Here is a 72,089-nt window from a genome sequence, read left to right on the forward strand (position 1 = left end):
AAAAGTAGCTGGATCCAGGCAAAAATGCATCTGGGACTCCCTGCACATGATGCATCTCCGGAGAAAGTTGCTTCAGCATTGTTTTTTGTTTTTGTTTTTGGAACACTTCTTTCTACAGTATACTCCAACTACTAGATAGGTTCCTAAGTTCATCCAAATCTGTCCCATTTCTGAATTCTTGGTCCTCTTCCCACCCTCTGACTCCACAGATAAAGAAGAAATAATAATAAAGGAATAAAAATCGTTTGTTTCTGTCTGACTGAATCATTCCAGTCTTGAAGCACCCTGGTAGGTTAATTAGCCTTATTACTGTATTTACTATCTCCCACACACTTATCTGTGGGAAACTGCTCCTCTTGGCATTTGCCTAGGTGGATAAGGGAGCATTAGGAATGTGGCACTGGACTTTGCTCTTGAAATGCATGGCACCATAGCAGCATAAAGCTTGAACGAGCTTAGTTTTTCATTGACAGGGTACAAGTGGCATAGCATCACCTTTCCCTGACATTGTATGCCAGTTATGATTTATTCTGGGACACACTTCCTTTCAGAGCTAAAGTTCTTAGTATGGGGTTTGGTACCATCATAAAGAGAAAAATGGTGCCTCTTGTAGGAAGAGTTTGGAGAGCTTTACCCCAGTAATCAAGGTGATTAAGATGATTAACTGAATCCTGTGGATATACTGCCTCTACCCTAAGTGAAAGAAAAAGAGAACAGCTGTTATTATTTATTCTCACTCATTTCTCACAAACAGCCATGATTTTTCAGTGAGCATTATCTTCTCCTGGAATTAATTCTTTCAAGTCTTGTCATGGTGCTTTGTTCTTATAGATTATAATAGAGAGGTATTAGCAAGAATTTTGAAATAAAGGACACAAGACGAGATTGCCTTTCGATTGTTAAATTTCAAGATCAACACAAATCAGCATGAGTGTGTGCAAAGTTATCTTAAAAGAACAGACAAATTCCTGTGCAGCAGGGTTTGACATAAATTAATTGAAGGTATTGACATATCTGCAGAAAGAATTTTAGCCATGAAAGCAGAAAAAGGAAAGCCAGAAGCAAAGTAGGCAAAGCCTATGCAAGTATGGTTCAGAGATGAGGGAGTGGATTCAATTCCATTGGACTTCAATCCCAATGAAAGGCGATTCCTGTTTTGAATGTATATCAGGCTCTTTAAACTTGATGCTGTTAAACATTCTATCCACAAAAATATCTTCTTTCTGAATCCATGTCTTCCAAGCAATATTTGGATTATTATTTGGCTTCCGAAGTATCTTTGTTCTTAGAATATACACTAATCACATGAATTTCAAATATTTCACTTATAACAGCAGTTACCTTTAGGTGAGTAATTATATCCCAGGCCTTCAGTGAAGATCTATTCATTTAAGTTATTCATCATAAGTGAATAATTTGATTTCTGGGTCAAAACATTACTGTTTTGATTTGATGATTACTGTATATCTACCTTTGATAGATGAATACATTTTTGGCATGTTGATAAAATCAGAGTGTAAGGTTTCTACTATGAGGGGCAGATCCAGAATTATACCTGCTAAGGTCAACCCTTCCTGTCAGTCTTTCCTGTGACCTACAAAATGAACATATTCAGTACAACTATATGATTCTCTTTGTGTGAAGGATAGTAGTTGAAGTAAATTACAATTGATCAAACAATAATTGGTTTGGACCAAATATTACCTTCAAAGTAATATTATATATTGATAGGAGTCAAAAAGACTTTTTGAGTTCTCACTTACTAGCTGTGAGATCATCTTTACTTTTATGGACATCAGTTTCCTCTGTAAAATGAGTATATTGTCAAAACTCCCTCATATAGTCACTTCGAAACTAAATGAGATAATTCACGTAAAGTGCTTAGCACTCAGCCCGGAGTATGGTACGAAATGAATGGTAGCTAATGCTTTAAGCATTTATCACTAAGAGTAATAATAATATCATAATAAGATGACATAAGTTCAGCACACGATTGGGGAAGCAAGACTTTGACAGGGACCAATTGCAGAATACTTGAAATCATATAGTTTCTAAGAACTATGCTTACTCTAATATTCAGATCCAGTACAGTTACCACTTTTGCTTTCCTCTGAAGTACCAAATTTTATTTTGATCCCCTTTAATTATTATTCATAATATTTGAGAAACATTAAAAAATGAATGAATAATCTTCTAGCCTTTCTCAGGTCTCAGTGGCTTAATGCCATCAAGATTTATTACTCTTTTATGTCATATTTCTTGTGGGTCAGGTAGAGAGCAGGAGTGGGTCTTTGTTCCATCCGGTTCCATTCAGTCATTCAGGGACCCAGGAATGGCTCTGCCATCTTCTAGAGCCCTGGAGTCCTCCACTGGTACTCTGCATTGGGTAGGGAGGGAGGAAAGCTTGTTGAGGATTATGAAAGATAATACCTATTCCATTGGCCTGAAGTCAGTCAAGTTAGGCCCAACCTAATTGCAGGGAAGATTTGAGAATATAAGTTAGTATTGTGTTTAGGAGGAATAAGAAATGGGTTTGCTGAACACATAGCATTATCTTTGCCTTACCAACCAACCAACCAAACATTTCCACCAACAAAACTAAGTCTTAGGATTCTTCTCTAATTTTTCATCAATTAGTTAAAAATGGAGAGGAACTCTTTGCTTACAAAATTTATTTGCGCATAATTTTATAGAGCTATGTATCTCCTATTAGAAAGCCTTTATCAACAGGGATTGGTGTCTAGGAAGGCGTTCTACCACTTTTTGATAAATTTTGTTCTATAGGAATTCTCTGGCTTAACTTTTTGTGGAGCACTTATCCTACTTTATTTTTACTTAAAGCTTGTATATGTGAAAGAGATTATATCCTCAAATGAGCATTTTCCTTGCTTTTATCATCTTGTGTCATTATCCCAACATTCTTTTATTATAGTTGTTATTGAGAGCATACTTTCAGATTTAGCATGGAGATTAACTGTAAAATAAGTAAATAGTGAATTGTTTTGTTAGAATGAAGTATAAAAGTCAATGCTTTTAAGAGGTTATTTTGTTAACTGCTATTTCTAAGTGATTACGATACTCAAAAAACAGCAGATTGACAACCTTAGATTTAAGAATTTTCCCTATGAAGAACTGCTGTGACAGTAAACTACACACAGGGCAAACTTTGCTATGATATGACTTTTTCTGAAGTTCCACTTTACTGATGAGCGGGTTCCTTATATTAAAATGCATTTAGCACATGGATTCCTAGACACTCTCCGAAAGATAGACTTTTAATGTTTTCATGATGGTGTTTTTCATCCTGGTTAAAGAAATAGATTCAAACTTCTTGCTTACTTTACACTTTATCCAACAAGTCACAAATAATAGCAACTAGCACTCAACACTCACATTTTAGTAATACTAATAATCTGTTAGAGATTGGCTATGTGTATTAATGGGTTCATTTCCAATAAGATTACTTTTGATTATACTGATACCATTTTGGAAGGCATAAATATTTTACACATTTTCTCATAACTAATATGCATATATGAAATCGGTCTTATATTTTGCTATTTTTATTAGAAATCAAACTATCCCTTATTATTCATGTTTAATCAAAGGATGTTTGTGAGACATTCTTAAATGACCATTTTACTAATTAAATGAAGTTAAAGACTGACATTCTTTAGGTGATTATATATTCATGCACATACTTCTGTTTTTAGTGGTTATAACACTAATTAATAATTCTTTCATGAAATATTTGTTTTCCAACTGCTTTTTTAGTGTATCCTACAAGTTTTCATATAATTACCTGTTTGCAAATTGTATAAGGTTATAGAGTTCAAAATAACATCATAATTTTTGTTTCCATGCTAGCCTGACCAACTTTAGCCTTTATTAAATAAATAAATGTTGAAAAATGAATATCCATAAATACATTAGTTCTTTAACTGGAAATGCATATTATTTAATTGAACAATTCTGTGAGAGAAAACGTTTGCAACTACACATTAAAAATAAAAAAAGCAGCTTTATTATTTTATTAAATAGAAATAAATTATTGTGTGTAGTCATATAAAGCCATGATTAAATATTTTAAGTATTATGCATTAAAAACTCAGTTGTCTTTCATTATCTATCTTTGCATATAACATTTCATTGATTATATTGTTTGTGTTATATAAATCATTTTCTTCATACTTTAGAATAATGATTGATGAAGATGAGGAAGCATTTACTGAGAAAGTAACGAGTTATTTTAACCTTTACACAAGCATCCTAAAGCTTTCATTTAATTTACTCTATTGAATGTGAGCCTCTTGAAGAATTTCTAAGTTTTCAGTCTACTTGGACATACAAGTTATTGAATATTCATATCAGAAATTATTACCTTGAGTGCTACATATTCTTTATGAGACTTCATACAATGTATTAAGTATTAAAAGGGTTTAAGTGCTCTAGACTTCAAACTATTTTGTTCCTTTTTCATAACTTAAATTGATATTACAAATTCTGCATTTGTATCACTAAACTTTTATATTATAGAATGTAGATATTTTAAGGTTTTATGCATATTTGACAAAAATATTTTCAACCCTATAGTAGTTAAGCAGAAATTGTTTAGCATTTGCAGTTGTAACATAAATGCTAATTATAATTCATTGTCAAACCATTAAAGATTTTATGTAAGTTGACTTCAAGACATTTTCTTCCAAAACATTTGTTACATTTCCCCATGTTTCCTGCATGGTGGATTTTGAATTTAGCATCTGACATGTTTTCTCAACTACTGGTTTATAATGAAAACATGTAGGTACTCAAGGGAATGTGTTAAAAGCAAAAATTCTATGATCCTTGAAAGGTAAATGACAGTGGTGAGATTGTCACATCTGGATCAGAAAAGTTTCATCTGTTTATCTATCTAAACAAATGCAAATAAGATAATTAGGATTCTAACAATTCATGTTTTAAAAAATAATTTATGGCTTTGACTACGTCAGAACCCAGTGATTTTTTATTTTTCTTTGTTTGCACAAATGAGTAAAAATGGATTGACCTTCAGCATCAAATGCCTGTGAATGATTACAGCAAATCTACTATTTAATATTTTGAAATTTGAAGGCAAAATGAATCCTTGGCTTTCAAAAATTATAGATATATATTAAATATATATTTATATACACACACATAAACACACATGCATATGCACATATGTAATCATGTACAGTATAGTATGCCTAGTTATTCAGCTAAATTTACCTCACCATATTTTCATTCTTATTAGAACAGAGATAGTATATTTCAGAATTGCTAACCTGTAGCTGTGAAAAATCGATCCTATAGAAAAGTATCAATAAAATGAATCCCTTGGAAAATCACAATTGTTTATATTTAAAACAAGTTTTTAGCATCATAGTAAACTATCAATTGACTTTTAAATTTAGCTTTGTATGTAGATTAGTAAGTTACAGAAGAAATTTTAATGTAAACTAACATCTTCTAAACCATGTTAGTTTTAACTTTTAAAAGAAAACTCTTGATATCCTGAAGACAGGAATTTAAAATATTTTGTTTACATTCCAATTACATGTCTTGATTTTAAATTAGTATAATCATACATTCTTGCTGAATTAAAAATGGTTTCTTTAAATTCTAGTCACATGGCTTTCTATTAAATTAATATAATCATACTCTCTTGTTCAGTTAGTAGTCAAGTAGTTGTTTAATTAAACATGCCATTTGTTTACAATGCAGTGTTTCAGAAATGCTAGTTCAAAAGGCAGGATAAGAATTTATATCAAACATTTCAATCTGACAAGTAAATTACATTTCTTCCACCGTAAAGAGGTAAGCAGAAAACTGTAGCAGTGATGAAAAGACATATTCTTATTACTCAGAGATATGATATAGACCAGCCTACAAAATATGACCTTTTCCACTTTCAAGATTAAGACAAAATCTCTACAACCACTAAAATAAGGATTTGTCTTGACTTTGGTATTTTAAATATTTTATTAAAATTGTCACTCCTTTCATTAGTCAACTTAGAGGGTGAAAAAAAGCAGCATGGCTTTTGATATAAAAATCTGGATAAAATGAAATCTGTAAGTTATTGTACACATATGAAAAATTACAAGTCAGTAAATGCTATACTCAGGAGTAAAACATACAAAATGTCTTCCATTTGCCAAAGCAGAATTAGGAGGATTGTGCAAACTTTTTATATTTTTATATTTTGTTATTTTGTTAAGCAGTCTTTGTTGTAATTTCTCCTTTACACAAAGCTTTTGTTATTATAGCAATTACTATTGCTTTTACTACAGTGAAGGCATTCTCCTAACTTTTTGGTTAAACTTACGAAGTGAAAAACAATAACACAATAAAAATTATATATGTAAAGTAAACATTTTCTATAATGCTCAATTTCCAAGGAAGTTTGAATAATTTTTTAAAGTCCTATAGAGCCAGAAGACGGGTTTTATATTTTGGTTATTTTTGCCATAACTAAAGTATAATACTTATTTTTGAGAAAACATATCTGGTTTAGATTTTCCCATCAGAACTAAAACATATGGGAAAGCTAAGATGACTAATAGTTATGCCTCAACTTGTAGTTTGTCAGAAGAATGAAAACTGATGGTACTATGTCACAAAACATAATCTGATTTTCTGTTATTTACTCAAAATTCAGCTATCATGGCTTGTTAAATGTTTTCAAAATTACTGAAATATTACCTCTTTAGCCTATGAATTACAATTATAAACATCTATTTCTTCAGTCTCTAATTGATTCTTTGTGCATCCCTCTGTTAACGTTTTAAAAATTATGATAGGAATATTGATAATAGCTAACAATTATTGAGTGATTATTCTGTGCAAGACACTTTACATGTGTTTACTATTTGGATAAATTTGGCCGCCTCAACATACACATACACACACACACACACACACACACACACACACTGTTATCCTCACAATATACTTACCTTTTATTGAGTAGATTAAAATTATATATGAAAGAGAAATTAGGAACCACTCTTTTATAAGTAGGTTAATGAAAAGGGATGTTAAAGTGTGGTAAAACCAATCTGGTAATTATTTTATTTTGGCAGTTATATTTTTTTTTCTCCCCTCAGTGAACCACAAAGAAAGAAGATGGGTATGATTTTTACAGGGGTGAAATAAGTTGTCTGTCAGTTGGGTTTAGGCGACAGTCTGTCTGCAAGCCGTAAGATGATCTGCAGAGCGCCAGAGGAAAGCAGGCAGGATTCCTGGCTTGCAAGAATAGATATTGATCTACCTTAGCCACCTAAACAATGCCTCACCTGTTTGCCTTGTCCATACCTTATTTTACGTAGTCTAATGCTTGTTTTGTTTGACTTTTCTTTTATTTCTCTGGATCTGAGCTTTGATACACTTTGGGGAGTACATAAACATAGTGTTGTACTTGAACATCACCATACTTCTGAGTCCTCTGATGGTTTAGGACCACCCCTTCCTCTTGAATAGCTCTGTTATTGAAAATTATGAACCAGAGCTAAATTACTAGGCCTCATAGAGAAGTGGTTGATCCAGCAGCCTAGTGTCCAATAACACTGAATGTGAGATGCTGCTAATTACTGCCCTATGGACCTCGTTTAAAATTTCTTAAATTTCAACTTGTAAAAGGCTTTATTATTATTAATTCTTTCTCTTCCCAGCAGATAGTTGATAGATAAGTTACTATAGTATTTAGAATTCTATCCACTTATTTTGGAGCACAACTATGTTACTATGTATTGCCTCGAGCACTAATGAAATACAAAACTACATTCAGCTTCCTAGTAAACTATAATATAAATATTTTACCAGCACTTATTATTAGTTTGCCATTTCCTGCTGACAGCTATTCCAACTTTGCCAGCAGGCACTGGGTCTCACAATTGTATTATGTTTTGAACAAATAGCGACAAAGAAAAATTCTTGCAAAATAAATGAACAAGATTTCCTGGGGAAAAGAAACCTCTTCCAATGTTAAATGAATATTTCTTTCAAACTCTGACATGTAATATTATTTAATTTGCATATTTCACATTTCACTTTTACTGGAAAACAAGCTAATGAGGAACTAAATAATGTGCGTTCAGGGATAATTTAACATTACTGATTCTTTTATTTTAATTTTCTTTTTAACTTTTAGAAGCCCACATCCTAATACATATATTGATAATGAAGGACTGTGGTTTTCAAATGTTGCAGTTTAAAGACTAGCAGAGAATAAAAGCACCTTTTCTAGAACCACAAAAGGAAAAGGTTCACATAAAAATCTGTCCTGCTAGGGAACACCATAAAACTTAGAATTGATGAAATCTAAAAATGCTAAAAATATGTCTTATCTTTAAGCTGGTATGACATTCTAAAGCCCTTCTAACGATCAGTGATAATCTCTCACTAGCAGATACCATCCACTCCTTTGCCCCAGTCTTGATTCATTATGATCAGTTTTATGTATGATCAGTATGATCAGCACCACCTATGTTAAATCAAACTCTAACCTGCTCAACGTTTGCCCACTTGCAAGTGAATGCAGCTAGAGAAAAAAACTCCAAATCAATGCTAACTAATTTCACCTTAAATTTAGGATCACTTTTCACTAGCAGGTCCTTCATACTGTCTAGAAATCATACTACATTTTCCTAGTTCATTAATAAGACTAAAATGATTATTCTACATCTTCTTGCCTCAAATCTCCAACACTTCTTTCCTCATACTCATTTTAAGCTGTTGACTGTGATTTCTACTCCACTAAGAAAACTGAAGCAAGTGGAAGGGACTTTCCCCTACCTCTACATCTCTTGACCTAACTCTGTGTGCAAATTTACTTGACCTTTAATTACCCTACTCCTAAAGGCTAGCCCTCAACTGCTGTACTAGATTCTATCCCTTTCCCACTGACTCTGTGATGTGGGACTAACCGTTCTCTCTTCTCTTTTCTGCGCCATATATATTTCCTTTGATACTGGATGGTTCACATCGGCACATACACATGCTATTTCTTGCTTTCCTAAAAAAAAAAAAAAAAACCTCACTTTTGACTCTACTTCCCCTTCTGGCTCATTCCCCTTACAACCTTTCCTTTTCTCTCATTCCTTTTAAAACAAAACTTGAAGAAGAAGTTTCTACATGTGTTTTCCATTTTCTCCCCCCTCTTCTTTCTTTAATCCATTCCAAACAGATTTTTAGCCACAGAACTCTTAGTGAAATTGCTTTTATCAAGGTCAACCATGAACTCCATGTTGCTAAATCCAGTGGTCAATTCTCAGGCCTCATCTTACTTGGACTCTCATTAACATTTGACCAAATTGATCACTATTGCCTTCTTAAAGCGCTTTCTTTATTTGGCTTCCAGAATAACAAACTTACAGTGTGGTTGTGTTTTATGTTTGTGTTGTTTTCCTACCTCTGGATGTTCCATCTCACATTTTTAATTTCCTCCCAATTTCCCTGACTTCTAAATGTTGCTGTGTCCCTAGGCTCAGTACTCATGTCAATTCTCTTTTCTATCCTGAATAATTGCTTTGTTGAACACATCCTCTCTCAAGGCTTTGCCATTGATATATAAGCATTTGTTTAAAATAATAATAATATAAAAATATTAATTATATAAATATATTTATATGTAAAATATAATAACCAATAAACATATTTAAATATAAATGATCAGATTTCTTCTGTGAATCCCATTATTTACAGTTACCCATAAAATATCTCCACTTGGATAGCAAATATACACCTTAAGTTCAATGTGTCCAAAAGTAACGTTCTGCTATTCCCCTACAACTTGCTTTTTACCCAGTCTTTTCCTTTTCAGGGAAAAACAACTCCATTCTTCCAATTGCACAAACCAAAATTTCTTAGAATTGTCTTCGGCTGTTACCTTTATTTCACATACAATATCCAATTTGTGAGTAATTTATGTTGGTGCTATTTTCAAAATGTATCCAAAATTCACCCACTTCTTGCCACCCTCATGGCCACAGCTCAGGTCTAAGCCACTCTCCATATCTCCTTTGGTTTATCACAACAGCCTCTGCTTCTGCCCTTGTCTCTCTTTAGTTTTTATTCAACCAGTAGCAAGGAAGGAAATGTTCAAATATAACTCATATAATCTCATTTTTCTGCTCAGTCTCCTCCTGTGTTCTTATTTTAGTCAGGCTAAAAGCCAAAATTTTCACAATGATATACAGGGCCCCGCATTACCTGTGCTCTTCCTTACCCTGTGACTTCCAGCCGTTTACTCTCTTCCTCCATCATTCTCTCTGTCCACACTAGTCTCCCAACTGTTTCTCAGTTATACCAAAACTGCTCCTGTCACAGGACCTTTGCATTTCCTGTTCCCTCTGCTGGGAAAGCTTCCCTTCCCCCCAGACACACACACATATACACATGACTCACTCCTCACTTCCTTTACATAGATGTCAATGAGTCCTTACAGACTATAGGATCAAAAATTTCAACCCTTCCCCCATGCTTCCTATGACTCTTCCCTGTTTTATTTTCCTCCTTACTATTTAACAAACGCATTATATATTTTGCTTATTCATTGTTTGACTTTCCCACTAGAAAGCTCCATGATGCCAGGGCTTTGTCTTTTTTATCTTATTTTGTCTGTGATAATTTCCAGTGTTTATAACAAGGCCTAAGATAAGTTGATAAGTATCTGTTTAATGAATAGATGGATGAATGAATGAATAAAGATTTAAGGAGGGCTGTGTAAAGAAAACATTTTATTAAATTTTAATATTTTAAATTGTTTATTAGTTGTATGGTATCTGGTGGATTGAGGAAATAATGTATTTTCCTCTCTGATTCTTCTGGTCTGTCCTATCAACTCTGCCATGCACTAGTTAATTTCAAAGACTCTGATATCAGGCATGTAATAATCTAATCTTTTTATATATTATAGATTTCTCAGTTGAAAAAGGATGCTAGTTATTGGCTATTTATAAACTTCATTATAGATGAATGAGAGTAATTTAAATTTACCTATTCCAAAATGTTTAAAATTACAGTCAGAAGGAATGTGTGATGATCTCTCTTCCCTCTGGACCTTTATATCTACTTTTTCTTTGGTCCAGTATACTTTTACCCCTTTTTCAACTTTTCAACCTCTGTCCTTGAAGCCTCAGCTTCATGTCAGTTTCTTGATAAAATCTTCTCTTAACCACTTCCAGTTTGGCAGATTGGGCCAAGTGCTGTATTTACCTCTATCGTGACACTTACCATGCTTTGGTAAAAATGTCTGTTTATTTTTCAGTCTCTTATAATAAAGAGACTTTAAACTTATTGAAGGCACGGCTTTTGTCTTATATTATTTTGTATACATATTATATAATTCAGTGGCCAAGATATGAATGAACATTTAACAAGGGTCTCCTACGTTCTGCACTTCTGCCCTCCAGAGCTAGGACTTAATCAGTTAAATGGAGACTCTTGAGAGAATGAAACAGGGGCTGTGTTTGCTTTGTTCATTGTTGCATTTTGTGTCTGTGCATAACAAGTATTTAACACATGGGTGTTAAATGCATGCAGTTCTACATAGTAACATTAAGAATAAATATAGGCACAAATACACATATCATTGCTTCCTCCTGCCTGTAATGGTAAGACTTAAGAGGTTTTCAAGAACCGTCGTCTGATAAATGCATTCTGTTAACATAGAACATGCATACCATGCTGACCTAGGTTTCTGGTAGCTTTCTTCACAAAAATCTTTATTGTTATTATTATTTTTTAGACTTTATTTTCTTCTAAAAGCCTAGGAATAACTTTTGTGACAAAGTTGTATTCCTCTAGGACACTTTGAGGAAGATCCTTTTCCCAAAAGCCAATTTGAAAAAGGCTGATTTGTTACATTTGTTTCTTTTCTTTTCTTTCCTTTTTTTTTTTTGGCTGCACCACTCACTTGTGGGATCTTAGTTCCGGGGGAAGCACGGATTCTTAACCACTGGACCGCCAGGGAAGTCCCACGTTTGTTTCTTTTAACTCTTCAGTGTTAATAAGCGACTCTTTATTTTGTTGTTATAACAGTATTTTAAGAAATGTCAAATTTCACTCTATCTCTGCTCCCTATTTGCATCTGTAGAGTAAGGGGCAGAGAGTGGAAAAGACAGAGTAGAGAATGTGGAGAAACCCAGGGGCACTCAAAATTCCTTTCACCAACTTTGTTTTATTTGCATAATATGAAAATAAGCATATCACTCAAATTCAGGAATTGGATTTATCTTGTTCTAGTCTCAAGTGCAAGGTAACTATCAGGTGAATCAACATCCCTTCCCAAATCCATCTGAACACGCACACACACAAAACCTTCTCATAGCTATATCTTAAAATTACAATTAATTTTAGGTTAAAAGAATATTCTGACCCACAGATCAGTAGAAAATATTTGTAAACCACATATTTAATAAAGGACATGTATTTGGAATATATAAAGAACTCCTACAACTCAACAAAAAAAACCTAACCCAATCTTAAAATGGACAAAAGATTTACATAGACATTTCTCTAAAGAAGATATTACATTGGCCACTTATTACATGAAAAGATGCCCAACTTAATTAGTCATTAGGGAAATGTAAATCAAAACCACAATGAGATACCACTTCACTCCCATGAGGATGGCCAAAATAAAAAGGACAGACAATAACAAGTGCTGACAAGAATGTGGAGAAACTGGAACTCTCATGCATTGCTTGTGGGATTGTAAAATGGCAAAATCACCTTGTAAAACAGTTTGGCAATTCCTCAAAATGTTAAACATAGAGTTACCAGTTAACCCAGCAATTCTACTGCTAGGTATGTACCCCAAAGAAATAAAAACATATGGTCATTCAAAAATATCTGTATAAATATTCATAGCAACATTATTTATAATAGCTAAAAGGTGGAAACAACCCCTATTTCCATCTACAGATGGGTGATAAACAAAATGTACTATATCCATACAACAGCATAGTGTTATTTGGCAATGAAAAAAAAAAAGAAGTCCTGATGCATGCTAAAATATGGATGAATATTGAAAGCATTATGCTAAATTAAAGAAGTCAGTCACAAAAGACCACATATTGTATAACTCCATTTATAAAAACTGTCTAGAATAGGTAAATCTATAGAGATACTAAGTAGATTATTGGCTGCCAGGGTTGGGGAAGGAAGGAATAGGGAGTGACTGCGAATGCATATGGGGCTTCATCTAAATTTAGATAGTAGTGATGGTTGCACAAGTCTGTGAATATACTAAAAATACTGAATTGTATACTTTGGAAGACTGAATTTTACAGTATGTGAATTATATCTTAATAAAGCTGTTAAAAACAGTATTCTGTTGTTACATGTTTCTGACAATGTAAATTTTGTTCATGGTTTAGGAGTTCTTTTCCTTTGATTACATTAACTTTCTTGTACAACTTTTTCTTAGTTTGGTTCATAATTACATTGCTTTACATTTGTTTGTTACACCATTGTCTCAGAGCCAATTTTGTACCAAAACTGTAAAACTTGTTTCCATATATTCGAACACATCAGGCAATATATTCATTTCTTTTCTTTTTATTTTCTTGGATATGTCTATTCTTCTGATCAGCCTGTACAATCAGCAGTTTAGGACTATTGCATAGTTGTTTTCCTGGAAGATTTTTCATCACCTTGAAAATTACCTTGTTTCTTTCCTGAGTTTGATTTCCTGTTTGCTGAATTGCTGGACTCCATTTCATTGCTTACTTCTTTGAGTTGGTGGAGTGCATCTTTAATAGCTTCCTAAGAAAGGTTAACTAGAAGGTAAATTATTTTAAAAATTATCTAAAAAGTCTACACTCTACTTTCACACTTGATTGATAGTGTGGTTGGAAATAATCTTCTCTTGGAATTTTAAAGTTATTTCTCCATTGTTTTCGACTTTCTATTGAATGATGCTACTGAGTTGTTGCATCTTGCTTGTAATTTTGACTGTTTTTTTTTATTTGTTTACTTGTTTAGACTTCAAAATGTAATTAATGCTAATTTGTCTAAGGCAAGTCTACTCATTCAACATGAAACGGAACATTTCTAGAATGATGAGGAACGTAGGATTGTTTAGAATTCAATTTATTAATCTAGTCAATGTATAATCCTCAATGAATTCATCGAATAAGACTAATCTAACTTTTTAAAATTTTGCTAAGTTTACTGGAATTTCTTTTGATTCACCTTAGATGACATTTTAATTCCATTTAGAATAGTGGTTAGATGGTGGATCATCAACTAAAATGAAATCCTCTTCTGTAAAACTTTTTTTCTTTAAAATTATGACAAAGTTATTCTATGGAGAAACAAGCTTTCAGTCGCCAAAGTATTGATCAGGAAACAGGCGACTAGAGCAAATACTACAAAGAGAAGATAATTTTTGAACTGACAACCATTTATTTATATTTACCAGATAATCACTTCACCTCCTTCAACACTTTGATCATGAAATAAAGGACTGAGGAAATTAACTGGATTAATTCAGTCAAAAAACTTGTCAGTTTTAATTTAAATTGTTTCCAGGGGTTTTCAATCAGGTGGGAGGGTGGGCATGTGAAAAAATATTCTCTATCCACCTGCCCTGGGCATATATCAGAATCCCAGCAATGGGAGTTGGGAATATAGGGCTACGTGAGGAAGGGAAGAAGGGAGATGCCCGTGTCTTGCAAGAGTTTCCCCCTAGGGAATTCAGATATATCTCCATCCTGGTTTAACCAATGTAGGCTTGTATTTTCACTTTAGCCACTTCGCTGTCTCTCAATTGCCTTTTCTCTACCTAGCACTGCTACTCCTCCCTCCTCTCCATTTTTGGAAGGGTAGCTAATTGTGATAAAGTGAGACGTTTTGTGGTAAAGAGGATACAGTTTTAACACCGTTAAAACATTTCAAAAAGCAATACAATTAGCTAAGCACTTATGTTTTATTAGTAATAGCAAGCAAAATTAATAAGTAAATTCAACTAAAAATGATTATGTGTCAGAGTGTATAGTTTTTACATTGACATTTCACATAATCTGACTTTGCTTAGAAGAGAAATCACTCGGCTGTTAAAATTACTTTTAAAGAGCTGTCAAAATTGGAAAAACTGCTGTCAAAAATATGATAAGAAAAGTTTAAAAATGGTAAAGTATGTTGACTTAGACAAAAAATATTATCTTCATAGAGGAAAACTTGAATATTTGTCATTATCTTCAAAAGGGATGATTTTTTTCCCCCTGAAATTGGACATCATTGTTTTAAGGTTTGTATTCTGACACATGTTTATTTTCACTTTAATAGCAAAATGAATGAAACCATTTATATTTGCACCACAATGAGAACATCTCCAGGTCCTAGAAAATGCTGAAATATTGATGTCATCCCTACACCTTCTTACTACTATTTATTTTGTTTTATTTTTAATTGAAGAGGAATTTTAAATAAAATATTTAATTATATTTTAGCTAATAAAGAAATGCAAATCTATGTTTTCTAGAAAGTTTGGTAAAAATTTTTATAGTTTTATTCTACCTATTCAAATTGTAAAAAAATCATATTATCTCCCACATGTCAGATACTTCATTATGTGTCTCAGTCAAGTGCCACAGAGAGTTTGAATTCCAAAATGGTTTAATTTTGAGACTTCACACTGATCTTCACTTAATGATTGATCCTTCTGTCTCTATCATAATGTAATTCAAAAGACAAATATTTGAGGACATTCAAATTGAGGAAGGATAGATTGGTAAAACTAACACCTCTTTTAAATTCTTTCCATTTTACAATGAGCAAAATCTGTCAATAATTTAAACCTTGAAAAGTTGATTTCTCTTTGAAATAAAGAGCCACTAGGATTCTCCAGAATATTCTAAGCATTTGATTATTGAGTCTTAATAAAAATGAAAAAGGATTTACATCTAGATGAATAAAATATGTAAATATGAAATAAAATACACGATTTTTCTCCTAGTTATTTCCACTTTCCATTCATATATACATATATAATATGTAAATGTTAACGTTGTTTATGCTGAGTATCTATAGTATTTGCTCTTATTGTGTGATCTTGGGTTTTTGTCTCTTTTTCCATACATAAAATACAAGTAATTGTAGTTACCACCGAACTGGCACATTCACAAAAATTTTATGAGAATTAGTATACAAGTGACTGTAAAAACTTTGTAAATGTAAATTTAAAGAGTCCTGTTTTATTTTACAAAGAAGAAAAACAAAGTAAAGACATAGCTATAATGGAATGGATTATTTGAGCGAGAATTGTAGAAGAAAAAAATTTTCCTTGAAGAAAGAGTAACAATACAATTGTCCATGTTGAGCAAAGAATACCATTTTATGGTATCTACTATTTTATTGCTGTGTGAAATAATTTAGGGCTAGCTATTATATTTCCTAATATTTATATAATCTTATATTTTAACACCACTATATTTAATCATCAAAGTTTCTAAAACACACCACAAAATATATGCATCCTAACACATGCAAGTTTAAATAATAAAGGTACTTACAAACATTACCACAAATGAGATAAATGTAATTTCATGGCATTAACCTGAAATGCCACCATAAGTTTAGGGGATGTCAACTGTAAAGAAAACTAAGTGTGAAGCTTGCAAATTTAAACACATCTAAATTTGAATATATAAATCTTATTGTTCTCAGAACCATGCTGACATACCCTTATTACTCACCTGCATAAGAAACTACAAATTTAGAACTCTAACTGGTAATCCAAAATACAGTATGTGTACACTGGAGAAAAGTTTGTGTTGCTATGGGAACTTTGGCTTTTGTTTACATTATGTTGCAAACTATATTATGTGCCTTGGTTCACCTTAATGACTACCTTCATATATTGCTAATTATACTATTTTCCCTCATTCACTCTGATGATTAACTCCTTAAGGTTAATATTGCTCATCTTTATTGAGTTAGTTTTTTTTGTTTGTTTGTTTGTTTTTTTGGTACGCGGGCCTCTCACTGTTGTGGCCTCTCCTGTTGCGGAGCACAGGCTCCGGACGTGCAGGCTCAGCGGCCATGGCTCACGGGCCTAGCTGCTCCGCAGCATATGGGATCTTCCCGGACCGGGGCACGAACCCACGTCCCCTGCATCGGCAGGCGGATTCTCAACCACTGCGTCACCAGGGAAGCCCCATATTTTTCTTGAATACAGAAATATGAACTTAACGTTAACCTTCATTTGTGAAAATTGCATTATGCATGTCACCATCATCTGTTCATTACATTAAGTAAAACGAGTTTTGGCTTTTATAAAATTTGCAAAATTACATTTTTGAAAATTATAAGCTTGACCTTGTTTGCCTATAGGAGTAACATATTCCAAATTGTAGAAAATAAAATTTGTGAACAATCTTTGTTTTGGATGTAAAAATATATAACTTCCTTATTCAAAATTTCTTTCAGCATTGTAAAAGAGGAAATCTAAGTATTAAAAAATTGTTCACACTTTCAATACACAGGCCTTTGCCTGATGAAATATTCATTATGGGTATGCAGAATCCCCTCTGTGTTATTAGGACTCTATAGAGCTAAGTGAATGTGTTAAATTATAAATATGCCTATAGAACAGATACTGAATCTCAAAGCTTTAGTTATCTTTCTATATTTTTCAATTAAAAAACTTGAAAAATCAGAAAAATTTCAGAATGAAAACTATGTATTGGTTATTTTAATTAGGATAAACTGGTATTAATATATTTACCAAAATGGTCATTGGGTTCCTACTATTGCTAGATATGTGCTGGGCATGGGTATTCATGATTAGACAGGTAAGCTCTCATGAGGTTATAAACATGTAAAGAAGTAATTACAATATGGTTTTTCAGATCCTATATTTTGTAAAGCTGCTGTAAAAACCCTTAATTTTTGTTTTGCCTTCAGAAGCATATTTATTGTATTTGAGATGATACATCAGGTGCTCTCTGAGCTACAAAAGGGTAAAAGAAAATCCTCTAATTACAAACTGATGAAAGTAAAACATAAGACTTTTTTCACAACAGTGTGAACCACATACTCAGAAATTGATATGGGTTTACTACAAATGATCTAATTCCTATATGGCTACTTTTATAACTTCATACAGATAATGAGTTAAGCCAAAATGCACTATAATATTTGGTAGACATCAAGACCAGTATCTCTAGTATATTACAAAATGCATTTTAATATCCCAAAGAAGCAAGACATGCAAGTAGGTGTTTAAACATAAATTATCTACAGTTATAAAGTTCTATTCTTGACAGCATTTGCCCTTTGGGGCAGTCTCCCACTTTCCAGAGGATAAAGGCCCAGAGTAGAATCAGCAGCATAACACATACACAGAAGTCCATATTGTAAAGGCTATAAAGATTTGCAGCGCAGTGAGAAGATGCCTCTGCTCTTTCTAACTGCATACAAATTATTTGAATTGTGTTGCCTATCTCTTGTCATGTTCTTCTTTGTTGGTCAAATACTAAGCTGCTATGCTTCCAACCGGAGGATCTACAGAGTTGCAGTCTGTCAATGTCAAAGGGAACAAATTGACCACAAAATCTTTGAAATAGTAAAGCAGGACTCTAGCTGTCTTTAAGGATACCCAAACAGATGACTCCTTGACTGTTGATGTTGCAGTGATAGATTGTGGTGTGAAAAGTAACATTTGGTGGCTTAAATGAATAACTGGATGAACATGTGATATTTAGAAAAAATACACCACTTTCAAACACAGGACCTGCTGGACCAAGTATAGTCAGTCTCTGTTCATAGGTGCTATCTCTTTTAGGTCCAGCACTTCGGTTAGGAGGAAGGTCAAAGGTGATTTCAGCTAGCTCCTTCTGAATTCTTTTTGCACTATTGTAGTGGAAAATTTGCAGTGGTTTTGCTGGGGAGTTCAGACTTTTTCTTTTGCTGTGTGGTAAAAGGTTTTTCTCTCTCACGTTTTTGGGGTATGTAAGTATGTAATTATTTATATTCTATGGTTTCACTCCATTTATAGTTATTATAAAATATTTGCTATATTCTCCATATTGTACAATATATCCTTGTATATTATTTTATACCTAATAATTTGTACTTCTTAATCCACTCCCCCCTTTTCTCTCCCCACAGGTAACCATATATAGTTTGTTTTCTATATCTGAGTCTGCTTTTGTTTTGTTATATTTGTTCATTTGTTTTATTTTTTAGATTCCACAGATACTTAGTGATACCATACAGTATTTGTCTTTCTCTGTCTGACTCATTTCACTTAGCATATTGCCTTCCAAGTCCATCCATGTTGGTGCAAATGGCTAAATTTCATTCTTTTTTTATGCCTGAGTAGTATTCCATTGTATATATATATATATATATATATGCCACATCTTCTTTATCCATTTGTCTGTTGATAGACACTTAGGTTGCTTCCATATCTTGGCTACTATGAATAATGCTGCTATCAACATTGGGATGCACATATCTTTTTGAATTAGTGTTTTTGTTTTTTCTGGATATATACCCAGGAGTGGAATTGCTGGATCATATAGCAGTTCTAATTTTAGTTTTTTGAGAAACCTCCAAACAATTTTCTACAGTGGCTGTACCAATTTACATTCCCACCAACTTCCTGTTTCTCCACATGCTCACCAACATTTGTTATCTGTGTTCTTCTTGATGATAGCCATCCTGGCAGGTGTGAGGTGATATCTCATTGTGGTTTTGATTTGCATTTCCCTGATGGTTAGCGATATTGAGCATCTTTTCATGCGTCTGTTGGCCGTCTGCGTTTCCTCTTTGGAAAAATGTCTATTCAGTTCTTCTGCCCATTTTTTAATCGGCTGTTTGTTTTTTTGATGTTGAGTTGTAAGAGCTATTTATATATGTTGGATATTAACCCCTTATCAGTCATATCATTTGCAAATATTTTCTCCCATTTGGTAGGTTGTCTGTTCATTTTGTCAATGGTCTAATTAGGTCTCATTTGTTTATTTTTGCTTTCATCTCCTTTGTCTTAGGAGACAGATCCAAAAAAACATTGCTACAGTTTATGTCAGAGTGTTTTTTCTTGTTCTTAAAGCTCTGGAGCAGCAGTGTCTTTATGGTCTGCATCTGAACTACCTCTCCTGGTTCTGGGGTTCTTATCATTCAATCTTTGCCTATCATTAGAAATCTTGTGAAGTTATTTCTTGAAAAATGTGACTGTGCACCTGGCCTGTTCATGCACTCCTACAATGTGAGGGTGAGAGAGAGAAAAAAAACCCTTCCTTAAGGTAATGGAGGTAGCTGGGGGAGGGAAGGGGGGGAGCAGGGGGAAAAAAAGCCAAGGAGGCTTGTGCTGGGGAGTATGGAACATTGAAAGTAGGAGGAGATTGTGCCCCTTAAGATTTCTTTCCAGAGGAGTTACTATTTTTTTGAGGGCATGGCACTGACTGTGTTTGGGGGCAGGTTGGTTTGGGTTGAGGCAGGGGTTTGTGGAGTTAAGTATTATGTACGATACTGGAGTGATGGATACATGACACTCTGCCTCTGTCAAAATCCATGGCACAAGAATGAACTTTAATGTACGCAAATAAAAAATCATTTAGAAGGTTGGTAGATTCCAGAATGTAGTGTATACTGTGACAAAACAATCTAATTGTATAACATCTATAAAACAACCTCACTGAAGGAATGGGGAGAAAATTTCTGGTTTAAGTAGTTTTGGAAATGAGTGGAGACATTAGACTAAAGGCAAAGGAAGAAACTGCACATAAGCAGTGTACTTTAATTTTGATTCCCATGGGGCTATGGGTTAACAATTCTGAAGCCACTATGCATATATACTAGAACTGAATAGTGAGGTAGATGAATGGCAGATCGTGGGAGGCAAGTTTCTCAGTGTTGGAGCTGGAGGATACAGACAAACACAAAAAAGGTTTGTTTGGTAATAGAATATAGTTGGAATATCAGCATAAGCTCATTTTTAGCTTACTATAAATTCAGACAGAAACATAGAGAAATATTTATAAATACAGGCATACCTTGTTTTATTGTGCTTCACTCTACTGTGCTTCATAGATATTGCTTTTTTACAAATTGAAGGTTTGTGGCAACCCTGTGTCCAGCAAGTCTATCAGCGCCATTTTTCTAACAGCATTCGCTCACTTCATGTCTCTGTGTCACGTTTTGATAATTTTCACAGTATTTCAAACTTTTTCATTATTATTATATTTGTTATGGTAATCTGTGATTAGATATCTTTGATGTCACTACCACATCTCGCTGAAGGCTCAGATGATGGTTAACATATTTTAGCAATAAAGTATTATTCCATTAAGATATATATTTATTGTTTTTTAGATATGTTATTGTACATTTAATAGACTATAGAATAGTATAAACATGACTTTTATGTGCATTGGGAACCCCCAAATTCATGTGACTTAGTGTATTGTGATGTTTGCTTTAATGCAGTGTTGTGGAACTGAACTTCCAATATCTCCAAGGTATGTGACTGTCTGTCTGTCTCTGTCGGTCTCTGTCTGTCTCTGTCTCTGTCTCTCTCTCTCTATATATATATATACACAAAGGTTAACATACATCCACATATTTTCCTATTCTGTTAGCTGAGAGAGCCTAGAAGCAAGGACACCCAGTAGCAACAAGTACACTTAGCACCCAGACCTTGGTTTCTAGAACCATTCTTTAATTAAAGGAACTAAGGCTCCTTGGAGAAATGGCTCATTCTAAGGCTGGGGCAGGAAATATACAAGATAATCTGGGAGAACCTTGTAGTGTTAGAAAGAAAGAAAGTGCTCAACACACACACACACACACACACACACACACACACACACACACACACACAGTGATGGGAGTATGTCAAGGGACACAGAAGCCAAGTGAAAGACCCCCCAATAGACAGAGCTGGAATGATTTGAGCAATAAAATAAAATAGTATCAAATTATAACCCAAAGTATGAGATATATATTCATGAGTCCAAACTGATATAAATAATTAAGTAAATAAACAAATGGGAGAGAACAGACACATTTCCTGTGCAGTAGAATTTTAAATAATTTATTTGGATACTCTACCCTCAAGAAGATGGAGCCTAACTCCTCACTTCTTAAGTGTGGGCTATGCATAGGGACTTCCTTCCAAAGGGTATAGAATGGAAAGGGGGAAAAAAGAGTAACTTTACAGTGGAGAAACCTGACACACTACCTCAACCAGGTGACCAAGATTAATATCAACAGTGACAAGTCACCTTGATGATACGTATTCTCGATGTGATGTGATGAGAATGACACTTTACCTCTGTGATCTTTCTCTCCAAAACACACAACACCCGTGTAATCATGAGAAAAACATCAGAAAAAATCTCAATAGAAGGACATTGACCAAAATACCTGACCAGTACTCCTACAGTCTGTCATGGTCACCAAAAACAAGGAAAGTCTGAGTAACTATCACAGCCAAGAGGAGCTTAAGGAGAATTGACAACCAAAGTAATGCGGTATCTTGGACGGGACTGTGGAAGAGAAAAGAGCATTTGGTAAACACCAAGGATATCTGAATAAAATGTGGACTTTAGTTAATAATAATGTATCAATTTTTGTTCATTAATTGTGACAAATGTACCACACAAATATGTTTATAATAGGAGAAATGGTATATGGTGTATGGGATTCTCTGTACTACATCTGAAACTTCTCAGTAAATCTAAAACTATTACAAAATAAAAACTTTATTTAGATAAACCCTTACTAAACAGTCTACTGGATCCCCTTTCTGCATTCTACCAAGCCAGACTGAATTTTCTAATTTTTATTTCCAGTGAACCCTCTAAGTCTGCAGGTCTGGCTCAGTCAGAATAACTCTCACCCAGGGTAAGAGGAATGTGAAAGCAACTTAAGCTGACAGAGTCAATTGCTTCAGGTTTTCTTTTTTAAAATTCTCTGGTATTATGTATCTGTCCTGTCTCTTCTGTTACTCTCCACTGATTGCTTTATAACTTCTCATTGCTTGTTACTGTCTTGTCATTGATCAAGTACGATTATCTGCATCTACAGTTCTGATTGTGACTACTTGTAGACCTTGAATGAACCATATGGTTAAACCCTTTCTACTTAAGTAGGATTGTTTGTATGTGTATTGCCAATGCCTTATTTATTTAATGTAAGTCTCCTTCAAAAGGGAACCCTCATACACTGTTGGTGGGAAAGTAAGTCGGTGTAGCCACTGTGGAAAATAGTATGGAGATTCCTCAAAAAATTAAGAACAGAACTACCATATGATTCAACTATTCCACTTCCGGATATTTATCCAGAGAATACAAAAAGACTAGTTCGAAAAGATATATGCACCCCTATATTTATCACAGCATTATTTACAATAGTTAAGATAAGGAAACAACCTAAGTACCCATCAACAGATGGAAGGTTAAAGATGTGACATATATATATATTCCATATATGTATATATATGTATATACAGTAGAATACTAGTCATAAAAAGATGAGAGCTTACCATGTGTGGCAGCATAGATGGACCTTGAGGATATTATGCCAAGTGAAATAAGTCAGATGGAGAAAGACAAATACCTTATGATTTTATTCATATGCTGAATATAAAAACAAAATCAAAAAAATAAAAAAAAACAAAATAAATGTACAAACCAAACCAAGCAAAACCAAACACTTAGATACAGAGAACAGAGTAGTGTTAACCAGAGGGAAAAGGGGTCAGGGAGGGAAAATGGGTAAAAGGGTGTCAACTGGATGGTGATGGATGGAAACTAAATTTTTGGTGATAAGCACGCTGTAGTGTATACAGAAGTAGAAATATAATGTTATCTACATGAAATTTATTTAATGTTATAAACCAGTGCTATCTCAGTAAAAGTAAGTAAGTATATAAATAAAATCATAAAAGTAAGTAAGTATATAAATAAAATCAATCTCCTTCTTACCTCTCTGCATAACACCCACTTCTACCAATTTTGAATACTTTGTTCTGATCTTTCTCATCTCAACCTCACCAAACAGACTTTTATCATTCTATGTCTTGATATAAAATAACACAATAATTTGTTAAATTCTTGATATGAAAGAGAAGGGATTTAGTGTAAGTACCCTACACCCCAATCATTGCCTCACTTTGTTATATTTTTAGTTTTATTATAAATGATGATTGTTGTCATCATAGTATTATTTGCTATATTAGCTATTAAATTATTTGCTACATACTTGCAAATGTCATACTTAAACTAATATATTTTTTTCTTTTTTCCTTTTTTTTGGCTGCACCGCATGGCTTGTGGGGTCCTAGTTCCCACAAGGAATCGAACCTGGGCCCTCGGCAGTGAAAGCCCAGAGTCCTAAAACTGGACTGCCAGGGAATTCCCTATTTTTTCATTTTGAAATAACTTCAAACTTAAAGAAGTGTTGCAAGAATAGTACAGAAAACTCCTAGATATTCTTTTCTAAGATTTACTGATTTTTATTTTATTTTATTATTTATATATTTATTTATTCTTTTGACCACACAGCATGTGGGATCTTAGTTCCCCGACCAGGGATCAAACCCGTGTCCCCTACAGTCCTGCAGTGGAAGTGCAGAGTCCTAACCACTGGACCATCAGGGAATTCCCTATAGGGAATATTCCCTATTCCCATTTTCTATATCACCTCTCTCTGTCTCTCTGTCTCTCCCTCTGTTTCACTCTTTCAGCCTCTCTCTTTCTCTCTATATATAGTTTATATGTAAAAACTATATATATATATATATATATATGCATATATATGTAGTTTATTTTTCTAACCCATTTGAGAGTTGGTTGAGTACATTAAGCGTTTTCCTCCTTTAAAACTTGAGTAAGATTTTTCAAAATACAAGGGAGCAATAACTTAAGTAAGGTGAATGTCTATAAGATTCTGGAAGATATGTGTCCATAATTTAGGAGACCAAGACACTTTTCAAAGAAGGAAATAAAACACTATAGCTTGAAGTTTAGAAGCTTCAGGAAGAAAGTCTATAATTGCAGTGTGATTCCCTAATAATAGTATTTTAGAGGACAAGTTTACAGCTACCTTTAGACAGTGGGGAAGAAGCTCACAAGTAATCTTCTCCCAAGAGATGACATTGAATGGAGTGGGGCACCAACAAAGATGTTGTAACTCTAATGAGTTTAAGTATTATATCTATTTATATTTAAGCTGTTAATCTTTTAAAAATAACATGATAAAATAGAGCATAATAGGAAAATATGTCTTATTTTAGAAGTATAGCAAAGCGGGCTGTCCAATGCATAATTGTAAGTGAGATAATTTGAAGCAGAGAAAACATAAATACAGTATAAGCCCACATACCATGAAAAGCTAACAAATAGGGAAGGGAAGCAGCGGGGGAAATCCCAGAGCTTTTAATCTTATTTTATGGTGGCATTCATGCACTGAAGAGAGTGAAAGAACAGCCCCCCACACTTCCAGAAATGAGTCAGTTTCATGTCTCAAGCTGATTATAAAGCATTCAAGGGTGGCAGCCTCCCACAGCTGACTTTAACTGTGATTGGAATAAGAGATGGCCTTTAGTTTGGGCTTACCCTTCGTACCCTGAAGCCTTAAAACCTGATTAACAGGTAAACTTGAAACTTCTCTAGGACCAAAACATTGGCTTACAAATAACTTTTCACTTACGTATTCTGAAAAAGACAGCTCAACAACAGTCCAGTTATGTATGCTTAAACCATGCTCCATGTCATTCGGCATACATTTGGCACACTAGACCGATTTTATAAGTTTAGGAACTCCATCTTCATTTTAAATGCTTTCAATTCTCCATTCCCATTCCCATCACAAAGAAAACCACTCCATCTGATGAATGTAAGTCATACTGTTCTGCATAAATTCCCAATCTCTTATGAGAATCAGATTTTTTTTTTTTTTTTTGGCCATGCCGTGCACCTTGTAGGATTTCAGTTCCCCGACCAGGGATTGAACCTGGGCCGGGGCAGTGAAAGCCCGGAATCCTAACCACTTGGCCACCAGGGAACTCTCGAGAATCAGAATTTTTATCAAACCAGTGTGGATCCAGGACTATTTGTGGTCTAGAAGGGGAAATTTTTTTCTAGTTAATGTCATGGTCTTTCATGACAAAACAGTGGGTAGAGATGCTTTAAAGAAATTTTTTTTTGGTATTTTTTTCTTTTCCAATCACATGGGGTATTTCATATTTAGAGATTTCTTTTTAATGCTTTCTTCTGAATAGAAGCTTACTTAGAATACATATAATAAAGAAAAAAAAAACAAGATCGGCTTTGCAGAAGGGAAAGAATTTCTACATTTTTCTTTGACTAAAAACAGAAGTCCTGAAACTTGCTTAAGGTGTTCATATTTCTGCTACACGTTTTCAAGTGTGAAGACTCAGCAATGAAACCACCTTTTTGTTGTTGTTATATGATCAACTTTGGCTAAATTAATTGTGATAGTATCAGAGCTACAAGCTTGTAAGTATTGATACGTTCCCTATCATCTGGCAAACAAGGAAAGCCACATATATTGGATATTTCATATTTGTTATATTCCAGTATATAGAACAGGTTAATAAACCATACAGAGGAAATTTAAAACACTGCAGGCTGTAATTTAAGAAAAATGTTTTTTGTTCTTCACAAAACTCCATTTATTTAAAACAAAATGTGGAATATTTCCAAGTCTAATTTGTGCCTTCTTTACATCAAACATTAGGTATTCTTATTTATTTGTGTGAAAATTCATTGAAAGCATGATAGGTTGAATTTAAGAGAAATGGAGGTTAGCTTTTTAATCATCATCTTTTTCTCGAGCTCAATTTAACCTGTTAAATCTGGTTTTTAAAAATGATGAGTCTGAAACAGTTGTAGTGGAATATTTGGAACGAAAAATCCTCTTTTCCCCCACGCTGTAGAAGTGCAAGCCAAATTAAAAGAGCATACAACCCAAAGTTGCATAGTGATATTCAAAAGGAAATTTCACAATTTCAATATGTGTAACATAATATGGAAGCTATATATGATGATTTTTCGCAGTATCTCCTTGGTTTTCTTCTCAGATGAATGTATCTAAAAAGTACATCGAATTATTAAGGCTCTAGGAGTTTTAAAACCCCAACTATCCCACCCATACCCCACTAACTTGACAATAATGTGTATAATGGAATCTACTCAAACGCAATTTACATTTCATTTCTCCTGGGAGGAGGTTTATAGCAAAATTAAATTTTAGCTTATTTTCCATGTGAAGCGAAAAATAGGAATGGTCACTATACCACTCCATATTCCTCCCAAATAAAGATAAATAAAGCACATAATTAATCCAGGCCAAGTAATCCAGGATTTACATAAGTGGCACTACACATTTCTGAAATGTCCTCCAAACTAAAGGTTTATAATGAGTGAGACAAGAAATTATAATTCACTCTATCAAAAATCTGAAGAGGGAGGGAATATTTTTGCTATGCACAAGCTGAATCAAGTTAATGAGGCATCTAACATTGCAAAAAGAACGTTGTCTATAAATAAATTCAGTCTGATTGGGATGTATTAGTTGTCTGATAATACTCTGTAGCCTACAGATGCTTGGGGTGGAATGTAGATTTCTTAAAAAAGAAAGGCCAATGGCATTACTTCTGTAAAGCTCCAGGTCATTTCTTGTAAGTGACATTAAAAGAAAATTTCCCTTTAAAATATGGCTTGGCATTCAGTATAATATTTCCAAAGCAACAAATTTAGCATAAGACAAAATGCGTTTTTCAACTGAAATCTACCTGAACCTTGGAATTTGGGAAAAATATCTCTCCACTCACTTGTGTTTTTTTTCCATTGAAATCTGACTGTTAAGGTGCTACTCATAGACTACATACCTAAACTCTAGTGTCTAAGAAGAAGATATAATTAGATTCTCAGCTATTGCTCAGTCTATACCTACAACCATGCTCATGGACTTATGCTTATTGTTGATGGGAGGGCTGGACTTTTATTAATGAGTACATGTTATATTTTATTAGCTTCCAGGTGTTTCTATAGAGTGGTGTGAATCTAATTCTTCCAATCAAATTAAAAGTTCAGGTATCACGGAGCTTGTTTTTCGTAGGATTGTAGGGTCTAGAAGTAGAGTACATTTTATATTGGCTATCCCTTTGCTTTCCTCTCAGAGGACTATTTTAAGTTGTCATGTACTCAGATTTATAACTCTGAAGATACATGTCTCCTTGAAAGCATCTACCATATATTCAGTACAAATTTAATTCTACCACTTTTATCCTTCTGAAATTGTTTTTAAAATGTAAAATATATACATCTTTATCTAAAAATGTTCAGAGTAGGGAAACATACAAAGTGAAAAATAAAAGTTCTTACTCTCCCATCTTTCCACAAACCCAATTCTTACTCCCTAAAATTTTCTACTATTAGTGCTTTCTTGTGTATTACAGAAATATTTCAAGAATTCTACAAATTTTTAGGTGGCTCCTTTAGTTTTATTGACAGATTTTACAGGTTTTGACTTGGAATTCTGGGAGTGTTAGAGACTTTATTGATGATGAACATTTTTTCTCTAGTTTTTTTCTTTTTTTGTTTAATGTTAGTGTCAGAGTGAGGAGTATAATATCTTTATACTGACACATTTTATTGGAAGTTCCTTTCCTTCGTTTCATTCTTTCAAGTAATTCTCCTTACTCTGCCTTAATTAGATAAAAGGTCTGCAAAATTAAAAAAAATTGTTGTCTAAAATTTTCTCTAGCCACACCTACTTCTTCATCATCTACTCATTTTCCTTCCTCCAATCCTTTCCAAATGGAATCCCAGAATCTTAGGGTTGGAAGAGATTTTTAAAGTATGTAATCCAGGCTTTGATTGATAAATAAATGATATTCCCTATAATTTTATTGATCTCTGTTTGAAAACAAGTGATGAGAGATTTACTGCCTCAATTACATGTCCATTTTATTGTCTGCTTCTCTGTAATTACAATTTACTGCTCCTGACTAGGAGCACACCTTCTTGAGCCTTACAAATTCAGTCTAATTTGTCTTCTAGTATCACTGCAAACATTTGAAGGTTTGTGTCTTGTTCTCTGATCATAAGTCTTCCAGATGGCAGGATGAAACATTTCGAGTTCTTTCAGACATTTATCAAATGTCATAGCTTTCCATCCCTTCATGATTTTAATCCATTCCACACATCATTTACTGAGTAGTTACTATGTCTATGCTAGGGTTTACAGTGTCTATGAAATGATTTCAGCCTGGAGGAGTTTATCTTGGTCATAATCAGTTTCTATCAGTGAAAGGTACAATGAAGTATAACGAAGCATATGTTTATGAAAATTTTATGGAATAAAGAGGATTGTGACCAGATAAGTGGCTTCTGATTCTATTGAGAATAAAAATCCAAATTTCTTTTGGTCATCCACTAATTCCTTGCCAACTTCTGCAACCTCGTATCTTACTGTTCTCACGTCAGCACTACACTTCAGTCATATCAGCCTTTTGTAAGTTCCCCACACAAGCCAGTTTTTTTCTTGCCTTGGGGCCTTTGTACGCTTTCTTTTGCCTGGAATGCCCTGAACTTGGTAAAGTTTCAATACGTATTTGTTAAATGAATGAATGGATAAAGTTAAACAAAATTTTCTTCCTTCAAATCTTAGACTTCTCAGAGCTTTTAGTTTGCAAATGTACAATCTAATTTCTAAAAGGGTACTGCGGTACGTAGTGATTACCAAATTTATTTGATCATAAACATTTTTTCATTCAGCATCTCCTCAGACTAACTTATTATGCACAAACTTTGAGAATTACGGTAGCACAAAAAATAGGATTTGAATCCTGGCTGCCACCAATAAACCTATGTGATCTTGGGCAAGATACTTGATCTCTCACAATCTACTGTTTGTGCCTCTGAGGGAGACCAGTAGAGAGTCGATTTTCAGTTTTCTAGGTTCTGAAAAAAAAAGGAGCAAGAGAGAAAGTACCAGGTGGAAATTAAAACATTTCTAATGGATATCAGTGGGAGGACAGAGCTTAGTGTGAATGACACATGAATCCATACACTGAACCCCAGTCACGGGTATTGATGGACCATTTCAAGAAGTGCAGTTTTTCCATTTATGAGTTGTATTATCTGTGGGCAAAGGAAATGACCCATAGGAGGTTCTAGCCCAAGTGAAACATGGGCTCACCTTCCCATGGGTTTTCTTCACCCTACTTGGACTTACTCATTCCAAACAATTAGGCTTCTGTCTTTATATCTTGCTTAGCATATCATGACCCTTCTAGGACTGGAGATTTGTCCTGATCACTTTTATTATTGAATGCAGCTTTGATCTGCTTAATCTACATATAAGTAGGGGGTTACAAAAGATTTTTGAGAAGAAGATGACATGATTCAACAGTGACTTTCGATTGATAACTGGAAGAGTGCTATTTGGTAGGTACTAACGGTGAGTAGTAGGTCTCTGTTCGAAAGTTACCTCTTCAGAAAAGTTTGCTGACCATTCTATCTAAAAAGGTCATATCTTTTAAATTACAGTCACCTTCTTAGTCTGCTTTTCTTTAAAAAATGTTGAGAAACATGATATTTTATTTGCTTTACTTTTTTATATCATAATCTGAGAATATATTATTTGATGTGTTTGTTGGTTTACTATCCCAATAGAATGACATGAGAGCAGAGGCTATGTCTTGCCCAGTGTGTTATCTCCAGAACTGAAAAGAGCACCTGAGACGTGATAAGTGCTCCATAATACTGGTCCAATAAAACAGTAAATAAATTGATTGGAAAGAGGAGACAGTGGATAGGAGAAGCATAGTAGATGCCCTGATATCAATTTATTGCATCGCGGCTCCAAATTCACCCTTCAACACCTGCTCTGCAGCTGTACCTTCTCCAGTGAGGTCTGAACCTCACTCTTGCAGAAAGAGCCTCCAGTACAAGTATTTTTTTCTTTTAGGTACTCTCTCATAACCCTAGGGAGATTTACTCTTTTATCATAGCTTAGTAATTATTTATATTAAACTTCTCCTGTTTGAATCACTGTGTTGTTTCTATCTCCTGATTGGACCCAGATTGATTCAGAATTGGTATAAGAAGTGGGATAGATCTCAGGAGGTAGACTCTTGAAGATGGGATTTTGAGATTGTTTGGCCATGCCCTTGAGCTTTAGCACAGTGCTGAGCTCCTTGTCAATGGGAAATAGATGCTAGTAATCCATGGCTTGTAGTGGCATCACAGTTAATTAAGCTACCAACTGTGGTTAATTGTAATGAAGTGCCAACTAAAGCACATTTCTTGGGAACTCAAGTGGCTGTTACACTTAACTGGATGGGAATAATGAATTCTATAATGACTGGAATGTGGGATGAAATACTTTTGTGTGCACCTGAGCAGTTATAGAGAGAAAATAATAATCTTAACTCAATTACTTCTAAACTTAACTCATAACTTCATAACCAGAGAGTTTCTATGATGTTCCTCAAACTATCTTAATTCTTTTAGTTACAGGAGTGATGTTGGTGAAAATCAAATGCAAAATGTAATTGTGTGAGTTGCTGAATTACACTGACAGGTAAATTCACACTCTTGCTAGGTTTCTCATGTGAAAGTGGAAAAGAATGGAATTCTGAAACTTGCAGTGGGGACTTCTGGTTGGACCTAAGTGAAACTGACAGTCTTGAACCCACATGCCATCCTGAGACTCCCTCATCAGGGAAAGTAGCGTGCTTTCTGGTGTTCAAAGAGGCTAGCCTTTTCTGCCTGAAAAACTGGTGATAATCACACTTGAAAAGATGCTTTGGAAGGGGATGCTTACTGTCCTAAAGATATACCACAACCTCCCCTGTTGCCACACTTAATTTTCAAAGATAAGGTGATTCTGTCAACTAGTAAAGGTCAGCAAAGACTCCATATAAGAATGTGCTTCCTCATAGAGATCTTTCAAAGTTGCTAATTGATCACAGAGTCTCTAGGAATGAAACAGATAGCCTAACAGATTATTTCTTGATCTATACGATGGGAAAAACTCTAAGTCTGGTATCCAAAAACCTAACTTGAGTCACCACATCCCTCACCCAGTTTCAAGATATGTCAGTTCACAGACTCAAGGTCCTTGATTGAAAGGGAAGCCAGGTGCCACTGAGGAAGGATTTTGCATCATTGCTGTAAGGATACACATAAATCTTCCTTCAAGCCTTTTCCAACTGGACCAGCAGCATTCCTTTAGAAAAATTCCTCTAGAAAACACTCTTTTAGAAAACTCACAAGCTTACATGTTTGAATAACTGGAGGGCAGAGTTCAGGGCAACCATAGCCACTGGAAAATAAGGAAAATATCCTGGAAAGAAGACAACCAGAGAAAGGGTATCTCTAAAATTTGTTTGTAAAATTTACCTCAGTCTTTGGCTGATCCATGCCCAGGGCAGACTCAAGCAAAAGTTGACAGAATTAAAAAGAGATAATTCCATAATCATAGTTAGACATTTTAACAACCCTCTCTCAGCAATTGATAGAACAATTAGAAAAAAAATCAGTAAAGATCTAGAAGATCTGAACAATATTATCAACTGCCTTGACCTAACGGATATTCAACAAGAGTAGAATACACATTCTTACAACTGCACAGAATATGTTCACCAAGATAGAGCAATGGCTGGCATATAAAAAAAAGCCTCAATAAACTGAAAAGAATCAAAATCTTACAAAGCATGTAAATAAGTAACTATGTAAGTAAGCATAGTACCTGGGGCATTTTGTTACTTAATAACAAAAATCTGTTGACTGAGTTAATTTATGCATAAACAGATCATGGATCTTGGTTTTGAAAATAACCTCTTAACCACAAGACACAGTATACTGTGTTTCAACACAAACTGCAGGTGACTTGGTAATAGCAGCCATGTAGTGGATGCTGTGATGTGACACCAAGATCCCTCTTCTGGAATGAAGGCCTTATTCCTTCTGCTGCTATAAGTGCTACTAGCGTCAAGCTCTCAGCTGTCAGCTACCTAAATGGAGGCATGATTTCAGTTGCAATGAGTATCCTTGTTCAAGGTCACAATATTTACTGGGGCTGCAACACCCAGTAACTATTTGAAGTATGGATATAAAGACCTGAACCATCCATCCTGTCTTGGAATAAGGGCCATCCAGCTTCAGAACCCCCTGCAGGGTTAGCTGAGGCCTTCATTTAGACTGTGTGAGAGCTCACTTTCTCTCACCACACAATCCTCCTTCCTTCTCTTTCCTTCTGCAGTGTGGATGCTGAGAGCACTTAATAAAACTTAATAAATCTTCTGAGCACTCATTTTCAGTTATTCCCAGAGAAACAACTTGCAACAAGCCCTTAGAGAGGAGTGCTAATTAGATTTAGCATATCTCCCTGTGAATGGTTTTCCATTTTCCTGGCTGTTGTATCTTCTTTTTTAGTTGTTATAAATTCTTTGTTGGTACTCTAGATTCCTGAAGTTTCCAAAGAATCAGTTTTAGACTGCTGCCATTACAAATTATCACATTAATATTAGTGGGTTAGGGCTTCCCTGGTGGCGCAGTGGTTGAGAGTCCGCCTGCCGATGCAGGGGACACGGGTTCGTACCCCGGTCCGGGAAGATCCCACATGCCGCGGAGCGGTTGGGCCCGTGAGCCATGGCCACTGAGCCTGCGCGTCCAGAGCCTGTGCTCCGCAATGGGAGGGGCCACAACAGTGAGAGGCCCGCGTGCCGCAAAAAAAAAAAAAAAAAATTAGTGGGTTAAAACAATATACATTTATTATCTCACAGTTGTATAGGTCAGAAGTCTGTTTGGGCTCAACCATTTTCTTTGCTTTAGGTCTCACAAGGTCATAATCAAGGCGTCAGCAGGTCTGGTCCTTTATCTGGAAGCTATAACAAAGAATCCATGCCCAAGCTCATTTAGGTTGTTGGCAGAATTCAGTTTTTCATGGGTGTAGGGCTGAGGATTTGCTTCCCTGCTGGCTGTCAACTAGGACCCTCTCCTTAAGTCCACCCACATTTTTCATCACATTGCTTCTCCATCTTCAAACCAACAAGGGCACATTTAGTCCTTACAGTCTGACTTTTGCTGTAGCTCTTCTGATGTCAGCCAGAGAAAGTTCTCTGCTTTTAAGGACTCATGTGATTAGACTGGGCCCATTGGAATAATCTAGGATAGTATCCTTATTTCAAGATGTAACCTTAACAACACCTGAAAAATCTTTTGCATGTAATTTAATATATTTGCAGGTTGTATGGATTAGGGCATTGACATCTTTGGGGTGCCATGATTTGGCCTGCCACATGGGTTTAGTTGTTTACAATTTACCTCTAAAACAATGCATATCTTGCAACTGTTTATTGGTTTCCAGAACTTCCATGTTTTTCCTCTTTGCTAAGGAATATGGCAAAGAAATAAAGCCAAACTACTAACCAAATGTCAAAATAAAAATATTTTCCAAAAGGTGATGACTTAGAAATCTCAATGCTATACAGGCTTTGGGTCAGGGGGATTACTGAAGGATTTACTGCAGCAAAACAAACACACAAACAAAAAAGAATGCAAGAAAAAGAAAGATAAAGATAAAAAATAGTTGGGTTATCCCAGGAATGCAACAAAAAGGAATAATAGCTTGACAACTATGTATTAAGCCTATAAAACAATCAAACTAAGCTGGAAGTCAGATTGACGTGAAAGGAATATCTTCCAAAAATGCACAATATCAAATAATATAACTACAAAGCTCTGGATGATTTTAGTAATGAATATAAAGACATGTTTCTTTTGACATATAAAAAATAAAGAAAATTAATTGCAGCCACCAGAAAATTCCAGGAAAGAAAAATATTCTGCAAGAAATAATTTTCTAAATATGTAGCAAAATAAAATATAGTATGATTTTGAGCAATGGATGGAAATGTAGGGAAAAAATAATTGACCCCAGTGTTTGGAATATTCTACTTTGAGCAACAGAACTTTAGAAATCTAAATACATTTCCATAAATATAACTGCACTCCATGGTAGAGTGAACAATGTGTGTTACAATATCGTAGCATATAATATTATATATATAAAGTTTTGAATTCTTATAATATATCCACATATCTATATATACATATATGTCTAATTGCACTTTAAAACTTTTAATAAAAGTTAAATGTGGGGCTTCCCTGGTGGCGCAGTGGTTGAGAGTCCGCCTGCTGATGCAGGGGACACGGGTTCGTGCCCCGGTCCGGGAAGATCCCACATGCCGCGGAGTGGCTAGGCCTGTGGGCCATGGCCGCTGAGCCTGTGTGTCCAGAGCCTGTGCTCCGCGGTGGGAGAGGCCACAGCAGTGAGAGGCCCGCGTACCGAAAAAAAAAAAAAAAAAAAAAAAAAAAAAAAGTTAAATGTGTTACTGTTTGTTATGTGTCTTTATTGAAAGATTGGGAGAATTCTAATAGGGTGCTGAAATTAATAAACTTTAATAAAATTAATAAATTGGAAATGAATTATTTGGCTTATTTTTAGCATCAGAATCAGGAATGTAGAGGACGAAAATGTATGGAATAACTTAAGGAATTTATTTAGTAATAATTCTGGTAGGGCCTTTTGCTTCAAAAGCTTCAGATTTCTAGTTTGAAACTTCAGTTAGGGGAATAAAATTTTTTTGGTTTAATTTAGAAAGTGTTGATAAAAGTAACATAACATTATTTTATGGATCAAAAGCCCACAGCCTTATTGGTATCAGATTCAGAAATGAGTGGAAACAGTTTATACATAAACTTTCATTGGATGATAATATTTACCCCTTGGAATATGAATGTATAGGATGAGGAAGGTCAAGAAAATTTCAACGTCATTCACTTCAGCAGAATTTGAAGTTTGGTCACTGATCATGTTGGTGAATGCGATAAACACTAGCATTTGAAAAAAAGAAAAAGAAATTCAATTGACTGGGCATGTGCCCACTTGAAGTGTATTCAAAATTAAACCATTCACTTAATTACACTGTACGTATTCAGAACATTAACCACTTTGTCTTCTTTTTGCTTCCAACTTCTTTTGCTTACAACTGATGCCACAGTCTGTTGCTACAATGGTATGTTCACATAAATCAGTGTAATGTTATCTTTTAACACAAAAAACATTGATGGTACATACCATGTGAAACTTTGACATCTCAATATTTCTTTTTTTTCTTTTTAAAGTGATAAACATTTTTAAGATTTTTCCGAAAGAAGTTTATATAGGTTCTTGCTAGCTAAAGACAATCCAGAACAGTTGTCTACTGATGTCTTACTTTCCCAACTCATTTTTATTTAAAAATGCTCTAACCATTAGCTTTCCAAAAATCTCTAAAACAAGCACAAGAGCAAGGTGCTGAGCTGAAAAAAAAAAACACCAAGGTAGTGTTTCTTTTTACTTTCTCTGTCTCTCTTTTTTTTGGTGTGCTTTTATTTTAGCACTCTGGAAAAATATGGTCATATAATTTTCTATTCCCTCCATTTTTCTCCAAAGAAAAAATCATTTTAGTGGATACTGATAGTTGATATGTAAAAATATATATAGACAAAATATATTCTAAGAATATCCCTTCTTTCCTTCCTTCTCGCCTCATGAATTTTTTTTCTTCTTCCAAAATTCTAGGATAAGTACCACGAACTCTTTTGTCCTTTTGATTAACTGAGTTAGGTTGAAGCCAATTTTTCTGTTTCCATTTATGTGATGAGGTACTACTTTTCCTGGAGCATATGCAGAGAAATCCTCCAGGAAAAGGAAATACAAAGAATCGGGCCAGAGCAAATGGAGAGAGGAGAGATAGAGAAACAGGTAATTACATGGAGCATGAAAAAGCTAGTTTAAAATTCGTAAAGCAAAGACTAATGGGTATGTGAGTTAGAGATGAAGAGTGATAGTTTATCTTTCTAAGAGATAATATGCCTTTTGTTGACATACACAGGTTATCCAGAACTGCTGTGAATATCCACTTAAATAAAGCTCCATACCAGATCCCCTTCCTCCCTCAACCATGAACTTTTTGTGGCTACATTTGAAGTTTCTTTTTAAACTATTTGCCCCCATATGACTTTATCCATTAAAGTATTTATCCTTAAAAGTGTTCAAAGAAAAAATACAGATGATTAAAATTTTATCAAATTATATGATATATATATATGATATATACCATTAAACTGTCCCCAAATAAGTTGGTCTTTTAAGTGTTTAACATTTAAAGTGTTAAAAGAAAAAAAATGATTAAAAATTCAAGTTACTCAAATTATAGGATATATTATTTCAAAAACATATTAATGCTTTTGGTACTCTGTATTCTTCAGGAAGCATATCTAAACAGATTTCTCCCTTTAATATTTACACATGTGTACAGAGACTGTTTTCTACAAAAAAGAAGAGGATGTGAATTTGCTTTAAACATAGTCACAGTCATAGTCATTCTTTTGCTTTAAACATGATGGTGTCATGAGACTTATGCAGTATACCATAAGGGGTAATAGTGCACATGACTAAAAGCTTTCAGAATCTCTGATGGGAGGCATCTGGCTGGGGAAGTCTCTGCCTGGTGCTTTGTAGGTCTGGTGAAACTGGTCTGACTCCCCTCCCTCTCTTTTCAGTGCCTAATATTCTCAGGGCCTCTTTAAAGGTCCTGCATGCCCCCGGCCAACTTCTATTGCTCAGGAATGTCTTTTGTTCTCTGTTCTATTTGTCTGTATTTGATCTTATTCTATCAATGTTAGAAAGACTACATTCACCTTTAGTTTTGTTGGTGCTTCCAGGAGCCTCAATTGCTGTCATGTGAGATGACTTCCTGAGAATATTTTTACTTCTTCAGCTTCAGCAGAGAAAAAGTTTTCCTGATCTTGGGCTGTGCAGTTTAGCTGGTCAAAAAATGCTCTACAGGGACTTCCCTGGTGGCGCAGTGGTTAAAAATCCACCTGCCAATGCAGGGGACACGGGTTCGATCACTGGTCCGGGAAGATCCCACATGACATGGAGCATCTAAGCCTGTGAGCCACAACTACTGAGCCTGTGCTCTAGAGCCCGCAAGCCACAACTACTGAGCCCGTGTGCCACAACTACTGAAGCCCGCGTGCCTAGAGCCCGTGCTCGGCAACAAGAGAAGCCACCACAATGAGAACCCCGTGCAATGCAGTGAAGATTAGCCCCATGAAAGTCAACCATGAGAGTGAGATACACATGCCCTGGAAGTTAAGTAGCTGTTGTTTGATAGAATGGGAACTGATAGTGATTCATCAGACAAAGAAAACACTAGTCTTGGTAGGTGGTTTTGAATTTTTCCAAACCTTGTAGCAAATATTTAGAAGTTCATATTTGGAACAAAAAGAAGTTGAAAGCCACTGTAGCTTTCTAAGAGAGGGAATGATGTTATCCAAACAACATTTATGGAAGATTATTCCAGCAGCTGTGTTGGACTTCTTTAGTTGCCTTTCAGTTTATTGCCTGATTGCAAGTAGCATTTCAAAATATGGCAGAAACATTTGAGAAGTTGATCTAAAATGTCTCTTCTGTAAAAAGCCATAACATACTGGTAAAGTATATTGTGTATATATATATTATTTTAAGACAAACTAATATTAAACATTTGGATAATGTGATTATAATCCATGTATCTCAGAACAGAGAAGTAATCCAGGTGGTATTTCTGCAAGAGCTCTTACTGAATTACATGTATAATAAGTAAACTCTCAATATGCTCCAAACATTGAGAAGCTGCCTGATATAGACCTCTTCTCCATTTTCAAAAGGAATTACTTTCCATGTATTCATTTAGAGGGAAATATCAATACCGCAGGAGTAACTTTGCTTTATGTGAGTCTTCCAGTCCTGAGTCTGGATAGACATGCAATTTATAGAGGCCTATTTGGTAAAATGTATTCACACCTTTAAAAATGTTCAGAGTCATTTGTTACAGAGTGAATTGTGTACTCTCAAAAATTCAAAAGTTGATGTTCTAACTTCCAGTACCTCAGAATGTGACTGTATTTGGAGATAGAATTTTTAAAGAGGGTTTAAATTAAAATGAAGTAATTAAAGTGGGCCCTAATCCAATATGAATGGTGTCCTTATAAGAAGAAGAAATTTGGACACAGACACAGGGAGAAGACAATGTGAAGATACAGGGGAAAGATGGCCTTCTATCAACAATCCAAGGACAGAGGCCTAGGACAGATCCTTCTCTCATGGCCCTCAGAAGGAGCAACCCTGCTTACACTTTGGTATCAGACTTTCAGCCTCCCAAACTGTGAGATAATACATTTATGTTGTTTAAGAAACCCAATCGGTATTATTTTGTTTTAGTAGTCCTAGAAAACTAATAAAATTATATAACTAATCCCAATTCTAAGTTTTCTAAATAAATAAGAAGGAATTCAGGCAGAGTTGTATGCAACAAAATCTACTACAATGATATTTGCAATACTGAAAAATGAAATCAACTCATTTGTTCAACAATAGAGGGATAGGTTTATAATTTCTGATACAGATACATAAAGCAATTAAAATTATATTTTAAAAGAATGCTTAATGACACAGGAAAATCAGGAAAAAATGTTAAATGAAAAATCAGTCAATAACATTATTTACACAAAGATCCTACTTTAATAAAAATAATATATTTATTTTTGTTTAGACAAAGAGGAGAAATAAATCTATCAAAATGTAATATGCTAATTGACATTGTCTTTTGGTGATATTTATTTTCTTCTCTTTATTTTTCTGTATCTTTTGTGTATCTACATTGAAAAATTTATTATTATTATCTTTTTCTTTTTGGCTGCATTGGGTCTTTGTTGCTGTGCATGGGCTTTCTCTAGTTGCGGTTAGCGGGGGCTACTCTTCGTTGAGGTAAGCAGGGGCTACTCTCCATTGAGGTGTGTGGGCTTCTCACTGCGGTGGCCTCTCTTGTGGAGCACGGGCTCTAGGCACGCGGGTTTCAGTAGTTGTGGCTTGCGGGCTCTAGAGCACAGGCTCAGTAGTTGTGGCACACGGGCTTAGATGTTCCATGTCATGTGGGATCTTCCCGGACCAGGGATTGAACCTGTGTCCCCTGCATTGGCAGGCGGATTCTTAACCACTGTGCCACCAGGGAAGTCCGAAAAAATATTTTTGACATTATAAGATGCTCTTATTTAGATAAAATAAACAGAAATGGAATGAAGTCAATAGACCTAAGTAAGTTTTAATTTTAATAATAATAACACATATTTTTACCCTTTTAGTGTAGGTTTGCATGTGTGTGTGTTTATGTAAGCAATTGTAAAATAACAATGGCTTCTATTTTTATTTTCAATAGGTCATCTTTATTGGATTCAAAGTTCATGTGATGGGGAAAATATCTTTTAGGACACTAGCACCAATTAAGATTGAAGTAATTACTATTGCTCTATCTTAAAGTTCAGTGAAACTGTCTCTTGACATCTACAATCTTTGACCCCATAGAGGGGATTTTTAATTTCAGACTCTGTACTGTTTCAGTTTTAGAATTCCCATTTCTCTCTCTTTTTTTTCTTTAAATTTATTTTTTGGCTGTGTTGGGTCTTTGTTGCTGTGCATGGGCTTTTTCTAGTTGCGGTGAGCGGGACCTACTCTTCGCTGCACTGCATGAGCTTCTCATTGTGGTGGCTTCTTTTATTGAGGTGCGTGGGCTCTAGGTGTGTGGGCTTCAGCAATTGCAGCATGAGGGCTCAGTAGTTGTGGCTTGTGGGCTCTAGATCACAGGCTCAGTAGTTGTGGCGCATGGGCTTAGTTGCTCTGTGGCATGTGGGATCGAACATGCCACAGAGGGATGTTCTGTGGGGATCGAACCCATGTCCCCTGCATTGGCAGGTGGAGTCTTAACCACTGTGCCACCAGGGAAGTACGAGAATTCCCATTTCTTGTAGTTTCTATTTTTCAGCTGAGATTCTTCATCCATTCACTTATGATCAAATTTTCCTTTAAATTCTTGAACCAATTAATAGCTGCTTCAAAATTATTGTTTACTTATTCCAGTGTTTGATTCACCTTGTACTCTGGTTCTGTTGACTAGTTTTGCTGTTCACTTTTGGTCATTTAAAAAATATCTACTATTTTTTAAAAATAACAATGTTCCACGTTGTGGCCGATACGTTGTAGAAACTGGATTCTGTTGTCTTCCACTGAAGAGGGAACTCTAGCAGTTTACATGAATGACTGTAAAGAGGAGAAAGGGGAATATGCAGACATCTTATTCCTAATTTTGAGTAATGTTAGACCCAGAGTTTGTGTTGACATAAATATGTGGAAACTTAAACTTTCAGCAAGTTTCCCCTTTTAGAATGGAGACTTAAGAGGAGTATGTAATAAATGGAATCCTGGCTTAGAGGTCAACTCACAGTGTTTCCACTATGCTTGTGGATCCATCCAGTACTCATTTTCTGAGTCTCTGAATGTATAATTTCAATTAATATACTTGCAGTTGGAGTAATCAACATATTTGTTCTTTGGCCTGTGGGGCAATTGCTGTCACAGTGGAGAAGGCCAAGTGAAAACCTTTGAAACATTCCATGCCCTCCAGTTCTCCCCACCAAGATAGTAAATTAAAAACAATATCATACTCTGTGGGATATGGTACAGATTAATGCAACATTTAAAGACCTAAAAGATGCAGGTGTGGTTGTCCCTATAAGTCTATTTAATTAGGCAGGTTGGCCCTTATAGAAACTGGATGGGTACTAGAGAATGACTGAAGATGATTGCAGATACTGTGCTGGAGCTGGTATCATTGTTAGAACAGATTAACAATGCCTCAATATATGGTATGTGGTTAAAAATTTAGCAAATGCATTCTTTGCTCTTCTAATTTGCAAAGAAAATCATACATAGTTTGCATTCACACATTATGGACAACAGTATTGATTTACAGTGTTACCTCACTGTTACATTAATTCTTCCACCCACTGTCATCATATAGTCCAAAAATATCTGGATTATATTGACATCTCACAGAACATCATGCTGATAAATTACATCAATAACATCATACTGATTGGTCCAGACAAACAAGAGATGGCTAATAACATGAGACTTTGGTAAGACACTTATGTTCCAGAGGGTGAGATATAAACCCCATGAAGATTCAGGGACCATGCCAGTGAAGATTTCAGGTATACAGTGGCCAGGGAAAAGCCACACTTCCCTTCCAAGGAGAAAAATTCCTTAATCTTGCCCCACTTACCACAAAGTAGGAAGCACATCACCTATTATTTTTCTTCGGTTCTGTAGGCAATAAATTCCACATATAGGTGTACTTCTCTGGTGTATATACTGGGTGACACAAAACGCTGCCAACTTTGAGTGAGGTCTGGAGCATTAAATACCTAAATGTAACACCCAAAACCGTAAAACACCTAGAAGAGAACATAGACAGAACACTCTTTCACATAAATTGTAGCAATATTTTTCTTGGATCAGTATCCTAACGTAAAATAAACAAAAGCATAAATAAACAAATGGAAACTAATTAAACTTAAAAGCTTTTGCACAGCAAAGGAAACCATCAACAAGATGAAAAGATGACCTACTGAATGGGAGAAAATATTTGCAAATGATATGACTTATAAGGGGTTAATATCCAAAATATATAAACAGCTCATACAACTCAACATCAAAAATACAAACAAAATCAATTAAAATGGGCAGAAGACCTGAATAGACATTTCTCCAAAGAAGATATACAGATTGCCAACAAACACATGCAAGGATGCTCAACATCACTAATCATTAGAGAAATGCAAATCAAAATTACAATGAGGTATCACCTCACACCAGTCAAAATGATCATCAAAAAATCTACAAACAATAAATGCTGGAGAGGGTGTGGAGAAAAAGGAACCCTTCTACACTGTTCGTGAGAATGTAAATTGATACAGCCACTATGGAGAACACTATGGAGGTTCCTTAAAAAACTAAAAATAGAACTACCATATGACCCAGCAATCCCACTACTGGGCATAGACCCTGAGAAAACCATAATTCAAAAAGAGTCATGTAGCATAATGTTCATTGCAGCTCTATTTACAATAGCCAGGTCATGGAAGTAACCTAAATGCCCATTAACAGACGAATGGATAAAGAAGATATGGCACATATTACTGTAATGAGCAATAATGGAATATTACTCAGCCATAGAAAGAAACAAAATTGAGTTATTTATAGTGAGGTGGATGGACCTAGAGACTGTCATACAGAGTGAAGTAAGTTAGAAAGAGAAAAACAAATACTGTATGCTAACACATATGTATGGGATCTTAAGAAAAAAAATGGTTCTGAAGAACTTAGGGGCAGGACAGCAATAAAGACGCAGATGTAGAGAATGGACTTGAGGACACCGGGACGGGGAAGGGTAAGCTGGGACGAAGTGAGAGAGTGGAATGGACATATACGCACTACTAAATGTAAAATAGATAGCTAGTGGGAAGCAGCCGCATAGCACAGGGAGATCAGCTCAGTGCTTTGTGACCACCTAGAGGGGTGGGATAGGGAGGGTGTGAGGGAGACAGAGGGAGGGGATATGGGGATATATGTATATATATAGCTGATTCACTTTGTTACACAGCAGAAACTAACACAACCTTGTAAAGTAATTATACTCCAATAAAGATGTTTAAAAAAAACCCCACACAATGAGATAGCATCTCACACCTGTGAGAGTGGCTATCATTAAAAAGAACACAAATAACAAATGTTGGCAAGGATGTGGAGAAAAGGAAACCCTCCTACACTGTTGGTTGGAATGTAAATTGGTGTAGTCACTATGAAAAACAGGATGAAGTTTTCTTAAAAAACTAAAAATGGAACTACCATATGATCCAGCAATTCCACTCCTGAGTATATATCTGGAAAAAATCAAAGCACTAATTTAAAAAGATACATTCTCCCTAGTGTCATAGCAGCACTATTTACAGTAGCCAAGACATGGAAACAACCCAAGTGCCCATCAACAAATGATTGGATTAAGAAGGTGTAGCATATATATACACAATGGAATACCATTTAGTCATAGCAAAGAATGAAATTTTGCCATTTGCAACAACATGGATAGACTTGGATGGTATTATGTTAAGTGACATAAGTCAGACAGCAAAAGACAAATATTATATGATATCACTTATATGTGGAATCTAAAAAATAAAACAAACTAGTGAATATAACAAAAAAGAAACAGACTCACAGGCATAAGAACTTAGTGGCTACCAGTAGGGAGAGGGAAGTGTGGAGGAGCAAGATAGGGGTAGGGGATTAAGAGGTACAATCTATGCTGTATAAATAAGCTACAAGGATATATTGTACAACAGAGGGAATATAGCCAAAATATTATATCTTTTATAATAACTATAAATGGAATATAATCTTTAAAAATTGTGGATCATTATGTTGTACACCTGTAACTTTTATAATATTATTCATCAAATATACCTCAATAAAAAAGAATGAAATAATTAGTACATCATATTCTGCTCCTTTTAAAAAAAATTTATTATGTTACTAGGAATCATTTATGGTGATTTTTGTAGTTGTTCATTTCTTTTCACTGCTGTGTAATTTCTATTGTGAACTTAACACTATTTACTTATCCATTCTCCTGTTGATGGACATTGGTGGATTCATAATTTTCATCAGTTCTGGAGAAGTCTCAGATACTATCTCTGCAAAAGTACCTCTCATCCATTCTCTTTTTTTCTAGTATTTCAATGAAATATATGATGTAGTTCTAATTCTGTCTGTATATTTGGATCCTATCATTCATATTTTTCATCTTTTTGTTCTCTGTACTGAATTCTAGATAATTTCTTAAGATCTATCTTCTCACTCACTATCTTCACTTTGGCTTAGTCTAATCTGCCTTTAAACATGCCCTTTTGGTTTTTAACTTCAAAATTATATTCTCTATCTTTAAAATTTCAATTTCGTCCCCTTTCAAATCTCTGTCCATGTTTTTGTTACTCTTCTGCATTTTTGAGATTGCCCATTCTATTTTATTAAACATTTCATTAGTTGAAATTTTATATTTTGCTTCTCAGAATGTCAGTATCTGAAATCCTTGGGAATATGTCTGTTGTTTGATGTTTCTACTGATTTATGTATGATGGCTTGTTTTTTTACATGCTTGGAGATACTTGATTAAGAGGTCATGTTTCACCTTAATTTGTGAGAACCTTGGACACCTCTATGCAAACATAACATGTTGTATGCATTCAGCTTCTCCTATTAGAGCAGATTATACTTCTTTCTTTCTACTGTTGAAGCCTAAGTTCCTTAAAAGTACCAACCTTGTCTTTTTTCCTTCATTAAATAAGCATTTAACTATTTAGGAGGGGATTAACAGCCTAAGATCACTTAAGGTTTTTTCTAGAGTCTCTTTCTAATACAAGAGTCTGAGTTTCAGATCCCCTTTCTTGTAGTTAGCTCCTGATGGTAAGGAGACTATCAATCTGAAACTACTTAAGCTTCTAGAGCCACTGGCTAATGCAAGAGCCTGGGGCTCAGCTCTTCTTCCTTGACGCTTACTTGAGACGTTCCTGATGAGAGTGCTAATACTGACACTACCTTCAGGGAAGCTTCATGGTTCTGATTTGCTTGCTGCCTGCTGACTCTACTCCAGGTTCAGCAAACAGATATTTTCCCCTGTAGGGGGGTGCCCTTAGTATTTCCCTTATTTCCTGTGACCTCAGCAATGTATAGAAAGCAGTTCTATCAAATATTTGGTTGTTCTATAGCAGGAAGGTCCTTTGGACTATTTTGGGTCATAATGCAGTACATGGACTTGACATGTGCATTTGTATTTTTCATTATTTATTTTTTTCAAAAAGAACACAAATACTTTATTAAATCAGGATAAGAGAACAGATATCCCAACTTGTATTCCAGTTTTACATTATTTCATTGAATTTTTGCCATTTTTTATTATTGTTATTCTTGATATACAATATTATATTAGTTTCAGGTGTACAACATAGTGATTTGATATTTTTATCATTACGAAATAATCACCACAGTAAGTCCAGTTACCATCTGTCACCATACAAAATTGCCACAATATTATTGACTTTACTGCCTATGCTGTACATTTTATCCTTGTGATATATTTATCTCATGTCTGGAAGTTTGTACTTCTTAATCTCCTTCACCTATTTTTTCCATTCCCCCGACCTCCCTTCTCTCTGGAAACCACCAGTTTGTTCTATCTATGAGTCTGTTTCTGTTTTGTTGAAATGTGCATTTTTGTTTTTTTTTGTTTTTTTTTCTTTGAAATGTGCATTTTTAATAAGCTCTTCCCCATACTCTACTTATGCACACCAAAGTATGAGAATCAGTGTTACAGACTAGGCATGGAAATGAATGGCATGTTCAGCAATGGTGAGTGTTCTGGTCTGACTGAACCCAAGACTGTAACAGGACATACTAAACTAAAATGTTGATTAGATTCAGAGGCTTGAAGGACTTTAAATGCAATTCTAAAGAGTTTGGAATTTTTCTGGCTATGGAAAGTAATAGAAGTGTTTTAAACAGAATAATTTAAAACTGAGGAAGAACTGACAAGACTTTGTACCTAATTGCACATGTGAGGTGTAGGAGAAGTCAAAGGTCATAGATGTATGATTCCAAGGTCATACACAGAAGCTATTATTGAGATTCTCTTGTGCTTGGCCTATGTTCAACATTTCATTTGCCATGATTTGATTATCTTGGGCAGAATTTTGTAATTTTCTCCTTCTGTCTGTCTGTCTGTCTGTCTCTATTTATCTATATTATATAGAGTGAGTTATTCAAGTTCAAGACACCTGAGATCTTCACCATATTTTCTGACAAATTCTGCAAAACGATTACATTTACGTTCACTGTCTCAGCCAGAATAAAGTTTTTTTGTGAACATACATAATCAGGTGCATATTTACTTTTTTTAGGAGCATTTTTAAGCTTACAGAAAAGCCACTCACAAAGTATAGAGAGCCTCAGATACCCATCCCAGCCCAAGCTCCACCCCCGGTCTTCTCTTAACATCATACGTTGTGTTGTTAAAACTGATGAACCAGGAGACAGGATCCTCATATGAGCACACCAAAATTATAACTACTTACAGAGCAACTATCTCTGAGAGCAACCTGAAGACTAGCAGAAAAGCTTTTCCACAACTAAAGATATAAAGAAGGTGTCACAACAGCTGGGTAGGAGGGGGCAGAGATGAGGTCTTGTCAGGACCCACACCTACGGTCAATTAATCTTTGACAAATGAGGCAAGAATATACAATGGAGAAAAGACAGTCTCTCCAGCAAGTGGTGTTGGGAAAGCTGGACAGCCTCATGTAAATCAATGAAATTAGAATACTTCCTCATACCATATACAAATATAAACTCAAAATGGTTTAAAGACCTAAATATAAGACATGACACCATAAAATTCCTAGAAAAGAACATAGGCAAAACATTCTCAGACATAATCTATAGCAAAATTTTCTTAGATCAGCCCCCAGGCAAAAGAAATAAAAGCAAAAAATAAACTAATGGAACCTAATGAAATTTAAAAGCTTTTGCACAGCAAAGGAAACCATCAACAAAATGAAAAGACAACCTACGGAATGGGAGAAAATGTTTGCAAATAAGGAGACCAACAGGGGGTTAAATTTCAAAATATACAAACAGCTTATACAACTCACTATAAAAAAAGGAAACAACCCAATCAAAAAATGGGCAGAAGACCTAAATAGACATTTCCCCAAAGAAGACACACAGATGGCCAACAGGCAAATGAAAGATGTTCAACATTGCTAATTATCAGAGAAATGCACATCAAAACCACAATGTGGTGCCACTTCACACCAGTCAGAATGGCTATCATCATAAAGTCTACAAATAATAAAGCTGGAGAGGGTGTGAAGAAAAGGGAACCCTCCTATACTGTTGGTGAGAATGTATAATAAACTGGTGTGGCCACTATGGAAAACAGTATGGAGGTTCCTTAAAAAACTAAATATAGAGCTACCATATGATCCAGCACTGCTGGGTATATATATATGAAGAAAAGGAAAACACTAATTTGAAAAAGATACATGCACCCCAATGTTCATAGCAGCATTATTTACAATAGCCAAGATACGGAAGCAACCTAAGTGTCCATCAACTGATGAATAGATAAAAAAGAAGTGGTATATATAGACAAGGGAATGTTCCTCAGCCATAAAAAGAATGAAATATTGTCTTTTGTGGCAATGTGGGTGGACCTAGAGAATATAATACTAAGAGAAGTCAGACAAAGACAAATATTATATATCATCACTTACATGTGGAATCTAAAAAATAATACAGATGAATCTATATACAAAACAGAAACAGACTCAAAGACATAGAAAACAAACATGGTTACCAGAAGGTAATGGGAGGAAGGGGGGATAAATTAGGAGTATGGGATTAACAGACATAAACTACTATATATAAAATAAACAACAAGATTTTACTGTATAACACAGGGAACAATATTCAGTAGCTTGTAAAATCCTAAAATAAAAATAATCTGAATAAATTATACATATGTGTGTCATATATATACATATACAATGTATATATGTGCATATATATATATAAAACAATCACTTTGCTGTACACCTGAAACTAACACAACATTGTAAGTCAACTATACTTCAGTAAAAAAAAAAGAAAGTGGCTACACTAAACAACAGATTTACTTTTATGTATGTACGTATGTATCTTTCTTCCAGTTTTATTGAGATATAATTGACATGCAGCACTGTATAAGTTTCAGGTGTACCACATGATTCAGTTAGATACATCATGAAATGATTACCACAATATGTTTAGTGAACATTCATCATCTCATATGGATACAAAATTAAAGAAATAGGAAAAAAATTCTTTATGATGAGAACTCTTAGGATTTACTGTCTTAACAATTTTCGTGTATGACACACAGCAGTGTTAGTTATATTCATCATGTTGTACATCACATCCCTAGCACTTATTTATCTTATAACTTGAAGTTTGTACCTTTGACTGCCTTCATTTAATTTCTCCTTCTCCACCCCCCACATCTGGTAATCATAAACCTGATCTCTTTTTCTATGAGTTTGTTTCTGCAGTACAGTTGACCTACAACACTATGTTAATTTCTGTTACAAAACATAGTATTTTTTGTATCCAAAATATATATATTTTTTAAAATTCCCAAATCTCAACAGTAATAAAACAAATAAACCAATTTTTTTTAAATGGCAAAACATATGAACAGACATTTCACCAAAGAAGATATATTGCTGGCAAATAAGCTCATGAAAAGATGCTCAACATAACCAGCCATTAGCTATTTGGGAAATGCAAATTAAAATCACAATGAGATACAACCTCACAACTATGAGAATAGCTTAAATGTTTTAAAATGTCAATTCCATGTCTGGCAAGAACACAGGGTAACTGGAACTCTCATACATTGTTTTTTTTTCTAGTTTATTTTTTCTAGTTCTTTTATTTTTTTTAACATCTTTATTGGAGTATAATTGCTTTACAATGGTGTGTTAGTTTCTGCTGTATAACAAAGTGAATCAGCTATACATATACATATATCCCCATATCTCCTCCCTCTTGCGTCTCCCTCCCTCCCTAGTACTTGTCCTTTTGTCTGGCTTATTTCACTTAGCATAACCTCTCCAGTGTTCATCCATATTGTAGAATGTGTCATATTTTCTTCCCTTTTACTCTCTCACTTCGTCCCAGCTTACCCTTCCCCCTCCCCGTGTCCTCAAATCCATTCTCTACATCTACGTCTTTATTCCTGTCCTGCCCCTACGTTCTTCAGCACCATTTTTTTTTCTTTTAAGATCCCATACATATGTGTTAGCATACGGTATTTGTTTTTCTCTTTCTGACTTACTTCACTCTGTATGACAGTCTCTAGGTCCACCCACCTCACTATGAATAACTCAATTTCGTTTATTTTTATGGCTGAGTAATATTCCTTTGTATATATGTGCCACGTCTTCTTTATCCATTCATCTGTTGATGGACACTAGGTTGCTTCCATGTCCTCCCGGCTATTGTAAATAGAGCTGCAATGAACATTGTGGTACATGACTCTTTTTGAATTATGGTCTTCTCTGGGTATATGCCCAGTAGTGGAATTGCTGGGTCATATGGTAGTTCTATTTTTAGCTTTTTAAGGAATCTCCATACTGTTCTCCATAGTGGCTGTATCAGTTTACATTCTCACCAACAGTGCAGAAGGGTTCCTTTTTCTCCACACCCTCTCCAGCATTTATTGTTTGGAGATTTTTTGATGATGACCATTCTGACTGGTGTGAGGTGATACCTCATTGTAGTTTTGATTTGCATTTCTCTAACGATTAGTGATGTTGAGCATCCTTGCAAGTGTTTGTTGGCAATCTGTATACCTTCTTTGGAGAAATGTCTAATCAGGTCTTCTGCCCATTTTTGGATTGGGTTGTTTGTTTTTTTGATATTGAGCTGCATGAGCTGCTTGTACATTTTGGAGATTAATCCTTTGTCAGTTGCTTCATTTGCAAATATTTTCTCCCATTCTGAGGGTTGTCTTTTCGTCTTGTTTATGGTTTCCTTTGCTGTGCAAAAGATTCTTGTTTATGTTTTCCTTTGCTGTGCAAAAGCTTTTAAGTTTCATTAGGTCCCATTTGTTTATTTTTGTTTTTATTTCCATTTCTCTAGGAGGTGAGTTAAAAAGGATCTTGCTGTGATTTATGTCATAGAGTGTTCTGCCTATGTTTTCCTCTAAGAGTTTTATAGTGTCTGGCCTTACTTTTAGGTCTTTAATCCATTTTGAGTTTATTTTTGTGTATGGTGTTAGGGAGTGTTCTAATTTCATTCTTTTACATGTGGCTATCCAGTTTTCCCAGCACCACTTATTGAAGAGGCTGTCTTTTCTCCATTGTATATTCTTGCCTCCTTTATCAAAAATAAGGTGACCATATGTGCGTGGAAAACATAGTATTTTGATATTTCTATACATTTCAAAATGATCACCACAATAAGTCTAATACGATATGTCACAAAAGAAAAATATTACATATTTATTGACTACATTCCCCACACTGTACATTTCATACCAGTGACTCATTTATTTTGCAATGGGAAGTTTGTATCTGTTAATCTCCATCACCTACTTCTTTTCTCCTTGCACTCCCCTCCCCTTTGGCAACAACCTGTTTGTTCTCTGTATCTATCACTCTGTTTCTGTTTTGTTATGTTTGTTCATTTGTTTTGTTTTTTAGATTACACATATAATGAAATCATACAGTATTTTTCTTTCTTTGTTTGACTTATTTCACTTAGCATAATATCCTCTAGGTTCATCCGTGTTGTTCCAAATGGCAAGATTCCATTATTTTTTATGACTAACTTTTCATTGTCTATGTATACCACATTTTTTCTATCCATTCATTTATTTGATAGGCACTTGGGCTGCTTCCATATCTTGGCTATTGTAAATAATGCTGCAGTGAACATAGGGGTGCATATCTCTTTTCTAATTAGTGCTTTTATTTTCTTTGGATAAATACCCAGGAGTGGAATTGCTGGATCATATGGTAGTTCTATTTTTAATTTTTTGAGGAATTTCCATATTGTTTTCCAGACTGGCTGCAACAATTTACATTTCTATTTATTATTATTATTATTTTGGTGGAGCTGCACAGCATGTGGGATCTTAGTTTCCAGAATTGGAATCGAACCCACGCCCCCTGCAGTGGAAGCACAGAGTCTTAACCACTGGACTGCCACAAAGGTTCCCTTTTTTCCACAACCTCGCCAACACTTGTTATTTGCTATCTTTTTGGTAGTAGCCATTCTGATAAGTATGAGGTGATATCTCATTGTGGTTTTGATTTGCATTTCCATGATGTTTAGTGATGTTGAGCATCTTTTCATGTGCCTGTTGGCATGAAACAACAGATTTTCAATGTAGATGAAACAGTGTTCTATTAGAAGGAGATGCCATCTAGGACTTTCATAATTAGAGAGGACAGGTCAATGCCTGGCTTCAATGCTTCAAAGGACAGGCTGACTCTGTCCTTTTTTTTTTTTTTTTTAGGGGCTAATGGAGCTGGTGAGTTTAAGTTGAAGCCAATGCTCACTTACCATTCCCCAAATCCTAGGCCCCTTAAGAATTATGCTAAGTCTACTGTGCCTGTGCTCTGTAAACGGAACAACAAAGCCTGGATGACAGCACATCTATTTACAACATGGTTTACTGAATATTTTAAGCCTACTGTTGAGAACTGCTTCTCAGAAAAAAAGAATCCTTTCAAAACATTACTGCTCAATGACAATGCACCTGGTTACTCAATAGCACTGATGGAGATGTACAATGAAATTAACGTTTTTTTTCATGCCTGCTAACACAGCATCCACACTACAGCTCATGGATCAAGGATTGATTTTGACTTTCAAGTCTTCCTATTGGAGAAAGGCCATAACTGCCACAGACTGATTTCTCTGATGGATCTGGGCAATGTAAATTGAAAACCTTCTGTAAAGGATTGACCATTTTGCATATTATTATGAACATTCATAATTTATGGGAAGATGTCAAAATATCAACATTAACAGGAATTTGGAAGAAGTTGATTCTAACCCTCATGGATGACTCTGAAGGTTCAAGACTTCACTGGAGGAAGTAATGCAGATGTGGCAGAAATAGCAAGAGTAGAATCAGAATTGGGAGTCTGAAGACGTGACTGAATTACTGCAATCTCATAATAAAACTTAAACAGATGAGGGGTTGCTGCTTATGGATGAGGAAAGAAAGTGGTTTCTTGAGAAAGAATCTACGTCTAGTGAAGATGCTGTGATGATTGTTGAAATGATAACAAATGATTTAGAATACAGTACATAAATTAATTTAGTTGATAAAGCAGAGGCAGGGTTTGAGAGATTGACTCCAACGCTGAAAGAAGTTCTACTGTGAGTAAAATGCTGTCAAACAGCACTGCCTGCTGCAGATAAACCGTTCATGAGAGGAAGGGTCAACTGATGCAGCAAACTTCATTGTTGTCTTATTTTAAGAAACTGCCACAGCCACCCCAATCTTCAGCAGCCACCACCCTGCTCAGTCAGCAGCCATGAACATAGAAGGAAGACCCTCTACCAGCAAAGAGATTATGACTCAAGGCTCAGATTATGGTTAGCATTTTTTTTTAGCAATAAAGTAGTTTTTAATTAAGATAGGTCCATTTTTTAGACATAATGCTATTGCACACTTAATAGACTATAGTATAGTGTGCACATAACTCATATGCACTGGGAAACCAAAAAAGTTCATGTGATTTACTTCTATTTTGATATTTGCTTTATTGCAGTGATCTGGAATTGAACTCACAATATCTCTGAGGCATGTATGTATAGAGATTAACTGATATAACATACGTAAACCTCCAAGCAAGTACCTGTGCTTGTGAACTATTACACTAATTCTGCTAATGACAAAAATTGTAACAGAGTTTATCAGAGAAAACCTGTTAAATCTGCTTTTAAAAATTTCTCTTTAAACTCAGAGCTGGAAGAAGTCTAAAGAAAATTGAATAAAAATTATTAGACTCATGTCTGCAAATGCAGTAGAAGAGCTGCCACATAGTTATGCGGTTTGTTCATTGTAATGTAGTCTTCATGTGGCCCATTTTACCTGTATGTTAATTAAATAAATGCCATTTGAGACCTGATCAAGTTTTTGTATTTAGCTTACTAAAGCGGGAACCTAGCCCAGCTGGCATTCTGGGACTCCTTCCATCTTTGGTTTGACTTGATGATTCAGTGAAGTACTTGCTGTTCTTGCATCAGAAGTAGCAGTGTTAATTCCTTTTTGCCAAATACTTTCACATAGCTCAGGCTGAGATCCCTGGATGATTGCTTATTGCACAGTCACTGAAGCAGCTGGTGGAAAAGTCCATGTTGATCCCTTTGAGGCCTATGCCTTTGGAAAACATTCTGAGTTGTTCTACATTTCAGAGGAGCAAGTGACATGGTACAAAACTACTAAGGATTCTCCTTTTAGTCTTCACTGGCTGGTAGGAACTCCATGGATAGTTCTTTAGCATCCTAAACTTAGGTTGATCATATAATTTTTCATCCAGGGAACATTCTTTTGAGAATGAAAGGGAGGCATAGTTATTAATTAAGTTGGGACAACAGATGTAAATCGGGACTGTCCTGAGTAAATTGGGCTGTATAGTCATCCTACTAGACTCTGCAGTCTCTAATCCTGTTATTCTTTTTTAGTTCAGTTCCCAAACCTGAATAGCCCCATTTCTCTGCCTTCTGTGTACTGTGGACGAATGTCCCAGGACATCCTTTAACTAATTTTGTTTTCCTCCTACAGTATTACTATTCCTACTGCAAAAAAAGTGTTACTATTTCTCCTTGGTTCTCATCAGTTAGTCCCAAACTTGCCTCATGTCAAAGACAATGCTGTGGACATCTTCCAAAGCCATCCTAATCATTTATTCATTCCACAAGTATTTATTGAGTGCCTATTTTGAAGCAGGAGCTGTTCTATGTGCAGGGAAACAAGAACACATATGACATAATGTGCCTGCCTAATGGAGCTTATATTCTACTGGACAGACACAATACATTAAAAGATACATATTTTAGATAGTGAAAGTTACAGTGAATAAAAATAGAACAGGGATGGTGCCTGGGTGAAAGGAGATCACTTTAGATTGACTGTACTCTGAAGACCTGTGAGACCTGAAAGATAAGGAGTCAGATATATGGATGTAATTATCTAGAGGGAAGAGTATTGTAGGAAGGGCAAACAGTAAGTGTAAACACATTCAAGTAGGAATGATCTTAATGGCTACAGAAAGTATATGAAGTATAAGCATACAAAGTAGAAGAAAAAAAGAAAGTATATAAAGTATAAGGAGTGTGTCAGTGTGGAGAGAATAAGTGGAAGAGTGCTGAGGGGTTAGATCATTTATGGCTAGGTAGGCAGGCCATGATACAGAATCTGAGGTTTTAATTCTAATTGCAGTGGAAGGCTTGTCAGCAGTTTTAAGCATGTGAGCAGACTAATCTGATTTATATTCTTTAAAAGATCACTCTGGTTATCAGAAGAGACTACATTGTAAGGGATAAGAGTTCAGGGCGATCAGGTAAATTACTATTGTAATAACCCCAATAACAGATGTTGGAGGTTTGAACTAGAGTGGTAGTGGTGAAGATGGTAACAGGTGGCTAAATGCAGGAGTATTTTGGATATAATGCTTATAGGAATTGCTACAAGGGGTGAGGAAAGGAAGAAAAAATGGTTCCTATATTTATAGTTTGGGTGAATGCGGTGCCAGTTAACTACGATGGAGAAAGTGTGTGTGTGTGCGTGTGTGTGTGCACATGGGCGCATGCTAGAGGGAATTTCAGGCCCATGGTATTTCCCCTTCTTAGTTCTGGAGTTTCATTGAACAGAAAGAAAGAAGGAACCTGGACCACTGATGGCATTTTGGAGTTTGATTCACAGCTCTCGTGACTTGAAACTGTTTCTAGCTGATGCATGTGCTTTCAAGATCATTTGCCAACTGACCCACTCCAGCAATTCCGTAAACTAGTTAATTTTTATTCTTCTATGTGGCACCTTTAGTGCAGGCAAAAACACAAGTCTTTCGGTTCTCTAAAGATTTTAGGTATGGTTCTGCTCCTGAGCCTTGGCACATGCCATTGTTGCTAACCTCTCTGTCTCCATCACTAGATGGAGAGATCATGAGGGCAGGCACGCCTCTGAGTCTTTTGCAAGTCAATGAAGTCCAGAGCATAGTGCCTTGCATACAGAAGGCACTCAGTGCTTGTCAAAGGACGTTTAATTCTCCTCTGGGGAGCTTATTAAGTCTCTCCCCTTTCCATTCAATAGTTCTTAATTACTTTAAAACCTGGCTTAAAACAAATTTTTTCCATGATGAATCCTACCTGATTATGACCATGCCTCCACTTGGCCTTTTCGTGGTACTTATGTAACTCTGGTTAATAAAAGTGTCCATCTAAGTCTTCTTGATGAATGTCCTAGTTTTCTAATACATATTAAAATACTCTGTGGAGAGGAATCCTGTACCCTACACTCATTTTTTGACTATTCCCATACAAAACCTGATATAATGTTCTGTTATACCGTAAGAGCTTAATAAATATTGTTGACTAAACCTTGGAAATTCACGTGGGCCAATCTTCTCTCTGATGTTATAATTTCCACCCAAAGGAACAGCTTCCTGTAAGAAGAATCAATTAGTCAGATAACCATATTTTAAATTTCCAAACAAACAGCTCAACAAAGATGACAATCTGTGATTTGGGAATAAAGAAGTAGTTTCAGTCTAAGTGCCATATCTATGGTATTATTGTTGGTTATAATGAGGTAAAAGTATCTGTATACCCTATGTAAATATTTATTATTTTCTTGTTATTTTAGCTTTACAATTCCCCAGGATATATCACCTACACTGATGACAACTATATTAATTGGGATGTTTATTCTTTGCATGGAGACTAAAATAATTAAATAGAGTCATGTGTTTGATATTCAGGAGTAAAAGAATTTACAAACTAGTGGACAAGTGAGAACAAGCTAAGAAAGCACAAATCATTCACTTTGTTCACTGTGGGCACAATTACACTACGATCTGCAATACTCTTTTCATATACAATTGATCATAAACTTATTTTAACTTTCTGAAGTTGCTTGAACTAAGGGTAGCTACAGATTTCAGTACGTTACAATATGTATCTAATTCACTGGTTTGGACATTTTTGAATGAAAAGATGTAGTATAATGCAGAATAAAGGAAACTGAGGGAACAAAGCATAATTTCCACTTAACAAAAATCTAAAGGTTAAATAGATGAGAACTCAAGATTTGAATTCGTTTCCCAGAACAGTGCTTTATTACCAAAATAAACTTGAGACCACCACTTAACTGCAAAGAAAAATCAACAAAGACATTAGATAGTCATTAATCATCCTAAATAAACAGTACTTTTTAAGTATCTGATTGACACTGTTGGCACAGATTCTGTCCTTAGAAATATGCCTCAGATTTCTATCATAGACCTACTTTACTTAATTCAATGCCTGACTACTCTAGGATTTAATATGAGAACAGAAATTGGTAGAAAAATTTTTCATAGTTTGTTTTAACAAATTATGTCTGTCTTAGTAGTTTGTTTTAACAAATTATGTCTGTCTTAGTCTCTTGGTATAGATTTCCATGGTAAATATAAGGCCATGCTGTTTACTTAGCCACAAAATCGAAACTTTATATTTTTTACATGTGATTTCTAACAAATGATATGGGTTTACTAGCACTCTCTCATAAACCTATAGCAATCATGCCTTTTATAGCATTTTTCTTGTATCTATAATATTTTCATGTTTACTAATGTTTCATAGGATACTATACAGACTTACCAACAAAAAGAGACAATTCTTAAAATTTCACCTTTTTCTCTCTAAGATATATAATCTTTTTAATTTATAGGAGTAAAGCAACATCCAATTATAGCATGCCAGACACTGTTTTTTTTTTTTAACATCTTTACTGGAGTATAATTGCTTTACAATGGTGTGTTAGTTTGTGCTTTATAACAAAGTGAATCAGCTATACCTACACATATATCCCCATATCTTCTTATTCATCTAATTTCCCATTAGAAGGCACAATAAATATTGTCTGTGCAACAATTTGTAATTGAAACATGTTGACCTGAAAAACTGATCATCATTGCCGTAAGGGACAAGAATTTGTATACTCTATTAAGATATCATGCATTGGCAATTTATGTCTTGAAAGCCTCAGTTTATTCAATTTAATGAATATTTACTGAATACTAAATACGTATTTAGTGTTGGTTAAAAGTTAAATGAGACATTTACCCTGTCTTAAGGATCCTACAATCTAGCCAATAAAACATAAATCTCCACATATGTGTTTACCAGCCTTGGAATTCATAAACCTTTGGCATGAAATATTAAGATGTGATCTAAAGTCAAAAGGGTATTGAGATTTAATATTGGCTTAGCCACCTATTTTTGTCCAAGGAGTAACCCTCAGTTTTTTCTGTGTGATAAAAATAAAATTTCTTCTCAAAAACCTTAAAAAGCTAATTAAGATGTACATGTTTTTTTTTAAATTTATTTCTTCTTGAAGTAACATTAGTTTATTACATTATATGTTTCAGGTGTACAACATTCTATTTCAACTTCTGTACACACTACAGTGTATTCACCACCCAAAATTTAGTTTCCATCTATCCCCTTTTGCACCCTCACCCTTCACCCTCTGGTAGCCACTACTCTGTTCTAATGTATGAGTCCCATTTGTTCTCAATGTATTGAGTATATAAGGATAGGGTTCAATATCAAATAACAAGTACTGAGCTCACTGAAAAAAAGATGTTATTGATAAACAAATTATTCATAGCATCACGTATGCAAGCCATTGTTATATGCCTTATGTTACTATTTTAATATATACAAGTTAAGTAATAGATGCAATAATATGCAAATTACTGCTATCCACAATAGAAGGGTAAAACACTGTCTAGCATTTAGCAGAAATTATTTTCATTGAATTAAGGTCGTAGGGAAAACCTCACTAAAATGTTGACGAATGCTTTAAGCTTCTAAAAAAAGTAGAAACAGAAATAATTGGGCTGCCATTATTTATGTAAATGAGATATGATAGGAAGGCACCGGGGATGAAGAACAAGAAATGCGACTTTATCAATCAAAATATCCATGATATATTCTTTTTAACGCATAACATGGGCTTTTATTATATGAACAAAATTGAGTGCAAATTTTGTAGCTATTCAGTAAAAATAAGTGGCTGCCATTGCAACATATGCATTGCATAGCACATGTGTTACTTCTCAATTAAAAGTGCCATGAAATGCTTACAAGCACTTACAATGTTTTAAGGGGACACATGTTTGAAAGAGATGACCATTTTAACAATTACTTGTTGTTGTCATGTCACGCAAATGTCTTTTTCCTTAACTTTATTTCAAATCCCATAGTTGAACTTGTTGATGGAAAACAAGAAGCAAGAGGTTCTGTTTGTGGAAATAGAAAGGAGTGTACATGAGGGGCAGGGTGTGTTTTGCTTGGCAGTTCTTGTGCTACCATTTTGTTTTTGTTTTTAGTGCTGGAGGGCAGCAAATTGGCAGTTGTAAATAAGGCTCTAGCTAGCTTCATACTGTATTTACAGTCAGTTATTATGGATTAAAATGTCTGTGATGTATAGGGAATTAGCACTCAACTTCTGTTAAGAATGGAAGCTTAATGTCTAATTTCAAACACTCCCTGAATATACTTCTTCTGTCTAATCTTGCATTAATTTCCACCAACTTTTTATAAAGTGTACACAAATGGACTATTAGGAATCCTTCTGTTTGTGTCTTATTATGTACTTGCATTAAAGTTTGAAATTTTGAATATAAATTTTTGTATCTAAATATTTAATGTAGCATGTAATTTGCCATAAACAAAAATTGGTAGGTAAGGAATATTACTCTACAACTGAATTGAGAAAGAGAGAGAGAGAGAGAGAGATTGACTTAGAGACAGAGATTCCTCAATTCAAAAGATTACTTTTTATGGTATCTATACAGCATATTGTTATAGCTTTGTTAATTTTTGAAAATAGCAAATAGCTATTTGCCTATCTACTTTGATGTAAAACAGAATCATTTTATGACATAGTTTGCACTTTACTAGGATTTGCATTTACCACATGTTAAATCATGTCCCAGAAACATAGCAACCACTAGCAGATAGAGCCTAATGTCACATGATTATACAAAACACAAAGGTTATAATGTTTGTGCAGATAACTGCTTTTTTAATACGGAATTTCCATTTTAAGGAAAGGAAAGTAGAATAGTTTTATAAGAAATTTAGATCGGGCCACATTTCTACAACACACTGATCTGTAGCAACTTTTTTTGAAAGCTCCTGGCAGCATGAACTTCCCATGTCTCTATATTTGCTCTGTGCAGGCAGACAAAGAGCCAAGATCATCTTGACTTTGAGGAGGAACAGTGGAAAAAGATGATAAGAGAGGGGTATGAAATAAATAATAAATAAATAAGTGACTGTTGAATAAAACAATTAGTTTTGCCCCAGGCTTCTGCAATAGCTTATGAATTCTTACCAGCATTAGTTTACAGCTGGAACTTCAGGATATAATAGGAGATTGAATCTTATACAGGCGATGAAACAGATGATCAAATTCACAAGGGACTGTGTCAGGCTTTTTCCAGTACTAAAGAAACATATTAATCCTTGTCACTGTTTTCAGAAACGCTGTGACAGAAATAAACCTGTACTGTAACTTGGCCCTTTTAATGAGCTTCTGGAGTGTGGGCTTTCCACTCAGCACCTGAAAAACACAACAAAACACCTTTTATATTAAAGATGTGAGGTTTGCTGCTGGCTAAATTTGTACACATAAGTCTATAAACCAGCGCTCAGCCAGCTGGGAAGCAAGAAAGCAAATTCAGATTCTGCCATGAACTTCACAGACCAATTATCTACTTGGAATCATGGGAGTTTAACAAACAAATACCAGCCCCTGCTGAGCCTTTTCAGGCCAGCAGCTTATGGGTGATTCAGTTGCATCCAAGGCTTTTAGACTGATCAATTCTTAATCACAAAGCACAAAAATTATTCTCAGACTCATGTCAGTTTCTTTGGACACGTTTGTTAACAATCTGCTTCAAATCATTTTTTTTTTTTAAAGAAACGGCAGACACTGTTTTTATTGACTCCCCACTTGTAAAATGTTTATAGCTTGTTAATTTATATTTACCCCTTTACTTTTGCCTGCAAATCAACATCACTTAGCACAGTTTGGTTACACTTTGTCCAAAGGAAATTACAGAAGCCTGCTATGGGGCTAAAATGAAGGAAAGCTGCGGAAAATCAATATACTGCTGATTAAACAGATCGTAGCAAATTCACGGCTCTATGCTACAGCATGGAGACATCAGTGTGATGCCTATCTAGCAGTTAATGTGCTTTCAGTCAGGTGAAGAAAATTTCAGAATAAGGCAAAATCACCCAGAAAAAGAAGAACTACCTTACACAAGAATGTATGTGCTTACATGAAACCTACATTTTGTGTAAGGTAGTAGTTCACTTAGGGAATAAGGGTGTGTTTGTTTTATGAAATAAAGCAGTTTAGTGTCTTCAGTATGCCATTTACCCTTTGTATTTTGAAAGGAACTAATGGCATTGCAAGATACCACCTATTTTCTGCCACAAGTCAAGTTTGCTTGTTTCATTTTATAGATTTCTTTTTAGGTTTATCAACATTTTCTTCTATAATTTCCATTTGGCAATAATCATAATGACTGAAAGGTACATTATTTGTAGAGGAGGTCCAAAAGTAATAATGATATCCAATAATATATCTGAAGCAATTCAGAAAGGAAAAGGTAATTTCCAATTTTAGAGGAGAAGAATGTACATGAAATAAACTACTTATAAAAAATGCAGTTTTTACATATTTTTTAAGTAGTGGGAATGGAGAATATGAACACAGCACAGTTATAAACAACAACATTTGCTTGTAAATCATAGATAAAAGCAGCATTTGGGTTACAGGGAAGATTTGAGATATTCCAACTAAAGCAAAGGTATTCTGAGTTAAAGCATAAACTTTCATTTCCATGCTACCCAGTTTGTGGAATTCTGCAAACCGAATACTTTGAGGACTGTAGGAAAATACATCTCCTTAAGACTTGTTAAGAAGTGGTAACTCCTTTAATCCAACTTGAAGAACTGCACTGCACTGTATTGCATGTGAATTAAGGAAATGAGAAGCAAACAAAAGTTTAAATACAATCTTTATGGAAAAGCGTAATTAGAAGAAATTTTGTTTCAACCTTTTGTTAAGCTTTTTATTTGACATACACATTTATCTATTTAGGTTACTGTAATGCTATACCAAGAATCTTTGTTTTTTTAGCTTGATACACCAGGGTAAAGCCTGAGGCTCTACTCACCGTTGTTCACTCAGGATAACTATAGCTTTGATATGTTATAGTATTCTGGCAGATAAATTTCAATAGCAAATCCCTATACTAGAAAATATACTTGAGAAAATTATGTTCTATACACAAAAGCCAACTTAAGTTTCAATCTCTGTTGTTTTTAATTTTCTCTTTTTCAAAATATCAAAGTCTTCCAAATGGTAACATGGTTAATTTCTTTGCCAAATTCCATGTGTTAAAATGAAGGTGTTTTTGAGTCATCAAAGCTTATAAAAAGACCTTTAACAAGTAAACAGCTTTCCTCTTTTTTAAAAAACTGGAAGATGTGGTATAAGAAAACACATTCATGGACACCATATGTGAACCAAGTTTCAACCCAAGATTTTGAGATTTTTGAGAATTCCTAGAAAATGACGGATTTAAATTCATACTGAATTTTACTGAAGAGGCTCACTCATTAACACTATTTTCATACTGATATATATATATATATATATATATATATATATATATATATACACTTACACGTATGTATAAAACTCAAGGTGCTATGCTTTGATCATTCTGTCTAAAAAAATCTCTGATAATCTTGTTTAGGAAAAAAAGGTCTTCCATAGTTCAGGAATATGAAAAATAATCATTATTTCAATATCTCTAATTTAGTGTAAATATTAACTTCCCTTTCTTGTACTGTGGTAAACTATCAACTTTTTTCCTATGTAAAGTTCAAAAAAATGAGGTCATTTCTAGCTAATTAAGTATGATTTTGTGACATTTTGAGAGCAAAGCAGTGGATATTAATGGAAAGAACAAGTATAGTAGAAAACATAGAAAAATACCTGTATTTGAAAGACTTATCCGTTTGCCAGGTGAATTTGCTCCCAAGTAAGTATCTTAAAATATTTCTTTTCTTTGTAGCATTGAATGAAAACTAAACTGAAGTGACAGATTAGAATGTAAGGAGGTAATGGAAGAAGACTGAATAACACAAATATAAACTTCTGAACAAAAATTATTTTGTAAATCTCACAACTTGTGTAGACATTTTCACATTTTCATAGTTCCAGTAAGTTAACAATGGCTGTTTGTAAACATGCTTTATTTAAAATCCATATACCGTATGAATCTGAGAGTTGGCAGGGATTTGAATACCCTTTGGTAGAAACACAATTTTTCTTATTAATACATGGTAATTTATCACCATTAAGTATATGATCCCTCTGGGAAAAAATGTATGCACATTGCTCTCTAGACTATAATTTTAATGTTCATGATATTAATCTTTAATTAAATTACAGTTATTTTAGAAATGTATATCCTTAATTAAATTATACCATGCACATAAAGAAGAAACGACTATGGTATGATTAAAACATATTTTAAATGTACTACTGAATTTTGAATGCTGTCATCTGCAAAGTATGACTAGGCTTCAGAAATGACTAGAAAGTCAACTGAAAAATTGCCAAGTAAAACTGTTTGGTTCTTTAAAGAACTGTGCATTAAAATTTTGGACAGTTTCTCTATTAAATCTAAATATACTTAGTATATACAGTATTACATTTCTAAATTAATTGCCATACTCCCATTTGTTAAAGAATTTCACTCCATGTGAAAAGCAAAGTCTCACTAGATGTGAATTTTACACTGTGCTAGATCAATCCCAATACCAGTAAATGGATATTATTAAACAGCATGGGGTAGTGCAAACTGGGAAAGAAAACTTGTAGTGTGCTGCCTTTGAGCAGACCTGGCTTGCATGCTGTGACAGGGCAATTGTCGACATGCTTTTTCATGCCAATCTGCAGCTTTTTCAACTCTAGATGCTATGGCAACCAGGGTTTAACAGACTAAGCAGCTAACAAGCTTCCCTGATGGAATTGTCTGGTTGTGTGATTGCCTTGTCTTAGGGAAAATATAAAATAGAATGAAGACGCTTGTGGACATTTGTCAAACTGATTATAATTTGGACAGTTGAATCATAATTGTCTGTTGTGTGCCGTACAGTAGTGACATATGCTATTTTCCACATTCCTTGCAGTGCATACTATTGCATTCCTGCAGAGGCTACTTTTCCCTTGGGAACAATGGGTCCTGGTTGCTGTGGGTTTGGTGCAACATGGCAGTCCACATCTCAAACCAGATCATCTGGGAAAGAAAAGAACAGTGACCAGTTCTAATTTTTTCCTCTTTGAAAAGGCTTGTGTTTGACTTGAAATGTATTTGTGTGAAATATAATGAACATAAGTTGATGTGAAAAGGTACTTCTCTTTTATAAAATGTTCATGTTCATAGGGTAAGTTGTAGATCAAAATATGCAGGTGAATTAATTTGTTATTTATGACTGGGCATAATTTTAGTTCTTTGGGAATATTGATTTTTAAAATTTGCAACCACTTAAACATGTATTTGTGTCACCAATCATATGCATAATTTAAAACACTGAGAAAATAATCAAGCTTCTCTGATGGAATGGTCTTGTTTTAATACTGCCTTGTCCTATTGAAAATGAATAGAAGATATTCTCTTTATTGTTTTAAATGGTTAAAAGCCTACTAATAAAATTTCTGTCTCTTTAAACAGTCAAAGGCATTATATTTTCAAGATCATCTGATACCAAATCTCTGCTTTTTCTTGACGGGGGTACATCTTTTCAAAAATTAAAATGATTAGAATGAACATTTCAGATAAAATGTGAATTATCATAAAACAAAATCTAGGTTTCAATTTCAGAGATAGATATCTTAAATAAAATGAACTATTTTTCTAGACAATCTCACTGATTATTTTATAGAATACTGTGAAATAGATTATTTTGTACTTTAAAAATATCAATGTTATGTCTTTAGGATAAACATTGGATGAAATTTTCAGTAGGCACTGAACTAGTTGAGGTTTGTTAAATATAAGTTGATAAGAAGATTTTGGTGAGTCTGTAGAAAGGTGCAAATGATTATGATAACACATTCATTTTGGCCATATCTCATCAACCACAGAGTTCTGCTGTATTTCTGTTTTGCTTTTTTTAATTTAAATTTTGAAATACTTCAAATTGATGCTGTGGTTTCAGACATCAAGGACTTCAGAAAAAGTGTGGTTCCTCCCTCCTCTTCATTTCAGCAGAATGGGCAGCAATCCAAGTTGGCTCTTAAAAAAACTTGAAAGTCACATACGATGACTTATGTCTAGATGGTGCAATTCCTCGAATGGGTCCATTTCTAGTTTGAGACACCGATTATTATTCTTAAACAGAAAGATCTCAGAGTGAGAACACTTTCTTCTGTGATAAGCAGTGCACACAAGAAGGATGAGAAATGAAATCGGGAACATTTTGCTCTCTTCATAAAGAACCTACTCCAGACTAACATGTAAAAAATATTTTTTGCAGAGTTATAGTGTACTAAAATTAATAAGGTAAGAATTACTTCCATAAAAGCTTTATTTTATATGAGCAGTAATCATTTTTCACAAAATAGCTTTTATTCACTGGGCTACCAGGTCTTCCCCTCTAATTTTATCTTAGTTTTGAAATTAGCCTCCTTTGTTAGTCACCTCTGTGCCTGTCACTTTCCTGTTGTCAGCTAGTGTTGCACTAGAGAGACCTCTCTTCCACTTATTTTCCTGAAGAATATAACTTCTTTCCTATGCAACAGTGAGCTTACTTGAGTCACAGGCTAAATAAATATCATTTGAATTAAGAAAAATCATATATTTTCAGTAGAATGGATAAGAATTTTGACTCTACCTTTTCTTTTCTTTTGAATATCAAAGATTCTGATTTGATTTTACTTTTTTTTTTTTTTTGTGGTATGCGGGCCTCGCTCTGCTGTGGCCTCTCCCGTTGCGGAGCACAGGCTCCGGACGCGCAGGCTCAGCGGCCATGGCTCCTCACGGGCCCAGCCGCTCCGCGGCATGTGGGATCCTCCCGGACCGGGGCGCGAACCCGGTTCCGCTGCATCGGCAGGCGGACGCACAACCACTGCGCCACCAGGGAAGCCCTTGATTTTACTTTACTTTTCTTTTTTTTTTGGCCGACCCGCGCGGCTTGCGGGATCTTAGTTCCTCGACCAGAGATTGAACCTGCGCCCCTGGCAGTGGAAGCATGGAGTCCTAACCAGTGGACCGCCAGGGAATTCTCTTGAGTTTACTTTTGAATTCATTGAAACTTCTTTTTACTCAATAGATTCAAACTTAGAGTGTGATGGTACCTACTTTGGAGTTTAAAGAATTATGCCTGAAAGCAAAGTAATTCTTTCCATCACTACAGAGCAGAGGTGAGAGTCAGGGTGCTTTATGTTAGTTCAATGACTAACACAGAATTAGGATAAGGAAATTATAGTTTAAGGTATAAGGAAACTATAGTTTCCTTAGGATAAGGAAATTATAGTTTAAGGTATAAGTGTTTTCCTTGCTGTTTATGAAATAAAGGCATATGAAGAAACGGTATACAAATTTCAGCAGTCAAGAGGCCAACCTTCTCTTGTGAAACATTTTATATCTATAAAATGTGCTTTACACTCATTATCTGGAGTTATTATTACCTACCAACTAAAATAGGCAAAGATTGATATGCCCATTTTAAAGCTTAGAATAAAAAACAAAAAAACTTGAGTTTATGGATTCACTGAAAAGGCTGTCTAATTACTAAAAGAGGCAAAGATGAATCTTCACCTCTCCATTTTTAAAAATTGCCTTTTTAATTCCTTTTTTCTTTGCCAAGAATTATAATACTTCCTCAGTTCTGTAATATTGAGGTCAGTTCTCCAATTTGAAAGGGCACCGTAAGACTACACCATCCACACAATCTCTTGTGGTAGCTTTTCAGTGAAAACTTGTTTTCCGTTAAAAATCAGAGAATTCCCTGGTTGTCCAGTGGTTAGGACTCCGTGCTTCCACTGCATGGGGCACGGTTCGATCCCTGGTCAGGGGATTAAGATCCTGCATGGTGTGGCCAAAAAAAAAAATCATTTTTCTATTAAACTACAGCACTAAATTACTTCATTTACAATGAAAACATTGTACAGAAGTCATTAACATTTTAGTACAAATTAATTCCAACCTTATCATCTTGGTAATACTACCAAAGTTCCACTTGGAGTTGGGCAGACGGCTATCTCTGACTTCCCACTCTACCATAGACTTCTGTGCAAAATCCACATTCTGAGGGACAGTCAGGGTGGGAATGGTGGAGAAAGTCAGCAATAATGGTGGTGTGACACCCTCCTCAAGTGGCTTATGAGTACCTGACTTCTGTGAAGTGAGCAGAGATGAAAAATAGAAGTAAAATTTGTTCCTGGAAACAAGTGAAACTCCTCCTTGAGAATGTCAGAAGGGGAATTTTGAGAAAAGGATGAAGTGTAAAATAAAATGTATATGTGCTAAGACCTAGCAACAATCTGAGTATTTTTGTAAATGGGACTACTCTCATAGTCACAGGCTAGTGATATTTGGATATTGACAAATTTTTCCCAAAAGGCATAGTTGGACTGGGGTGATATTCACTTAGATTACTAGACCTCTGTCAATCAGGAGAGGCTACCACTATATCGTGGAAAGTTGTGACTTTTAAAATTTCTCTGCTTAAGTTCCATATTTTTTCAGTAATAAATTAGTGCATATTTTAAGCTGATTTTTGTTTTTGTGTAAAATTCTCGGTTGAATCAAGCTTTCAAAATATACGGTGTGGAGAAAAGTCAGTGTTATTTTCCTAGATTTTGAAGTAAGCTTTCTTGGCTACACTATGCCACTTAGCCCCATGGCAATTTCTCTCAAATTCAGGAACTTCAACTCTTCCTTGTTGAGGGGTTTAGTATATCACTAGAAATAAGTAATTGGGTAAAGAATCTTGTGAGAATGCTGGTCACTGATTAGCAAATGGGAGACAGAGGGCTGCAGACGCAGGGAGCATCATGATCACTCTAGGACACCACCACAAAAGTAGTTACAAGTCTTTCTTTCTTTTCTTTCTTTTTTTTTTTTTTTGACTGCGCCACAGAGCTTGTGGGATTCTAGTTCCCCCACCAGGGATTGAACCTGGGCCCTCAGCAGTGATAGTGTAGAGTCCTAACCACTGGACCACCAGGGAATTCCCTACAAGTCTTTCTTTTTCCCTCAAGGCACTCTGTTCAGCTTGGCCTCAAAATGATTAACAATTATACATCTTCATCCAGATTCAGAAATATTGAAACAGCTTTTGACCTTTCTAGCTCTGAAATTTACCTACATACAACATTTGGGTTCTTTCTGAGATTCTTCTCTCTGCCAAGTGACTAAGGGTTAAAAATAAAATCTGTCCTTGTCATTCTTAAAATAATGCACAAAATCCAAACAGGAAATTATTTTAAAACATCACCTGGAATTAATGGCAGTATTTTCTTTTGTTTTTAACTTTCAAAACTCTTTTTTTCTCCAAAGAACAAAAGCAAATGAATGTAATAATTATAATAGTAATAATCATAATCATATTAATGAAAATAGCTAACATTTATTTAGCACTTACTATATTCCAGGTTTTCATTTAATTACTTTAATATATTAACTAATCTTCCCAAAACCTTATGAGGAAGGTACTATTATTTCTGTGATATAGATAATGAAACTGAGGCCCAGAGAAGTTACTGATTTGCCCAAAGTCATACACTTAGTAAGTGTGGAACCAGTGTTTTAATGCAGCCTATATGACTCCAGTATCAGAGCTCTTAACTCTCAGAAATCTTCTTTGGTAATTCAAAAGTTGTATTCTAATCCTAGGTATTGATGAATTGATTTTATTAGTTTCACTGATTATGAATATTACACTTGATGAAGATGGCAAAGTTTATCTCCCAACACCATCTGATTGTACGTACTTGATACTTATGTATAACACTTCGCAGAGTTCTAAACAGAATGAAGGTTAAGAAATTCAATCCTAAAACCATATCAATATAATTCTATTTGTGTGGCATGGAGTGATAATACCATTCTTTGAGTATCCACCATGTTCTTGGTACTGTGCTAGGTGCTTTAGTGATACATCAATACTATGAAGGAGGTATTGGTATCCCTATTTGCACATAAGAAAACTGAGGCATAAAGAAACTTTCACACAAAACTAGTAACTAGAAATGAGTTTCTAACCAAGGTATATCTGGATACATATCTTTTTACCAAGGTTTATTATTATTAAACTTAAATAAGGTACTTTATATTGTAGAATTCAAGAATTGTGGAAATGAGAATCTAAACTTTTCTCCAATCTTATTAGTGGTAAAGACAAAGGAAGAGGTTATGCCACTAGTGACATCATAAAGATAGTATAGATTCAGCTTTTAAAAAGTTATTTGAGAATGTAAATGGTGTTTTTCAGCACTTCTGGTGCTGAAATAGTGATCTATTTTTAGCCTGTAGCAGGGGTGACAATTTACATATAATACATTAAATAAAAGTACTTTCCTTTATTATGTAATGATCTTGTTCTGGAGCCGAAGCTCTGCTGATGAGAGAAATAAATTTTAGTTTGTTAATTATAAGTAGCTCATCTCTTCCAGATCAAAACAGTTGTCATGGTTGTAAAATATGTCCACATATTCTTTGATATTTCTCCCTTCAAAAGGTGGAGACTGATTCTGTTCCCCTGAATGTGGGCTTACCTAGTGACTTAAAGAAAAGAATATGGTGGAATTGATAATGTGTAACTTCTGAGATTAGAACATAAAGGTATTTTAGCTTCCTCTTTGCTCTTTCTCTGGTGCCACTCAGTCTAGGGGAAGCCAAGTACCCTGTCATGAGGACACTCAAAAAGCCCACAGAGAGACCCATGTGGCAAGGAACTGAGGCCTTTAGCCAATAGCTAGTGAGGAAGTGAGGCCTCCTGCCAACAGCCATGTGAGTGAGCTTGGAAGCAGACTCTGAAGCCCCAATCAAGACTTCAGATGACAGAAGCTTTGGCTGACATTTTGTTTGCAATCTTATGTGAGACCCACCCAGCTAAGCAGTTCCTGAATTAATGAGCCATAGGCATTTTGAGATAATAAATGTTTGTTGTTTTAAGCCACTAAGTGTTTGGGTAATTTACTACACAGTAATACATAATTAATATAATAGTCTCTGTAAGGTAACATTCAGTGAAATTTAAATTCAAACTCCCTGATAAAATTAGCTTCTCCTCAAATTCCAAACTCCTCCAAGAGTCTCTCCTTCCCCATCTCCCGTCCAAGATGGAAGCTTCCCAGAGGAAACTTACGATGAATGTATTTTATACCGTTCTCTAGGCCCTGCTCCCTCTACCGAGGGGACCCTCATTTTACCCAGACATTTTTTTTTTCAATCGAGTCCACTGAGAACTGATCTCATTTGAACACTATTCTGGAATCTACTCCTTCTGACTGTGAACTTGGTTGTAGTTTCCGGTCATGAAACACTTGCACCTTTCAGTTTTTGCCATGGACCCAAGTCCTACTTTGATCTACTTGTATTCTCAGCAGTTGAGCCTGTGGACATCCTACACATCAGGTATGGGCCACGAGGAATCTGATGCTCCACCACCACAGATGGTTGCTATCCTGTTAGCTCTTGAGGCACCATACTCTCAGTGCCCTGTTTGCTGTGGAGTTTGTCTAAGATTATTGAAGTTTTCTTGTCTGTATCCCGAGGATATAGAAACAAATTCTTTCACTGGAAATCTCTTAAAAATTTCTTTATTATACTTGTGAAATACTGGAAACAGCCTAAATACCCACACATAAGAAAGCAGTTGAATAAATTATGGTACCTCTACACAATGGAGTACCATGCATCTGTAAATAAGAATGAGAAAGACATTTTCAGGATATATTGTTCTGTGGAAAAAGCAAAGTGCAAAAAGTATTTATAGTATGGGACCATTTAAGCAAGAAGGAAGAATAAGAGAATATACATGTATTTGCTCATTTGAGGAAAAGACTTATAGGAAGGATCAAACAGAAACTAAAGAGACTGGTTACATACAGGAATGAGTGGAAAAGGGGTAGAAATCAAGAGGCAATGGGAACATGGTATAGGATTGAGGGAGAAGTAATACTTTTGTGAGGATATGTTTTTTATAGCTCTTACTCTAAGGATCATGATATTGTTTTATATACCTCTCAAATAAATAAATGATTAAATAACCTAGGATGTAAGGAGAACTCAAAGTGGAAACACAGTAACAAGGGAACCTAATTTTATTATAAATGAATAAAATAACCACACTGATGAGGGTGGGGATAAAAGAAGGAACATAAGTAACTTTAGAAAGCAATATTTTGACTAAATATAGTAAATCTAAAGACAAACAAACAAAAAACAAGTTTTCCAAAAATGTTGTACTCTGTTTAGTAAATTTGTTTCTAACAGGGGTGTAAGTTAGCAATTCTAAAACTATTTTATATTCATATTAAGTTTGAACAAAAAGCAAATATATTGTTAATGAGAGCCATTTTTCTCATCATCAGAGGAAGAGGTTACAAATGAAAATGAGAAAAGAGTAAAACGAATTCTGTCATGTTAAATTGGAATAAAACATATCAGTATGACTAGTAGTTTTTAAAAAAAAAAATATATATATATATACACACACAGATGGATAGATACAGAAATAAATTGTTGTGTGTATTCATGTATTACTACACGTACATCTATTTCCTAGCTTTATTCTCTGACAGGGCCTAGAAACAATGACTTCCCAGTAACAACAGGCACACTTAACATTTAGATCTTGGAATTTAAATGTCATTCCAGTAAAAGGAACCAGGAATCCTTGGAGAAATAGCTGGGGCTGGAAAGGACCAGGGCAGGAAAAATACAAGATAACACCGGAATGTCTTAAGGAACAGAAAGTATAGGAGTATCCACAAAATGATGGAGGCATCTCAAAAATTCACCACAAAAACCAAGTTTAAAGTGCTCCCAACGACCAAAGTTGGGCCAATTAGAGAACAACCCAAATAATGCTAGTTTGAATTACAACCCCTACATTAAAAATAATCATGGATGACTATACAGATATAAATCTGTAAATGGAAAAGT

The 72,089-nt window shown here is 34.9% G+C and overlaps 1 long non-coding RNA gene, 1 other non-coding gene and 1 pseudogene across 2 annotated transcripts; all 3 read right to left on the reverse strand.

The window, feature by feature from the left end:
• Positions 1-18,469: 18,469 nt before the first annotated feature.
• Positions 18,470-22,428, reverse strand: LOC102988862 (ubiquitin-conjugating enzyme E2 E3-like; annotated as a pseudogene).
• Positions 22,429-33,609: 11,181 nt separating this feature from the next.
• Positions 33,610-60,438, reverse strand: LOC129392585 (uncharacterized). Its single transcript, XR_008618771.1, has 5 exons — positions 60,221-60,438; positions 56,215-56,279; positions 42,227-42,398; positions 35,802-35,912; positions 33,610-33,693 (listed from the first exon to the last, which is right to left on the reverse strand). It is a non-coding gene; the product is annotated as an uncharacterized lncRNA (long non-coding RNA).
• A 7,637-nt stretch (positions 60,439-68,075) lies between these two features.
• Positions 68,076-68,148, reverse strand: TRNAD-AUC (transfer RNA aspartic acid (anticodon AUC)). Its single transcript has one exon. It is a non-coding gene; the product is annotated as a tRNA-Asp (tRNA).
• Positions 68,149-72,089: the final 3,941 nt, after the last annotated feature.

The sequence above is a fragment of the Physeter macrocephalus genome, chromosome 11, assembly GCF_002837175.3.
Source record: "Physeter macrocephalus isolate SW-GA chromosome 11, ASM283717v5, whole genome shotgun sequence".
In the NCBI taxonomy this organism is placed as follows: Eukaryota; Metazoa; Chordata; class Mammalia; order Artiodactyla; family Physeteridae; genus Physeter; species Physeter macrocephalus.